Source organism: Bombus pyrosoma, linkage group LG13 (genome assembly GCF_014825855.1).
Source record: "Bombus pyrosoma isolate SC7728 linkage group LG13, ASM1482585v1, whole genome shotgun sequence".
Classification (NCBI taxonomy): Eukaryota; Metazoa; Arthropoda; class Insecta; order Hymenoptera; family Apidae; genus Bombus; species Bombus pyrosoma.
In genome coordinates, this window is record NC_057782.1 from 3,988,818 (window position 1) to 4,053,876 (window position 65,059).

At 40.4% G+C, this 65,059-nt stretch overlaps 7 protein-coding genes and 1 non-coding gene across 14 annotated transcripts; 5 read left to right on the top strand and 3 right to left on the bottom strand.

Moving 5' to 3' along the window:
- The first annotated feature begins 8,458 nt into the window (after nucleotides 1-8,458).
- LOC122574046 lies at nucleotides 8,459-14,584 on the top strand. Of its 2 annotated transcripts, none has more exons than XM_043741130.1 (9): nucleotides 8,459-12,136; nucleotides 12,275-12,516; nucleotides 12,611-12,788; nucleotides 12,895-13,037; nucleotides 13,115-13,293; nucleotides 13,364-13,475; nucleotides 13,545-13,727; nucleotides 13,829-14,071; nucleotides 14,182-14,584. In XM_043741130.1, exons 1-9 carry the CDS (start codon nucleotides 9,040-9,042, stop codon nucleotides 14,260-14,262), a joined length of 4,458 nt encoding a protein of 1,485 aa, XP_043597065.1. In that variant the 5' UTR covers nucleotides 8,459-9,039; the 3' UTR covers nucleotides 14,263-14,584. The 2 variants fall into 2 exon arrangements, with proteins under 2 accessions (XP_043597065.1, XP_043597066.1); XM_043741131.1 differs by having other exon boundaries at nucleotides 8,459-12,124.
- Nucleotides 14,585-14,640: 56 nt separating this feature from the next.
- Nucleotides 14,641-19,667, bottom strand: LOC122574051 (39S ribosomal protein L10, mitochondrial). Of its 2 annotated transcripts, none has more exons than XM_043741138.1 (3): nucleotides 19,511-19,667; nucleotides 14,980-15,486; nucleotides 14,641-14,919 (listed from the first exon to the last, which is right to left on the bottom strand). In XM_043741138.1, the coding sequence occupies exons 1-3, from the start codon at nucleotides 19,530-19,532 to the stop codon at nucleotides 14,708-14,710; spliced, it is 741 nt and encodes a 246-aa protein (XP_043597073.1). In that variant the 5' UTR covers nucleotides 19,533-19,667; the 3' UTR covers nucleotides 14,641-14,707. The 2 variants fall into 2 exon arrangements, with proteins under 2 accessions (XP_043597073.1, XP_043597074.1); XM_043741139.1 differs by lacking the exon at nucleotides 19,511-19,667 and adding an exon at nucleotides 15,574-15,715.
- Nucleotides 16,064-19,383, bottom strand: LOC122574047 (partitioning defective 3 homolog). Its single transcript, XM_043741132.1, has one exon. It carries the CDS (start codon nucleotides 18,950-18,952, stop codon nucleotides 16,067-16,069), a length of 2,886 nt encoding a protein of 961 aa, XP_043597067.1. The 5' UTR covers nucleotides 18,953-19,383; the 3' UTR covers nucleotides 16,064-16,066.
- Nucleotides 19,668-19,809: 142 nt separating the features above from the next.
- Nucleotides 19,810-22,877, top strand: LOC122574048 (UBX domain-containing protein 4). 2 transcript variants are annotated; one of them, XM_043741133.1, is made up of 7 exons: nucleotides 19,810-20,146; nucleotides 20,341-20,475; nucleotides 20,548-20,960; nucleotides 21,033-21,302; nucleotides 21,383-21,709; nucleotides 21,796-22,028; nucleotides 22,110-22,877. In XM_043741133.1, the coding sequence occupies exons 1-7, from the start codon at nucleotides 20,065-20,067 to the stop codon at nucleotides 22,243-22,245; spliced, it is 1,596 nt and encodes a 531-aa protein (XP_043597068.1). In that variant the 5' UTR covers nucleotides 19,810-20,064; the 3' UTR covers nucleotides 22,246-22,877. The 2 variants fall into 2 exon arrangements, with proteins under 2 accessions (XP_043597068.1, XP_043597069.1); XM_043741134.1 differs by having other exon boundaries at nucleotides 22,122-22,877.
- Nucleotides 22,878-24,129: 1,252 nt separating this feature from the next.
- Nucleotides 24,130-31,827, top strand: LOC122574050 (homeobox protein ceh-19-like). The gene is made up of 5 exons (XM_043741137.1): nucleotides 24,130-24,925; nucleotides 25,012-25,131; nucleotides 29,091-29,317; nucleotides 31,063-31,199; nucleotides 31,258-31,827. The coding sequence occupies exons 1-5, from the start codon at nucleotides 24,751-24,753 to the stop codon at nucleotides 31,469-31,471; spliced, it is 873 nt and encodes a 290-aa protein (XP_043597072.1). The 5' UTR covers nucleotides 24,130-24,750; the 3' UTR covers nucleotides 31,472-31,827.
- Trnam-cau lies at nucleotides 30,781-30,853 on the top strand. Its single transcript has one exon. It is a non-coding gene; the product is annotated as a tRNA-Met (tRNA).
- A 71-nt stretch (nucleotides 31,828-31,898) lies between the features above and the next one.
- LOC122574049 (cyclin-H) lies at nucleotides 31,899-33,792 on the bottom strand. Of its 2 annotated transcripts, none has more exons than XM_043741135.1 (6): nucleotides 33,562-33,792; nucleotides 33,040-33,264; nucleotides 32,803-32,976; nucleotides 32,502-32,727; nucleotides 32,311-32,422; nucleotides 31,899-32,195 (listed from the first exon to the last, which is right to left on the bottom strand). In XM_043741135.1, the coding sequence occupies exons 1-6, from the start codon at nucleotides 33,676-33,678 to the stop codon at nucleotides 32,054-32,056; spliced, it is 996 nt and encodes a 331-aa protein (XP_043597070.1). In that variant the 5' UTR covers nucleotides 33,679-33,792; the 3' UTR covers nucleotides 31,899-32,053. The 2 variants fall into 2 exon arrangements, with proteins under 2 accessions (XP_043597070.1, XP_043597071.1); XM_043741136.1 differs by having other exon boundaries at nucleotides 33,040-33,311; nucleotides 33,562-33,693.
- Nucleotides 33,793-39,314: 5,522 nt separating this feature from the next.
- On the top strand, nucleotides 39,315-51,274 carry LOC122574492. 3 transcript variants are annotated; one of them, XM_043742153.1, is made up of 3 exons: nucleotides 39,315-39,720; nucleotides 50,652-50,899; nucleotides 51,142-51,273. In XM_043742153.1, exons 1-3 carry the CDS (start codon nucleotides 39,715-39,717, stop codon nucleotides 51,164-51,166), a joined length of 279 nt encoding a protein of 92 aa, XP_043598088.1. In that variant the 5' UTR covers nucleotides 39,315-39,714; the 3' UTR covers nucleotides 51,167-51,273. The 3 variants fall into 3 exon arrangements, 2 of the variants coding, with proteins under 2 accessions (XP_043598088.1, XP_043598087.1); XR_006319074.1 differs by lacking the exon at nucleotides 50,652-50,899 and having other exon boundaries at nucleotides 51,142-51,274; XM_043742152.1 differs by having other exon boundaries at nucleotides 50,652-51,256.
- The last annotated feature ends 13,785 nt before the right edge of the window (nucleotides 51,275-65,059 follow it).

Here is a 65,059-nt window from a genome sequence, read left to right on the forward strand (position 1 = left end):
CAAAGAGCAGGTGCGTTCGTGGTAAACCGATAATATATATCGCAGCGCGTAAGAACGTCTAGTTACCTCGTATCTCGAAGAACTGTACGAGGTAGGAAGAACGGAGGGCTGGTGGCCTGTGTTTCAGGATCTTCCGAGATGACGCTATACTCGCATAATATCCGGATTGCGACCACGCGTACCATAAAATGGCTTGGGGTGGCCGGGCACGAGCGAGCAAACGCCCGGCGAGACATAAAATCCGGGGTAGAAAAATTCCCGCGTTTCTCCTCTACGTTTGCCTGGACCTTTTTCCTCTTTCTTCTTTTCGCGCATTATTTAACGTAGCTCGCGTGTCCGTTTACTCTCGTTTAACTGTGTATACTGTTATTCAGGAGCTAGGCCAGTAAACTAGTTCATGTTTAATGCGAACGTCAACGCTTCTCCCCCTGGGAACGCGCTTAGAATACATGTTTCCCCATTAACGAAGGGTTGCTTGAAAAATTTAGGCGACACTGCTTTTCTCCATTCGAAAACCGATACTATAGTGAACGTTTAAAATTATACTATGTATTTTTGATGTGATAAACAGACTCGTGACTTTTTGTTCGAGTTTCAAAACTGTTGGATACTATATCGGTATAAGAAACTCCAGAGTGAATATTTAATCGGCAGTTACTTAGTTTCGCAAAAATATTTTTAGAGCTGACCGATACTTCTTTTAATTATTTAACAAGATACGAAGAAAATACTCGAGTAGTTCTTATAAATAAACCGATTTAAAGGAATATAACGCTTCTTTCGTGGTAAGAAATAGATCAGACCGTAACATCCATTTCCACGTCGGCCAATAGTAGATCGGAACAACTGTTGATACACGTGTAAGCTCCAATTCGGACCTCTGTTTGTATATGTCTGTCTATAGAGCAGCGATGTAACCAACGCCTAACCCAAAGCTATCTAAGACTTAACCAGGATCCAACCGATACCTAACCAAGTCCAACAAAGATCCAAACCGGAACCCTAGCCAATGATTTAATCTGCAACTACCGGGCCTCGTGTAACCGAAACTTGGTCATGTTTCGACCAATATCCGACGTCCGATTCGATTTCTAATTGGCCATCTGCTCAATGAAGCTCTACATCATCACGATACCAGATATACCTATGCTGATCATAATTCTTCTCGCATCGCCACACATCGTATAACGCTGTTATCGTTGTGCAGATACTAATCACTAATATCACAATCCATCATCATTCATAGTCATCGAATATTGGCACACACCTTTATCTTCTAACGAAAAATTTCTTCATCAATTTCTACATTTTATATATATATAATCAAATCTTTATAATCGCGTGAAAATGTCGCCAAATGATATGAAATTTAATCTACTTGGACCTAAACAAATTTGTAGTATGTGAATATTATAATAAAAACAATGGTACGCCAGTATTTTTTGATCCTGCATACCATATACACACGTACCACCTCAGATAAATGATAAATTATCATTAATTGTTCAAATTATTAATAGATATGCCTAGACGATTATGTAAAATAGCTACAGGAGAAGAAATCCAATAATCTTCTTAAACACGTGCATGTGTTTCAAGCTAGTAATTAATAGATTTTCCTGCTGGAATTTATTCAGATTCCTCGATTTAATAAAAAAGTAAAAAATATTACAGCGATAGAATTTTGTGGAAAATTCAGATTATTACACGTAGGCGACGTTACGAGATGCTAGAGGGACGCAAGTAACGCAGACTCGCGAATTTCTCGAATGGTATTAAAAGTATCTCCAGCGAAACACAGACCAGGACTTCCTCTGATTTTCCATTATAAATGAGACGAGGATGCAACGCCCCATGCAACCGCGAATATAGACCGCAGGAACGTAAACGATCCGCTGTTTGATATTAACACGACAGAAAGAGAGGGAGAAAGAGAGAGAGAGAGAGAGAGGGCGGGGAGGGATTCAAAGCCGGGATCGACCGATAAATTATTGCAAACGGACATTCTTTATTCTTTTGTACAAAGCGAACAGTGAAGAGATCGTTGTAAAAGTACGCTCAATTATTAATCGTGTCACAATTTACGGTCGATAGCTGGCAGGCAACGGTGCTCGGTGTCTGTAACAGAGCGTATTGATATCCTGTCCATATCATTACCACTGGGGATACCGGGGTTATTTCACGGACATCAAAATTGCCAGGATTTACCGATTAAACTCGGTGCCTCTCTACCGGAAAGCTTAATGCAATCGAGCCTTGACAATCGAAAGCTTGCGAGCTACATGTGTTCGCGGTTCGCTCGATTGTTTGATAATCGTTGAAACGTTGTCGAAATAGCAGTACGTCGTTAGCAAATCTAGAAATATACATCGTGTTTCAATTAAAATAGATTCTAACGAATATTTTTGGTAAAAGGATAAAGCATCGATTTCGAAGCAAAAGCTACGGATAAAAACTTAAGTTCACTGTATAACAAGACAAGTTGCAATTAATGGGTACAAAAACGATAAAAAGATAAATGTATAAAGCGGCTGACGGTATTGGAAAGCGAACGACCGTATCTGCGTGGTAAAAAGTACCACGGGTGGATCTCGGGGGAAGGACAAACGGAGGAGCTTAATTGAATCTACCACGTCCATTCACGTTGATTAATTCGGTTCGATCACCGCAACGGGATACAATTATTTCATGCCAGAAGTGCTGGAAGGGACATTGCCATGTAACGGCTGTCCTGTACCCGTTTCTAATAATCATTTGCGAACGACTACGGCATTTCATATGCAAAACGATCTGTTTCTAGTACAGACTGACACGGCTACCAGTGCGTGTTTGTACCTGTATATCAATTTCTGCTAGATACAAACACATTTACGCGCGATCGTCAAAAATATACTACATTTTTAACAGTGGATATGTAATTGTATTTAATGAAATTTCACAATGTTTCTTTTCGATTACACTCGATGGTGTGAACAGAAATCATTTCAATTATTAACTTTTATCAAGCCCCCACGCTTTCAACGGAACAACACGCTCGAACTCATTGAATATGTCATTCAATCTCTTCGTGCTAATTAATATATAGCAAATATAACCGCGTGTTATTAATAATCGTTCACCTTTCAGGATGGTTGTATCGGGAACAAACGCACGTTCGACGACAAACCTGTGTGTTCTATCGACGATTCAACGAAGGACCGCATTTTACCAAATACGCCGGATAACAATTAATTTGATGACAGACGAATAGCAACGAATCGATCACCCCTGGTAGATTGCCCTGATATGGATGATGATGCATGGACGTAACACGCGTGCTTCATCCCTGATTATTATCCGTGACGTGTGGAGAATCGTTGTTACTGGTAACAAACATCGGGATAATAGGCAGCCGACCTGTTTTCATCGGTAAATAGAACGAACAACGAAGATAAGGGTGATTACGTTCTCTAAATCGGCCACTCGCAGGAGGGATTCCAACTCCTCTAACTCTTGGATCGCTTGCACGATTATCAGGATCGATCTGCTACCGTTTCTGATAAATGACCATTCGGCCGTCTGCTGATCGTATGCGTTTCAGTTAATACTATTCGGGAGGACTAGTTCGGTGATCCGCAGGCGCGGAGCGTAAAACGCATTAAACCATGCCACGAGATTGAAGTGGAAGATTTACCGTGAACCAATTTCATAGCTGATCGGAGCTATCAATATTGTGGTGGAAAAAGCATTCGGAATATCGCACGAAAGATTAAGGCGATGCGTTACTCGTGACGTAAAAATTTTATAAGATCCATCGAAATTTCTATCGAACGAGGATCCGAAGACATTTGTGAACAGAGGTTATTCGATTTGTTATCGATCGAGAAAGAACGAAAAGAATTTAATAGAATCATAGAATTTCAACAACGACGTCGAATTTATACAATGAAGATTATCTTGATGGGAATTCATCTATCGAACTCTATTTGGCTGTGTTTAAGCCTGCTTTTAATATTATGCTTATCGAAAGGGTAATTGGTTGCCAGCCGAATGTGACAACGTTAAAACGACAGAGAAATCGAATTTCCCGTTGGTATAAAGAGGGTGCATCGGCCGATACATAATTTATTTCGCAGCATCGCGAAACAAATTTACGCGGCAATGTAATTTGGCACGCGCGTATCAGCGATTATTTCGTGAATCCTCGGCCTGGCTAACACGCCAGCCAGAGAGTGTTCATCAGCGAACAACTGCGGATATTACAGAAACACGTTCACAGCTTGCCGTACGTATGGACATGGAGAAGAGAGAAGCCGGGAGTCTAATTTCACGAACAGTGGATAACTTCGAGAAGACAATCTAACTATCTTGCTCACGTACGGAACAACGGTGTAACTAAGGAGATAGCCAAAGGGTTCGAAAGGGCCAACACACAAGTCGAAGTCCGTCTAAGAAGTACTTTCCCTCACGTATCACGGGTCCTTCTGTTTCCTGGGTTAAGATGAACAGATCGTGCGAAGTACAAGGCTCCCAACCTCCCTTTTCCGCTCCTCTGCGGCTATGTACTTCAGGAAATATCGTTATGACGCAGTAATAACGTTGTTACCGAAATCCATTGAACTTGAAGAGCGCTGCTACGAGTTTTAGAAACTCACAATAATTGTAACGATAAAGCATACATAAAATGATGTTTGGAAAATGACATGAATGTTACGAAGTGTAAAATGTGAGATTAGTAACTAAACTAGTTATTCTTTAATATCGAATACTTCTTGTTTTTTATTCTTTGTTTTTTTTTTTTTTTTTTAAGTATCAAACTGAATCAATCTATTTAGAGTCTAAAACATCAAATGGTAACATTGTATTTAAATATTACGCGAATCAATCTTCTGTATTTGTAACATAAAGTAAAAAGATCCCTACTATTCCGATAAAATAAAAAAAGGCAATAACGTATATGGCTCGCTTTTGAAAAAAAAAATCGACCTGCATTAATCTAGCTTCCAAATAGAGAATATGAATACGTCGATATTGATCTGATGCCGTTCATGTGCTGTTAAATGGGCGACAGTCCTATGTGTACGTTATAGCGTGATGGAATAAAAGTAGAAAAAGATCGAACTGTTCAGACGCACGCCTTTTCCACAATAAGTTCCGGAGCAAGCGCCAATGTGATAAAATTTCCATATCGAACGTTCGCTATCTCTTATCAAACAATTCGAGAATTCAGAATCATCGGCGGCCGCGTTCGTTTGCACATCTCGCGCAGAAAGAACTTCACGTAGGACTAATGCTCTATATTCTAATGCAATGATAAGAAGTAAAATTTCGCAAAATATGCATACGATCAAATTACCGTGGATATTAAGAAAAATATATCGCCAACTAAAAATATAATTAGCCAACCAATATATTTTGGAACTTATTGTGGTAGAGGCGCATGTCTGAATAATACGATCGTTTCCTTTTTATTACTTATAATTACTTTTATTTTATTGCGCTGTAGCGTGTTCCAAGTCATTCTAAGGCAGTCGTCCATTTAAAAAAGGCATCTTTTAATATAAAAAAACTTTCGATATCATCAAGTATTTCCGCTTTAATCTTCATTCAAGAGGTCAAAACAAGAAGCGTCGTCTAAATGAAGCGACGTCGTCGCCGGCGATCGACATCCAGTTTTACATGGCGGAAAACTTTTCGCCTAGTAAAAGGCGAGGAAAGTGGAGAGAGAAGGGAGCAAAAATTGTCCTGGATCACGATTAATTTGTATCCCTGTTCCCCGGGTAAGCACGACGTTGGCCCAGCGCGTACAGCTGAATAAAACATCATCGCCCGTATCCAACGGGTAACTAAATTTTAAGCAATGGCATGGCGCCGCAGCACCGACCTTTTGAAAGTTCAACGACACATCGTGGCTGGCCGCGACTTGTGGCGCTCTGCTGGGAATCTGGCATAAAAATTGTAAATCGCGGATATACCCGGTGCACCGATACCGGAGGGAATAATCATGTATTACGATCGGCCACGAAACTTCTCCTCCATCCCCATCTTCGCCGTTTTGCTGGTTGAGTTATGCGAAAGAAAGAGAACTTGACTACGAAGAAACACGAGAAAGAAACCATGGGAAATATCGAAGGTACAACCACAAGTGCTTCCTAAGGGCTTGGTGCTCGAACGGAACGGTAAGAGAGACAGCGAGAAGAGCCCGACGCATCGTTGACTTCTTCATTAATGGTAATGATCGCGTCCTGAAAGTCTTCGGGAAACTCGCGAAAGGAAACATCGCGATTTGTATTCAGGACACGATATGGCGTTGCTACGTACCGTGCAACCAGGGTTCGAGCCAAGCCGGGGCGGTGGGTGGATTCGCGAAATAAACTCCTGAATAAGAGGAAGAAAGAAGGAGAAAAGAGAGAAGTGGAGAGCGAGAAGAGGGTATACGGGGGTAGTAGTAGACTCTTGCGCTCCAGTTCGGCTTCCGACAATAAAAGTGAGCTAAGACCACGCACACGTTAGCATCGTGGCGTCGTTCGTCCATGAACGTATACGAGAAGTAAGTTGTGAGCGTGTCTAGGTTCCATCGCGTGGAGCACTCCAGGATGCCTTTTCGGAGACTTTATTTGGCGACGTCGTTCGCTATTCGCCGTCTCATTGCTCGTAATAATCGAACGAAATCGAGAACGAATGATAATTTTCAGTGAGAATGTCACAGTTTGGAGCAGATGAGGGAATTGGGGTGGAGAGGTCGTATCAAAAACGCATAACTATAACGCATATTCGATATTCTATCGCCAACCTACATACTATTGTTATCGACTACTGTGAATGATAGACGATCATGGGGATGGTGTGCGAGGAGCAAAGATAAGAGGGAACTCTCTATAGGTCAATTTAAACGCGCCGTGAAGATGCGAGTATGGTCGCGCGAGAATACTGCTGGTTGCCGCGTGCACGGGGTTATTTAACAGTGGTCTTATTTCAAAGGCGTGCAAAGAGTATCAAAAAAAAATTATGTATCTTGTGGTTCCTTTAAATGAAACCTCTTAACGGGAAGCGGGAATGCGGATAGCCGGCGATGCAACTTTGAATGTTGTCGAGTAATTAAATAAAATATAGGAACACCTGGCGTTTTCTACGGAGCGCATCGTCCCTTTTTCCATGGACGAATTCTTTTCACTGTATCCCGGTATTGTGTTTCATCACCGTTTGTGCGAGCGTAGCGTAAATGCACGCGAGTGCGTCTGTAGAATCATGGCCGCGCGTGTTATGTTTTCCAGAGAAGCCGCTTTGGCTTTCGAGATACCTGTCGCGTTATAAACTCTTGAGCAAACATACTTAGGTTGGTTCCCGAGGCTAAAGGCCGCTAAAGGTTAGCTCTCGCTGATGTCTTTCTTCCTACTCGGTAATTGTAATTAAAAATATCTGCTTGGTTGATTTCCAAACGGGACACCTCTTTGAAAATCATGTTATCACCGAAAAATTTCATTAACAGCGAGTACGCAGGAACGACACGCTACCATCCCTGGCGAAACTTCTTACTGTGGCATTAATCGCGTTTATGGGAAAACTAACGGCGAAAGAAGGAAAGCGGAAAACTGTTACAGCGATCTTATAACAGGAGATTATCAGCAGAGAGTCGAAGCGTCAGAATGATCTAGACCAGAAGTTTATTTGGAACTACATCGTTTAACAGAAGAAAATGTAGACCGAGGTATCGTTTGTTTTTGGAGTTGGTAATAAGAAATATTACGGGAAACCGGACGTTATGTTATTTTTGGTGGATGGCAAACAAAATACGAGACTGACGAATCGTAAAGGAACTCTGCAGCTTCATATTTGGTCCAACATGTTTCGTGTCTTATATGTGTATATATATGAACGTGGCATCGAATATCGAATGACGTGTACGTGAGTTTGGATATTTTTCAAAAAGACGACACTATTCGTTCGTGAGTTGGTATCGGCTAACTCAAAAGCGAGACGCTGATCATCACCATGCTGGTCCATGCCCTCTCACGGGATTAGTCAAATCCCAAAATAATACCGTGGGCGAGAGCGGAGTTTGCATATACCGTGATACAAATCTCCGCGACGGTGTAGATCGGATGGTTTAAGCTGTTTGCATATAAATCCGGCGCATGGCCTATTAAGTACCTGCTTCGTTCGTCATATATATTATACTCCTATTTTAGGATATGTCGTCTTTATGTCAGAGAACAGACATATGACAAAAATCTACATCCAATCGTAAAACTACGTTCGTTCAATCAACTTCTCAAAAGATAATATAATACCTGGATATCTCATAGATACACCTGTTTCACATTGTATTCTCTTGAAATCTAAAGTAAGATTGTCAATTGAAATACTGTAAAAAAGAATCGTTTCTACGAATCGTAAGAATACTCATGAACGAAAGGTTGGTGCTCGTGGTTAAAAAGCGCGCGCGTACGGCCGTATTTCTCTGTTTTGATTTCGGACAGCGAGCGCGCAGACAGCAAGAGTGGACTTGAAAATAACCCACGGCAGGAGAAGGCCCGTCTATTAATAGTGAAGAGTGAGAGTATCTTTGTCGTGCGTGTTCGGCAGCGTCCCCGACGGTTTCGCAGCGAAATTCGTCAGTCGATTTACCGTTCCGCGATACATTCCTCGCACGTACACGCCGGGGAAACGCGTAACTCGATCGGAACACGATGTTCCGCGCAAGTTTGCGTCCGTACCCGGCAACCGTCGTTGTCTGTTGAATTTCCCTTTTGCTTGGCGTTGGCGGATAGGCGAAAAAACCTCGAGAAACTAGAGAATCTGATATACAGAGAGTCAGAGGGCAGGTTGAATTAAAACCAAAAGAGAAGGTACTGGTTGTAACGCGAAATCGAGAGGTGTGCTGTGTCGGATGCGAACGGAAGATTCTTCGAAGGTTCCACGAGTTTGGCTTTACCTATAGAGACGAACTGGAAGGAAGTTAAAACCACATTCGAGTGATTCTAAATAAAGAACTATGCGAAGCAGTGGATGAGCAGTGGGGCGGAGCTGGCTGCGAGAGGGAATATGCGGTGAGTAAGAATGGTACAGCGAGCCGCATGCAGCATCGAGGCGAACACATTCTCTAATGGCGTACGGATCAGCGACCGGGAAGGAAGAACGTCGGACGTCGTCGCGACGGAAGCGTCCGTAGACCACAAGTCGCGTAACGTTCACGAGGCAGGACGTGGGAACGCGAGATTCTCCTTGTTCAAGTGGTTCAAACGGTCCGGTAATCGCGAATCAACGGTGGACAAAAGGCGAAAAACCATCGATAAATACGGAGATAATGAAAACGGCCGGCAACGAAGCGTATCGTCGAGCGCGGAAAGCGTAGACACATTTTATAGTACCACCACGGTTCGTAGTTTTGCCTTTCACACTGGCACCTTGAGCAGTTACAATGGATTATCGTTAGACATACTAGAGCAAGCGGCCGAAGTTGGCCCCTTCGCGGCTGGAGCTTCGAAGGTTGCAGTTGGCAACAAAGAGAACGAGTTAGCGGATGTTGCCTGCACGCTACCTACGAACGCTCATTCTCATAGAAGAGACATAACCGCGAGATACTCGCTACAGCCGTCGACTACCTTCAATTCCTGCGGAAATTTGCCGCTTCCCGATCGACGATTGTTGGAATCGTTGAGAAGGCTAGACGATCGAAAGAATCATTACAGCGTAAACTCCACCCGTAGAAGGGTACACGTGAAGGGGAAACGACGCGCACCGAATCCTCCAGTGACTTCGATCAAAGCAACAGAGGTAGATGCACGCGAAACATCGAGGAACAGCAGCAGGCGAAAGCGACGCGCGCCGAAACCACCGGAGAAGATCGTCGATAGTAATTCGCCTGAGAAAAAGTGCGAGAATCAGATTACCGATGGCGGAATGGACGTAGAAAAACCAGCAGACACCGAAGACGCGCAAACTCTGAGCAACGACACGCTAGTCCTTCAAGGAGGCGTTCTAATGCCGAAAAGGGAATTGAAACGAAGTACGAAGGAGAAGAACACGAAGGACACGAGTGCCAGTTCGTCGGACATCGCTGTTCTTCAAGACAACCAGACTGTGGCGCCCGGTATTGGGACTCTGAGCACCGCCATGCCACGACCTTGGTATAAACGGAGCGTCTTCGAACATTCTCGGGATTCCGGAGCGTCCAGGAGGGGCGATGTCCTCCGGGGGCCAACAAGCTCGACGATCGAAATAAAAGAAGAATGTGCTGCCACGAACACGGCTTCTTCCACGAGCTACTCCGTGGACGCGTCTTTGTCTAGGCGGAGCTTCTTCCATCGTGGCGGACAAACGGAGGATAGGAAGAAGGAAGCAAAACGAAGATCCGGCCTGTCGATTTTAACGAACATCAGCGAACTTGACAAAGAAGCCGCAGCGATCGTACAAGAGGAACAAGCACGAGCGAGAGCCTCTATGCTATTGAAATCTTCGAAATTCGTAGATGCTTTCGAGAAAAGGAACGATATGAACGAGGAGCTCGTTCAAGACATCGTCACGTCGGCAATGGAAAGTTCGTCGCCCAGACGTGGCACGCGAGCTCTGATTTCCAAGTTCAACGCCATCAGTAACATAACCAAGGTCACGGTGAATGCCAATTTCTTCGCAAGGAACGCCAGGGACCAGCAGCCGGCAAAGTTCGAACGAGACGTAGTGAGAAATGCGAAGGCCTTCGAGCATGCCAACGATTGGAAGGATCATCCGAGATTTTCGGTTCCGTCTGCAAGCGGACAGACTAGTCACATCGAAAAAGATATATCTAGATACTTTCCACCACAACAGAAGACATCTAGAAATCGGTCAGAGAATACGGAAATGGGTGAGAAAGTTTCGGGAGCAAAGGGTAGTTCGATCAAGGAGCAGAGCGATCGACTGGTCAGTGAAACTTCCAACAGAATATCGTTCTTGCAGAGTCAACTGGCTGCAAATAGAATGAACGATCAGGTCGCTCAGAAGGATAGCGCGATGTCCGTAATGGAAGAAAAAATTAGATCCAGACAGGAAGTCCTCGGTGAAAAGAAGGAAAAGGAAACAAAAGCGAATAACGAGGACCAACGAAGACCCTTGTTTCCTCGTAGCTCCGTGGAAGCTAAGGAACACACAACTTTAAACATCTTTGAGGAACCAAAGAAGCTGGACAGACAACGTATCGATGGCGTTCAAAAAGAATTCTCGGATATATTCGACGAGATCGACAAGCAATTGCGTATGAAAGAGTTGGAGCTTATTGATCGTAGGGCGACCCGCACAAACGCGACAGCCACTAATCAGAGAAGCAAAGTTCACGAGGAAGAAGCCGGAATATCAAGTAAGGTAACTAAAGTGCTCGATATCCTGGTCGAGGCGGAGAAAGACGCCAAGACAAAGAGCGGCATACTGCCAGAAAAATCGATAGCCGTCGAGGATACCTTTCGTCCGACCGAACCGAACGCGAAAACGAAATCGACTAAGACCAGGTCACCGTTATTGAACACCATCGAGGATCCAATTACAACGGATTTAAAGGAGATGTTGAAGGAAATGAAACACTCGTTACCAAAGCGTTCGAAGCCGGGCAAGATTGTGACACGTAACACCGACGTGACTGAGAAACTGGCTCCGGAAAAAGAGGTAGCGGCTGGCCCTAGCAAGACTACGTATTTCGTTTCCGCTGTAACGAAGGTCCAGAATATAGCGCTGCAAAATGATTACGAGCCCGACAAACAGAAGGTATCGTGTTCCGTACAAACTAGTGGAAATATACGAAGATTGAATCAGCCTTCTACATCCGCGGAACAACCGTCCACCTCGGGTTGGAAACAAGAAAACGTCCTATACAAAACATCCGGGAAGAATTTAGGTGGTTCAGGATTGGTGAAAAATACGTTCCAGCTCATACGACCACGAGATTTTGCTGAAATCGAAGCAACAAAAACGACGAGAACACCCGCGTTCAACGAAAACACTTACGCCAATGTGATCGAACAATCGATCTACGCGAATGCACGTGTTACTCCCTCGCCCAAACATACCGGTTCCGAGCGAAATATCGTTACGAAAATTGATAATACCAGTGAAATGCCGAAAACACCGCCCGTAATTGAACGAAAATTCATTACGAAGGAAGATACGTTCGAAGGTAGTGAAGAAGGTAACTTTGATTTAGTTTATTGTCCTAGATAGTTGCGGGATTTTCTGAATGAATCATTTGTCTAAATTTATTGCTTAATGTCACGCGTTTTTCCCTGCTACCATTTTAACGCTTGTGCTTTCCCTGTGTTTGCGACAGATGACAATTCAGCGGAAAAGAATATGAACACGCTGGCCATAAACCGATTACTCAGAAAGCTAGAAGCGGCTATTGCATCTGGCCATCACCAACAAGCGGCTGGTTTAGCAAAGGAACTAGCACGGCTTAAGATCCATTGTTCCGTGATTCGGCAACGATCAGCCCGTCTCAAAGATCAGTTGATTAAAGTCAATATGTACATTGAGGACAAGCTTGCCCACCAGGGACCGATACCACTTCAGGTAAATAGCGTTACCTACTCAAATCAAGATGGCCGAGGTTTGCCAATCCATATGACGATATTAAATGCTGTACTAAGCCCAAATATAATAACAGCTACCCAGCAGAATGACGGTGGCCGAGTTGAAAGCAAAGATACACACGGAATTCGAGATACCAACGAACGTGCAACGATGGATCATTGGTAAAAATTTAGCGGATCGCGATGAGGCGACTCTAAACGAATTACAGGCTGTAAATGGCTCTCCGATATTTTTGTACCTCGTGGCTCCAGGTAATGATAATAATAATAGGTAAGCTAATAAAATAAATAATAATAATAACAATAAGCAAATCAATAAGTGCATAATGGAATACATTTAATAATTAATTGGTTGCAGAATTAAGACCTGAAAATATGGTACGAGTGGAGAAAGATAATGCTGCAGAGGAAGTATCAAATGTGATAAACGATGATACAAGCACGTCTGCGGAAGTGTTACAAATTGTGGAAGAAGATCCCGAAGAAGTCAAAGAACCTCAGGTACTAAAAAATTTCTAGAAATTTGTTTACCTTTTTTATATAGAAATATTTTCTATAAAGTATAAAAAAAATTACAGGGGACAGAGGAGAGAAATACGCCAGTGGAAGTGAAGATGGATAGATACGAGGAATTAATTTCTTTGGAAAACTGTGACGTCATACCGAACTCCGAACCGATCGAATGTCCCGTATGCTTTGTTACATACGGTCCTCGTGAAGGAGTGATTTTGAGGGATTGTTTACATATGTTCTGCAGGTATACTATTAACTTTTGACTAAATTTGAAATAAAGTTATAACACATTATCGGCAAGTAATTTTTCCTAGGTCATGTATTGTTAATACGATTCGATACTGCGAAGAAGCCGAAGTGAAATGTCCTTACAGAGACTCACAATATACCTGTGAGTCTACTCTTCAAGAACGTGAAATTAAAGCTGTAAGTTAACCATCAAAATTTTGGTAAAATAAGTACTTAGAAAAAATTTAATACGATACGATTATTTAGCTCGTTGAACCAGAAATCTACCAGCAACATTTAGCCAAATCAATCGCTCAAGCGGAGAATAATGCTGGAAACAATGCGTTCCACTGTAAAACTCCTGACTGTCCTGGTTGGTGCATCTACGACGACGATGTGAACAACTTCCTGTGCCCTGTATGCGGCGCAAACAATTGTCTCACATGTCAGGTCGGAAAGCAAAACTTGATAATTATACTTCGTTCTTCAATAATGGAATTCAAATACTATATTGCATTAAAACAAATTAGAAAGAAATCTTTTCTCCATAGGCCATTCATACTGGTAAAAACTGCAAGCAGTATCAGCAAGAACTAAGATTATCAAAAGAAACGGATCAAGAATCGCGAAGAACCGCGGAGATGCTCGAGGAAATGGTAGACAGAGGTGAAGCACTCGCGTGTCCCACGTGTGCGGTTGTTCTGATGAAGAAATGGGGTTGCGATTGGTTACGCTGCTCAATGTGCAAGACCGAGATATGCTGGGTAACAAGAGGCCCGCGTTGGGGTCCAGGAGTGAGTAGTCGATACGTGACAATGTCATCATTCGATATTGAAATATTAATATATGCAGTTACGACTCGATTGTTTTGTTTTAATATTGATCGTACTTCGGCGGTTCGCAGGGAAAGGGGGACACGTCCGGAGGCTGTAGATGCGGAGAAAACGGAGTCAAGTGTCATCCTCGTTGCAATTACTGTCACTGAGAACCATCAGAAGATACAATTGCCGCAACGACGTACAAAGAACGGTGCATATAATGAAACAAAGGAACTGCAGTGCACCATTAACCAAAATATTTTTATACTGTTGTCAAAGTTATTGTATCGGGGCAAACCACTAGTCAAATGGATTGATATGTATTTAATAACGAGTTTGATAACCGATAAATCTGGCACTGATAAGTTACATGCGTATATGTCACACACACGCTGCTTGCTCAACGATTAACCTTATCGCGGAACCGTCCTTCATGGAACTGGAAGTAACAAGAAGTAATAAAGAGGTAGACACCTCAGTTTCCAACAATCTTTCTTATTTTTTGTAGTGATAAAGGGCACGGGAGAATAACTTGTAATGCTTCGTGTGCATCATAAACATATAATAAATTATAGATACAGGTAGCTTTGCAATTATACAGGCACCGATTGTTCACTTCTTATCGTTGGAGGTTGTCTCATTTGTACCGATCTGTTCCAGTCGTGTTACAAGTGTCGTCTGATGATGTGTGAGTTGTCGATTCAGGTTAAGGCCTCCTGCATTCTGTAATGTTTGAACCAAACCTAGCTGCGCCGTTATAATATCCATTTCTCCGTATCTCAGAAAATCATCGTAGCTCAAGACTTGTCCTTCCAATACTCCCCCTGCAAAAATATCAACTGACTAATAAAATCGCTCTGCAATCATATTTCCATATTACGTACCTATTATGAACATTTTCTTGCTTTTCTTGATAATCTTTTCTAAAGCAATCATGTTTATTTCAGGACTGAACACAAACGAAGTGTACTTGCTAACTAACGGGGCAAGAGCCTCGTAACGTGAATTCTTAATGACATAGTTTATAATACGAGGCCCATAATACTTGTAGTGCATATTTTCCCTGAAAAGTGCAACTCGAACGTCGAATATATCCAGCTGCTTCATACTGTTTACGTGCAAGCAACCAATCATTTTAGAATTGTCAAACCAATTACGAACTTCCCTCGCTATTATTTGATCGTAAGGGCCCAACTGTTTCTCGACTTCTACCTTTTGTGAGTCAATACAAAATTGTTCCAGAGTTTTATCTTTGTTGGGATTGACAAAGAACGGCGTTAAAAGAGTGTTCAATACTCTTTTCTTAAAATATATTTTCGGTTTTTTAATGTTTATCTTTCCCCTGTAACGCTTTTGTTGGTACAGTAATTGATTCGGAGTTAACTGAAGTGCTAGAACAGAAGAAACATATATTGTACTTGTAATGAAGATAAATTCCTTTGTCGTCTATTTAATTAATGTACCATACCGTAACTCACCCAAGTTTGGCAACATGCTGTTTGTATCGAACGTTGCTTCTCTTGGATATAAATTAAAATTTGCAAGAAAATTTTCGCGTTATAAAATTTATAATCGAATATATTTTAAGAGTCTAATGAATATCAATAACAGTTCCAGTTTCGTTAAATTATCGGTTATTCAACTTACACATTGCTTATATTACGTGCATAGTTTTATTTTAAAAATAGATACATGATCGGTACGAATTAAAGACAAATACAAAAATTATATAAGTATATATATATACAGAATAAATTTTTTTGTTTTGCAATGATATAAGGCACTTTGGAACAAATCATACATATTTAAGTACATAATATATATGTGTGTAAGTACATGTACGAGCGCACGTGCAATGAGTGTTAAGATGTGTATATTTCGTGTATAATATGTGTTTTCTAGGTGTTATGCACAAGTATGTTTATGTATATCTTGAATTCCGTATCTACGTTATAAATTCCCTTTTTTATATTATGCGATATAATTAATCGTTCCACTGCAATAATTACTGGATTCGTGACGAGCTTCTATACTATCACCGAAATTGAGCGATTTCCTATTCTTTCCTAATCGAAGCATCGAACGTATGCCACCTTTCTTTCGCGAACGCTTATATCGATCATCTAAAGCTGAATTGAGAGATGCTTGTTTCACATCCCCCCGACTATTTGGAAAACCCTTGCGATCGTCTTTAAAATTATTGCTACTCCTTATCTCTCCATGTACATCGTCGACAAGCCAATGTTTCCTCGGTGACGTATATTTATTATTACATCCAGGTATAGTGTATACGTATTCTGACTGAGCAGGATCCACGGACTTTTCGTATCGTTTCATACTACTCTCACTGGCCGTTCTACCGTCAGTAGTGCCTTTATTTTTATTCTTATCGTAAATGTCCGATTTACACCCTCGTTTAGTCGAATCCTCCGATTCAATCGATGGATTCGAATGTTTCTGATTGGTCTGTTCCTGATTCTTATTTTCGCGCCCTTCCCGTAATTTTTTATTTCTCTTATAAGTATCTGTGTTCTTGGCATCTAAGGCGGCATGTCGCTTCTCCGACATACTCTGTCTACCTAAAGCGTCGCGCGAAAACTTATTGGAAGAGGAATTAAATTCCTCCAAGGATAATTGACTATCGTACGTTGGGTCTCCGGAATACTGACTATCTTTATCGTCTGTGTTTCGTTTAGCTTCATTGCACTGTGGGTCATTGGAGTCTTCTAGCAATACTGGTTCCGCGCGATCGTCGCGCTGTCCTATCGTAATCTTCTTCACGTTACTAGCAGATTCTATCCACGTTTTATTGGTAGCGATGCAGTAACTTTCGTTCCTTAAACTATTCTTATTATATTGTTCGGTTAATCTATCGATAACTGGATTCCATGGAGAGGCGGTCACACAAGACAATAATCCGCCATTGTCCAAGATGTCTGACTGGGAATTCAAATTGTTTTTTTCTTTTACTCTGCCTTCATTGCCTTTCGTAGAATCAGAAATATATATACTATTAGCTGACTCCAGTTTACAATGAGAAGACAAATTCTCTGATAAATTTTTATCATTTCCATCGTACGAAGATATCCTCCTGGCTATTGTAAGAGTGATCACTCCAGTTACAGAACTGTTTGTATTGAGCATCGCTCTTCTCAATGTCTCCATTGCATCTGAATTTGATAATCCTAATAATGACACCCCATTAACATTGAGCAATTGATCATTGGTCCTCAATCTCCCATCCCTTGAGGCTGCACCCCCATGAAGGACACTTTTAATAAAAATTCCTAGATCCATGTTAGTGTTTTCATCTGTGTTAGTAGTCTTTCCCTTAACACTAACACCTAGTCCTGCTTTCTCTGAATCGTGTACTGGTATGTCTAAAGTTAAAATCATGCGATTTTTACGTGGTGATAAAACAATATCTTCTGATGTAGACTTCACTGGTTTAAAAGTGCACTTATCATAGTTATGGGTATTAAGTTTATCTTGCACTTCGGTATTCTTTTTCTTCGGCGATGTATTCGATGCATTCCAATATTTTGAATTATCTGTAGCTTCTAAGGCTTGACTCGTAGAAGTACCATGAGAATGAGAGTCTGGAATACTAGAGGAGATTTCTTCCTGGCGCGATACCACCATCCTTACCTTCCCACCAGGTAGAATACTTCTGAGAAGTGAAACCACTTCTGCTTGACTTTTACCAGTCATTTCTTTATTATTTACTTCCAACAGCCTATCCCCAGATCTTAATCTACCATCTTCAACTGCAGCACCTTTTGGTAATATATTTTTAATATATATTGGACAATGCCCTCCTGCAGGATTGTCGCGTGTTGTGACACTAAATCCAAGACCATTGCTGCCTTTTGTTAATTCTATCTCTATCATACGTCCAATCTTACGGGTGTTAGCTGTCTGCAGCAAATTGTAATTACTGCATTGAAGTCTTTTAACATTATCGTCAATTTCCTTTTCTGATCCTACGCTAGTATTGCCATGATTTTTATGCAATGATTTTTCTTGCGGCTTCTTATGTTTTACTATGGAAATTTGCAAACATGGTTCTGTCATACAGGTACGAAAGATCTCTTGCACTTTAAAAAATGGTATATGCAATAGATTGTGTCCATTTATTTTAATGATCTTATCATGCAGGTCAATTTGCCCATCTCTAGCAATTCTGCCATTAGGCTCAATACCTTCGACTCTAAGCCCTTGATCATTACCCAATAAATCATAACATGGCACCACATGAAGCCCCAGTGGCCCTGCTTCATTCTTTATCACAATTTCTCTAATTTCTCCTTGATCTCCTGGTTCTATATTAGCATTTGCATACTTAAATGACACTTTGGCATCTTGTCCCAGTGGCTCTCTACGCCGAGATTCTCTGGGAAGGGACTGAGCAGAATATGTGGTTAAACAAGGTTCTCTGGTTGACAATGCATGCATTGACAATCTTTTGGTGCTTTCCCTTTTAATACCGCTTATAGAAATGGAGGAATGTGCATCAATTGTATAAGGTGGTTCTTTACTATCTGGATGGAAAAAGTCTGGGCTATTAGTACCAACTGAACTTGCCCCATCACCACCAGCATGCGTAACGTCAGAATTAACAAAATGAGCAACAATCTGTTCTCTGTCATCAGCTACATCACATAACCTATCATCTGGATCCAGGAGACCACCTCCAGTTAAGGAGGACAAACTATTTATAGTTAATGCACTATCATTTTTTCCAGTTGCCTTTTTATATCTTAAAGTAGCCTCATGCATTAAATCTTTAACCAGTAGGGTTCCATCCCCACAAGGAACCACCACTCTAACGTTGTCGAAACACACAGTTACCTTCATGCTCGTTCCGATTTCATATTATCTTGTTATACGTTTACGGGCACGTATTGATTATTTCTAATACAATAGTATACTTAAAATTCTCTTTAAGGGTTTAGAAGTCGAATATGATGGATGAAGTGCACGTGTTGTGAAATATATAAAATTATAAATTTTATTTCGTATAATACGATTATCTTCTATTATCTGTCGTGTACTTCCATATTCCGATAATGAATCACCGACATCACACACTGGACACTTTATTCTTTTTATTGTCGGTTATATTTCTTTAAAACCTACGTATATACACGTAAATTAAGTAGACATACTCGAAAGAAAAAAAAATTGTCACGACTGATAAGGCGGACGCGTACGCCCAACTTTATCACAACATCAAATATGCGGAACAGACGCACTCGCCATTACCACATTTTATTCCACTATTCCTTCTGGCAAACCAACGGAAAGTAAGAAACATGGCGATACAAGCAGTGTGGCCAACAAAATAACCCGTACCGCTTCCAGTTTCCACATTCATCTTAACCATAATAAGGAAAAAATGGCATCAATACTTACCTTTCTTCATGAAATGAGCCATTACTTAATTGTATTATTCTCGAGACAAATGCAACAAAATGGTTCATACATAAATTTTATATCTTTTTCACTCATTAACTCGCATCCTTATTTATACACTGGTCACACTACAATGGTTCATGTCCACTGGTTCTTGTTTAACCTCTAAACTTAAAGGCTGTGTTACAATCAACTGTATTTTCATCGATTTAACAATAAGCTTACCTTCAATTTGCGAATAACTTGTCTACAATAGCGTTACGTGACACTGACTTGCATTTCACAAGGCTTATTTTTGCAAATTCACACAAGATTATGGTTACAGCTATTTATGTATACCTTACTGAATTAATATAAAGACAAACGGACAATTATGCTCAATACAATGGACCAATTCATTAATACAATTCAATAGTTACCTAACCAAACCTTACGTAGATTTTGAAACGTCAAGTTCTACAGAAAATTTTTAGTGATTGAACTCACTTTTTCATTACGTCATTATCAACTGATAGCACAATAGAACACGAATATCCTTAATTTTGCAAAAAAACATGAAGTGGTTTAATGGTAGCATCAATGAAGCAGTGGCAACATCAAAATCAAGGAAAGCAATTTTTGTCGTTTTCATCGAAGGTATATATTTGTAATGTTAGGTTAAGGTATTATTTAATCTGTTATTACTTGTTTTTCGTCTGAATTGTTTTTCATTTCATTTAATTAGTAACATACTTACAGATTATCTTTTATTTTCAAATCCTATTATAATAATTATGTTTTGTTTGTATCATGAATGTTATATGACAAATAGCCTTGTCATCTATTTACAGGTAAAGATGACACATCTGCACAAGTTGCTGAAGCAATCAATGCTACAGAAGTTTCTTGCCGCTTGGAACAGGAAGATTTTGTAGCAATTCGATTGGAAAGTGGATCTGAAACCTACAGATTCTTTGCTCAGATTTGTATCCTTTGATAAAATAAGTCAAGTTCAAATTTCAACAAAATTCTGTATTTTCCTAAGTATTTTTCAACAGATCAATTGGTACCTGTACCATCCCTATTCTTCATTGGTGAAAATGGTGCACCTCTGGAAATTATTGCTGGCACCACAACAGCAGCTGATATAGCTACTAAAATTGACTTAATTTTAACAAAAGTAGGAAAAAATAAAAATGCATCTGTCAATCTGATAGATGCAGAACAAAAAGCTACTATGGCCAGTGGTGCTACTAATGCTAATATGAAAATTGACGTAGATAAAAATAATGATAACATACCAAATTCAAGCAGAGAAGTACCATTAAATCAAGCTACATCAGAGGATAAGGATAATAATGTAATTAAGAACGATATTAAGGAAGAACCATCCACAAGCTTAAAAACTAGCGAACCATCAGAACCAGTCAATGAAACAAAGGAGACACCTACCAAAGAACTAACACCAGAAGTATGGTTACATAAAGATTTTTTATTTAAAGCATTATAATAAAAAGAAAATTAAAATATTGTGTATCTTTAGGAAAAAATAAAAAAAGCACAACAGCTAATAGAATTACAAAGAAAACAGCGTATGGAAGAGGAGGAAAAGGAAAGTAGACAAAGTGAAATAGAACGTCGTAAAATCGGTCGTGACGTACAAAAAATGCGGCAAAAACAGCAGGATCTAGAAATGAAACAAGCTTATGAAGAGAGAATGAGAGAGAAAGCTGCTGAAGCAGCAGCTCGGGAGAAAGTTTTGCAACAAATTGCTCAGGATAAATTAGAGAGAAAACAAAAAGCAATGCAGCAGGTTTGTATGTTCTTTTCCGGAAAAAACTCATAAAATTAATTTTTTTATATGTAGAAAAAATGTATCCTTGTCAAATGTAGCAACAAGAACAACAACAAGAACAGCAACAAAGTCAACAACAATGTAACAACTCAGAACCATCTGAACCACCGATATCTACGGCAACTGTCAGTAGAATACAATTCCGATTGCCATCTGGCAATCCTTATATCGCCCAGTTTGAACCATCAAGTACTTTGCGTGATTTGCGTACTTACGTTGTTCAGAATATTAATTTACCATTCCGTCAATTTGCGATGTCTACCTCCTTTCCAAGACGGGAATTAATGCATGAAGATGACGATAAAACTCTTTTAGAATTGGAACTGGTTCCTACAGCAGTTATCCTAATCCTGCCTTTGAAAAACGTAATTTCAGTTTATACTTTGATGAAATATTCACATTCTTCATCGTATTCGCGAGATGCTTTATTATTGTCGATTTATTATTTCAGTCGACCGTTACAACAACTGTGACATCTACACAAGATGTTGGTATTTTACCACGGTTCGTTTGGTCCACTTTTTCAATTTTCACAGCTGTGTACTATTACGTGATAGGATATTTTACCGGAGGTACACGCAATAATACACCGAAACAACCAAATAACTCTACTGAAAATAACGATTCAGAAGACAAAGCATCTGGTACAGTTAAAAATCTTCAGAATGTTGCCAGTTCATCAGGGTAGGTTTCACGTTTCATGTTTATGAGGATATTTATGTAAATGAAATACGGACATAGGCGATAACGATTTATGACATTTAGTTTGGTTAGAAGATATTTGGGTAATCAAGGAAGTACAACCATCAAAACTGAAGGAAATGTACATAGACTACAATCAGGTGGGGATGATAATGATGAAAATAATACATGGAACGGTAATTCAACGCAACAAATGTAGATTATTATAAATCAATAAAGTTCTAATGAGCTTTACTTTGTTTCACTAATCAGAATTTTAGATATGCAACAGAAACGATATCTTCGATAAAAAGTATATTTTATTAAACTTTTATATCTTTCTGTTCTGTCGCACTGCAATCAAGTGTTACGTCGTTATAATCACGATATCAATTATCAATTACGATAACACGTTAGGTAACGAATCATTTTATTTAAACAGGAAAGTTTACTTATCATCTTATTAAATGTTAAGTCGATAATATACTTTAATAAGTTACAAATGATATAAGGACCAAACGCAGTTTTCCAACTACTATATGACAGATAAGCATACATCCCGAAAAGGATATGGAATATACATCCTTATATTCGTAGTACGAGTATTGAACTTCTTGTGGGTTTTAAGTTACATTATATATGCTTTGAGATTTCCTCTTCAAATAAAAATTATTTTGTTTTATCACATTAATCAAAGTTATGATATATTTTCTGGTAACAAGAATTGTACTAAGAATAGTGATAACGTTAAGTTTTATTTTACAATAAAAAGCAAGATGTATCGATTATATAGAAAGCTTTTATTCTGTTATTATATAAATAATAAAAATATATATATAAAATTTACACAAATCCTGAGTTTTCCTGTTGTTACACTCTGTCAGAAACATCTTAAGTTCATTGCTTTTCGGTTCTGTGCGGCGTATAATTAATGGCGCCAAGTAGTTGGTAAGATGATACACGACAGTTTATTACAACGGTGAGAACATGGAATCATGACGTGTGATTTTTCGTCTGACGAAATATGATTCCAAAAATATGTTCAAGGAAACGATGGAAGACAAATGCCAGAGAAGTGTCTCGACCGTTTCATTTTGCGGTTGACACGTTCGAAGGAATCGATAATTTACACCCTTGCTACCTTGATGCTATCGATTGTGGCACCAATTAAGCGTAAAATTAACAAACATTTTGGCTGACTTGTTTCTTCAGAGGTGTCAGCTTTCTGGCAACGTAACGTATTGCAGAACATGCTAGAGGAGTGTCGTTTAAGTAATGTGATCTTACGGACACACCTACTAGTCCTTTCCTTTTACTGTCTACTATATTCGATCACAATGTATTCCTCATACTTGAAGATATAAAATTCGAAATTGTTTTATACCGTTCTTCCTTTCTTATGTTGCACCGAATCAAAACGTAAGAAAATTAATATAAATCAAACGCGATGGATATAAATAAATTTGAATCAGAATTAACTCCAAGCCAATATCATCTGGTTCTGATTTATTCAGAAGAATCACAATTTGGCTAGCTGAAGTGTGAAACAAATTTCTGCAGTGTATTTCGTTGGTTCGCATAATCGTAGCCAAGTTTCGCATCTGTCAACAGTTTTTGTATCATTCTATCATCCCTATCATCGTTCTGTTAATGTAAACAATTGTGCGTCTAATAATCTCGTTAAATGTATGAACGATTGTACACTGACTTTGCCATATAGGTAAATGACAAACTTATCGCGTATTTCGAATTACGGGAATTCAAATTTCTGTAGAATCGTAATACAGGCCTAATAATACATTTAAGACATTCAATTTATCATCCCGGTCATTATATGCAAATTTGCAGCTATACACGCGTGTTACATATATTTTGCATCTACTATCTACAATTCCTCTGTTTTCCTTGTTTGAATATAACTCGTCGTACTGTCATCGAATTATTAAAATATTAAAAAGAAATTAATCGTTCGTATTTTCCAAATTGAAATGACGTTCGACATAATCAGGGTATTTCTAGATTCATATTCGATGCGGATGAAACAGATTGAAAATTGATATCAAACTGCGTTCGCTTTCTGTCAAGACAGTTATTAAACAGCGTTTCATGGCGGTGACAGAAATTTATGGGTACCTCATTACCACCGTTTAGTGACTGCTACCGTCTCGCTGTACGAGATCATTAGGGGCTCCTTTCAGAAACGCACGTGCTTGCCAAGAACCGCCCAAACTTACATAGGATTGGTTGAACATACAATGACGTCATGAGCACGTGGCTTTTCGTCGCCGCCTCGAAGAACGAAGAATTTGACTTGGTTGCCAAAAAAAATATTGTTGGACATCGCGAGCAACCCCGACAATCAGTCGCTGGTTTCGACTCTAATCCCGCGAACGGATCACGGATATCTATGAATGATCTGAATCGATCTCGTACTTGCAACTTCATTACTCACATCATTCTGTTTTTCATAGAATAAAATCAAAAATGTTTCGTTAATTACCGGCGAATCAAATTTGAGAACCATTGTACGAACAGGTAGTGATTGTGATGCGATGGTGATAAGCATAGTGAAGACATGTGCAGTGATTTATAAAGGATCGGTTCTTAAAGTACCACTAGATACGTATCTTTGAAGTACTTTGAAGTGGATATCTAATCGATCGGAACATCGAACCGAGATCTAAATGATAGCGACAGGCATTTGAGAACGATCGAGAAATTTAGAATGTCGGAAGAACACGCGAAAACGTCGGAAAGCAATAGAGAATCGATGGAATTGAACGAAAGTCCGAAAGTATGCTCCTTCAGTATCGAAAGTCTTTTAGCGCCAAGTAAGAAACCTGTCGAAGAGGAAACTCGCGTATCAATTCAGACCGAAACGTATTTGCAAGGTCACGAATGTAAGTTCGTTCAAAATTTCCGTTTCATTCTACGAAGATTAATGAAGCAAATTAAAAAAAAAAAAAAATGAAATTCATTTAAATAGCAAATGATTCGGAGGAACGGAAATTGATAGCGCCAGATTCCTCCATGTCTATGGCAGAAGAAATCGAATTTAACGATGTGGATCTGGTTTGCTCGACCCCTGAACCAGAAATGTGTTATGGTAAGCTGAATTGAAAATTTTATGCCCGCATTACAATTGATTTGCAATGAAAATTAATTGAAATGCATTAGAGCGATTCTACTGAAACAAAGAAGAACGTCGGTTTTAACATTTACGATAAAATTAAATGTTTCCACAAACATTTATCAGTTAAACGTATCCAAATGAAATCATTATAAAATCGCGTTTGCGATACTCGATTTAATGACAGACACTGTTTTGCAAGATTATACGGCGTAACTCAACAAATTATACAGGTGTTGCGCACTTGTATTTACTTTGTCAAATTACTTGGTTAATAAAGGCATGTATATAGGTATATATATAAAGATATATGTTGGTTATATATTGTATGAAAACACAGAGGTAAAAGCTCGGAAAATGTCTTAATTCAACAAACAGCAAACTATCGAGTTATTTCAGTTGAAAGTCTATTATTTAAAATATCTTATCGTATCTGTTGTGTATTTATATTTCCTTAAATTGCACGGCCAACCAAAATATCTGAATAGTACAATAAAGAAGTCGGTATTAAAATAATACCGTGCCAATCATTCGAAAACACGCGATGATTCTTTTAAAGTCTTAATCATTCGTTGCGCTGCCATCGTTTTAAGTTTTAATTGTCACTCATTACCTAGAGATTCCTCATTAAAACTCTAAGTAAGTAATCAATAAAACATGTCGTAAAATCCGTAATATACGTTGACGCAAACATTCCGATGTCAACGCGAAACACTAAAATTACTTTGTATGCCAACTTTGCAGTTATTACACGTTGCGTAGTAATGGGTAATTGTTTCCACTTAATTCGGATATTGTTACCAACGTGAAAGGGAGTAATTGTTACAGAATCCACATGCTTCCTTCACGTGGTAACAAATTCGTAAGTTTGCGCGGACGACTGTGAGTTTGATCCATTACTTCCTGCAGGGTCCACGCCCACTCAATGTTCCTGCTCTTCGTTCACTATTTATCTGTCTCCTGCTAATTCTGCCATGGAAATGCGGCAAAATGTGTCTTCGTATCCCTACCGTACAGAATGTACAAAAACATACACCATGAACGGATAACATTCGGCGATATCTTATGGGTTGATCCTATTTGGCTTCCATTTCCAGCGTTAATAAGAAATTCTTGACATATTTTAATCTCTCGATGCATCTTTTAGTTACGACTGTATTACGATCTTTATAGCGAATCAATTCCTTAGAGTTACAGATTCGGTTCATACAGAATATCCATTTACTGGATTGCTGTTATTATATGTCCACGCCATAATGTACGAAGAGGCATCGATAGTTGGCTCGGCTCAATTCCATTTTACCAAGAGTGTTTTAGATTCTCGACGACTAATTTCCACCAAGGGCCCTTGTCTTGTGTGATTTACGCAACGTAATGGTCACCGCGATAAATCCGAGATCTAAGGAAAGGACAATTCTCGTTTGCGCCGTGCTTTTCAACTGAGATATGTGAGACGTCGCGTCCAACTACAAAGCCGTCAACGCGACGCGTAAATCTTTGCAAAAGCTGCCTCGCGAACGAGTAAAGTCGTCCAAAAGATATTTTCCTTTTTTACCGACTCACTTTTACGATTTTTAATAAACGATTTATTTGGTCGTTTCTTCAATATGTAATATATCTTGCAATTGTCTATCAGATACAGCAATTATAGTAAAGATATCGTCATCGTTGAATACCAAACGTATAATGGTCTAATTCGAGACTCAAAATCATTTTCAATTCCTTGAAGAGTAAAACGAGACATCTTTCGTTGAAATCTCTGCAGTCTACGATATTAATCTAAGTGAACGATGGTTTAGATCATGACAAAAGATCTAGCCATCTGTCTATTCTGAAGCGTCCAATGGGTATGACTTACGCGTGTGGATTAATTATCCTGGTAGTTGGCCACGAGTGTGAAATCGTGCAACGCCGAACGAATGAAAATTAGCCACGTTTTATCGCGCATTTCTACTCGTGCTCTCACCATTCATCACAGAATAATTAGGAGACAAGTTCACCGCAGCTCGCAGCAATTAGGTAAACTAGAGGGCGTGGTGTTCTATTTCGGCTCGCTGTGCTCCTCGTCGGCTTCCACCGCACGCTTCTTCACGTTTTAAGCTCCTTTTTGCACCGTAGCCTTCCACGCCAACCCTTTCTTCCCTCTTCTTCTTCTTCTTCTTCTTCTTCTTCGCGGAGCTCGTTCGTCAATGCAACCGAGTCAGAAAGTCGACGACAAATGAGCCGCGCGAGCACCCTCCGAAAATATTTTTCTCTTCCGCTCGTTCAGATCTTTTCCGGAAAAGAATGTTAGCTTTTCTTTCAACGGAAGGTGTGAAACCTCCGTTAGAAAAAAAATTCCCGAAACGTTTCGTTAGACAAAATTACAAAATAATTTCCTATAGGTAATTCTGTAAAGAGAAGAGTAAGATGGATTTAATTCTTTATTAATTGCAATGTCCACAGGCATCGTGCTAATACAACAGATATAGCCGTTCAAATCTAAAATGTAAACACGTGCTACTTGTAGCCTTTGATATTATTATCTGCGCATACTGTTTCCCAGCATTCGAGTTGGAATCCTTCCTTAATTTACACGTGCACAAGCATGCACGTCGTACGACGTGGTTCACGTCGAGTGAATTAGAGGCGGTACGGTTTTAGCCGACGATTCTGTAGTACGGGAGAGAAGAGAAGTCTCGAAAAACGCGCGAGAAACGCGACAATTACGTCGCCATCTGACAATTAGTAGCCGGTAAACGACACTCTGCGGTCCCGGTAACCACGCCGCAAATACTTTTTTCGAGATATTTATTGCACCTCTGACTGCAAGGGTTGCTCGAGCCGATCCATTCTTCTTGCAAAGGAGGAAGCTTTTGTCATCGATTTATCGATGCCAAAATAACAGGTTCTCTTCACGTTTGATACAGTGATAGATGAGGTCTAATCTCTTCAACGTGCTTGTTTCAAGACATTCAATACAGATGAGATGCTAATTATATTCTAACGACACGAACAACCGAGCAATTTGATCCTGTTATTCAAGGGATTTAAGGGATTTTGTATTAATTTTTACTATACATATATATATATGTATAGTAAATACTAATAATACATAATACATAATAATACATAATATATATAGTATATGTATAATGTATTATTTCTAAAGGTGATAAAATAGGGTACAGTATGCGTATGCTATGACACGAATGGTATCGCTGTGTCACGAGTTATACTTTTCTTTTTTGAAGTAACAGACATATATACATATATTCAACAGTGGAGCGTCGTGCTGCCAGGGTTTTTCGTCGGATGACGAATGGGCAGATAATTAGAAGATGATCCCCGCTACTTAGAACGCGATCCTGTTACCAGTCGACTAAAAGAGACCCCAAAGACATTCCTCATGGGCGAGGCGCGACGTCTTGTACCAGCGGCTTGTAAGCCCGGGATAAATATAAATATAAACAAGTTCGACGGGGAAAAAAAGTAACGAGATTGATGAGGAAAGAAATCTTAAAGGGGTAATTGGGTCTGGTTAAGTTAAAAAAAGACGGCGTTTTGTATCGTCTATGGTGCCGATCTCATTTAAAAGCAATTAAAATGAGAACAGGTCGCGTCACGGCACATAAACCACCGCTTTACAATTAATGATAGGCCTTTGTCATCGCACCAGTTGTTTAAATCTAGTCCCGTTTATTCCTGATCAAACATCGAATACGGTGTTATAGTTTATAATTCGCAGTTGTCTGCTATTTAATCTCGCATGAGGCACGTGTTATTAGAGCTCATTTAATTACGACGCGTTTTCATTCCGCTGAAGTAACATGACCAACGTCGCGCAATTATTCGATAATTACACGATAAGGAAACGTGGCTTAATTATCATTTCTCGCCCGATGTACTTCACAATACATATAGAAATAGTATAATCCTATCCACGATGTTACCAGAGGCGTGTACCAGCAGTAGCGGTGCCAACTCTACAACAGGTGTAGATAGAGACATTCAAGAAAAAAGTGACAGCGCTATTAGCGATGACGAAAGAAAGAAGAGGCCTCGTACGGCATTCACCGCGGCGCAAATTAAGTCATTAGAAGCAGAATTCGAGAGGAACAAATACCTAAGTGTGGCGAAAAGACTACAGCTCAGCAAAAGTCTGAAACTGACTGAAACTCAGGTACGTGTTACATAATTTATGTCGCTATTTATTCCAAAGATTTCCGGAACGGAAACTGATCTACCTAACGGTTTCATGCGGAGAAGAAAAATTACCACATTATATTTCATAATAATGAGAAGAACTGGAGCTACTAAATAAGATTCCCCTGTGATTAAAGGGAAACACATTTCGTTGAAGTTGCTTCGAACAAGATGCACACCACACAATAAATTGCGATAACGTCTCAGACTTCCGTAGCCTAAGGGCACCTGAAATAGTTTAAGTTCCATGTATCCCGAGTTCCTCAAATTCAACCGGGCATTGAATTATGGCTCTAAAGGTCACCATCTGTATAGGCGCCAGATTGTGGCGCCATGGGGGAAGATCGCCCTTTAGGACCAATTAGCACTTATACGCCCTTTCTTCTCGCACGGAGAAGACGAAAACGCAAAACGATCGCTCCTTTCTTTCGCGGAAATCTTTAATTAATCATCGTGTTGCATAGAAATTGTATTCTACCTAGAAATTCGATTCTTTTTATCTACTATAGGCGCCACGTTTAAGCAACCCTCTGTATTGCTCACTTTTCTGCGCAATTCGGTTTCTAATATTATCCTCGCGATCCAAAGTGCTCAGCTTTCAACGAAGATTTAGCTACGTAATCCTACACAAAGTTGTAGAAATGGATTGCGACAGTTACATAATTCTTCCATTTACTTTATAGGATGCAACATGGCTTGCTGTTGCATCGCTTTAAACTAATTAATTTATGACAATACCCTGGATATTTTCTGTTCGGTCGAGTTGCAATCGTCCAGACCAGTAATGTCGCGAACTGTAATAATTGCCAAAGCGGTAGAAATATCGCGGGGTACCGCGAACGAGGCAGATAATTATCTTCGTGATCACAGCAAAAGGCAAGGATGATCAGACGACGGATCAGAGGGAAGAAGGAGACGTGTCGTGGCGCAGACATAACTGTCACAATATTTCTCGCAGTTAACGAGCCAGCTCCGGGAGTCCCCTTCTTCTTGCTCTACTGCTCCTCCGATTCGTATGTACGTTTCCAGCATGCCACAAGAACTAAGAATCCCGGGACAACGGATGCTTCGAAGCGACGGACCGAAGAGGCGTCGATTTTTTAATTAGGATATATTACCGCTTTGAACGTTCTGAATCCGGTTTAGGCATTCCCCTTCAGAAAATTCTGTAGGAATCGTGTCCAAGATGGTGACATCATTTTTTCCCGCGTTGCCTCACATGTTTTATCTTTTTCTCATGGCCAGACTTGATCCACTTGTCCACACAGGAGCTTCAGTTTGTATGTTTCTTTAAATTCATAATATCCCTTGAAGATTGTTGTATTTTCGCAATTATTTAACATAGAACACAAAAGCGTTATTTTTTGCATAAATATATTTGGAAAGCTCAAGCTTGCAAGGTTTGCAATTTCAAATATGGTGGCGAAAAGCTTCTCAAGTGCCTCGGTAGCGCAGTAGGCAGCGCGTAAGTCTCATAATCTTAAGGTCGTGAGTTCGATCCTCACCCGGGGCAAATATTTTTGATTTTGGTTACGAGATACTTTGAACTTTCTTGATCTTAACATATCATACTTCGTGTTATTCATTTAATGTCTTATCGAATCAATTTTTCCTTCACCTAGGTCACTTCAATTCTTTATTGAACATGCTACTATGAACGAATAATATTTTCTAATATTCGTATTTGTTAATGAATTTTTGTGTTGTTTCTTATATTTACAGATTAAAATTTGGTTTCAAAATAGACGTACAAAGTGGAAAAGGAAGTATACAAACGACGTGGAACTACTGGCGCAACAATATTACTCCAGTTTAGGTATTCCTGCACCACGACCAATTTTCGTCGAGGATCGTCTTTGGTGAGTATCGATATTCAATGAAAATTTGACTTTTTATAAAGGAACAGCTTTTTTGCAGGTTTTTTAATTATCCAGCGCAATTGCAACCAGGAGCACCGATTTTTCCACAACATTTAGCGACAGTTCCTTTACCATCTGCCTTGCCTATTGTTCAACCATTGCCAAGTAATTTAACAATGGGTCAACAGACATCGATTTTCCAAAACATCCCAACAAGTAATCCGACATATCATTTAAGCCAAAGATTAGACTTTAGGCATCAAGATTCTTAAATGCGAAAATATTCCGTGTTCACGTTACATCAAATGAGTTGATAAAGCTCATATACAATATTAATATAATTAATATTGTGCAGGATTGAATCGTTAGAAATCTGGGTATGTGATACATATTTTTGAAAATTTTAAAATTAATAGCGTTTTTAAACATTCTAAAGAACGGTTAATTTTTTTATTATCACAATAAATAATGATACTAAAATGGAACCAAAATTTGTGCCAAGAATATATTATAGTGAAAACATAATCCCCATCTAAATTGTAAAAAAATTAAATGTTTTCATTTAAATAACGATAGAAGTATAGAAAATGTACAAGGTAAACAAAAAGTTTATTAATCGCATTTATTATAAAGAGACACAATATATACATTAAATAATTTTTATAACAATTTGCTGATTTTAATGAAAAACTAACAAATATATTTTTATCTCTAAATGGTATATATTGTAGTATTAATAAATATTGTAATCCTTTCCTAAATTTTATTGATATAAAGTAATCAATTATTTATTATTATGTACAATCGACAAAGGTATAAAAGATGATATCAATGCAATGTTAGAAATTGTCTTATTATAGAGCCGAAGGAGACAAAACTTTGCTGACACCCAAGATTTTCTCATCATGAGCTGCTTGATCTTGTATAATTTTAGCATATTTTTCATTGTCCTGTAAATCTTCCTCATCTAACATTTCTTGCATTCTCTGCTTATAACTGTAATAGTACATGCAAAATCTCATCTTGTTGAAACTTATGTTACCAAATATAATTTACGTTATACTTAAAGTATACTATAAAACTATGCTTAAGACTATAAATATATACTTACATTTCACTGTCAGGATTATTTTCCTGATTTCTACATTTTTCTAATTTCTTTTCCAAAGCTCTTACCACTTCTCTTGGAGGAGGTTCTACACATTTAGCCATAGATCTTATTTCTAGAATATATATTATACATGCCAATTAAAATATATTGTAGAAATACAAAGTAACATAAATCAATGAGGATATATTTACTTCTTACTGCTTCTATTATACACACTAAATGTTCTTGAGAGAACAAAATATCAGTTACATAATTATCTAAATTAGCAGAGGCTCTGGATGCAGCATGTAATGTTGCAGCCAATGCAACTTGGCTTGGCGTATATAGTAAAACACTATCAGTCAAAAATACCCTTTCTAAAAATTCATCGATATATGGCCTCAACCGTTCAGGATTTTCCAATGATGTATACCTCGTCTAAAAATATATTAATTCTATCAAATACATCAGAAATATTGAACTTACACTGATATTAAGATATTAAAGATGTACCTTGATATCTATCATTAATCCCTCTACAGGTCTGAATGGATTGTGCACTGTTAAGTTATAATTTAATTGCTGCATAAGAAGCAATTCATTATTAAGTATAATATCGGATGCCTTTTCTCTATCTCCTTTAATATTAGCAACAAACTGACATATGGATACATTAAATTCTTCTACCTAAAATCAACTACTGTGACAAACTGCAGAAATGTAATGACAATATGGAAACAATATAATTACTTTACAAGCCAAGTAAACACATGTGACTAAAATCTCTTTGGGATGATAATCCATAACACTGTTTCTGAGATAAAATCTTTTGAAGTAATGCAACGCAGTAGCTACAGTGGCACGTGGCATTGAAGGTGTAAAGCGACGACAGAAGTCTCTCAATTGTAATTCATAGAAACGAAGTAATGTACGTTCCTCTGTGTGAGATAGAAAATATTCTTCTCTCTGCTCTGGCTTTTTAAAATATAAGTTCCATATTATATTTTGTGGAAATAACATGTCTATATCACAATGTAATACAAAATTATACACCAAAAAACGAATTGAAAAATGACAAATACAAAATTCATGTAAAACTGTACATATGTAGCGACATGTTTAGCTACAATTATCAATAGAGTCAAATATCTACCTTGCCAGTTTATTTGGAAATAATACTTTTATCTTTAATTATAATATGCACGATAACGGTTTGGCAATTAAAATACAAAATTTCATCGTTTACTTATCACTGCAAGCAGCATAACTCACCTTCATATTCGCACCATGTCTTTGGATAAATTCTGCATTGGTTTTCTCTCTTAATGCTGTTAAGTCATTTTCATCGCTAAATATCCAATACCTTCTCTGTGAACTTTGCGGGAACATCGTAATTATTGTGCTTTTGATAAGTATATTCAAATACGCTAGGTACAATAACACAAAACCCAAACTTGACGTTTACACTGTAAAATCACACGGTAAAAACAGACAATAAATATCCAAGATGGCGTGCGATGTTTCGACCAGTCTATTGCAGAGGGCAGCATTAGGCGCACTTTGCGCCTATTCCTATGTCGATACGGTGGCGAACTACAAGATGGACGCAACGCTAACCTCTCCGCAGGAAAAGTTTTGTTCGCTAAGGAAGCACCTGGCTCGATTCAAAAGCAGCGACAAAGAATGAGAAGACGCACTTGTATTTTTTTAAGTGAAGAAAATAAAAGCATGTAATATTTTTTCACAATAGTACCGATACAATGCAGCAATGCACGTAAAATTAACAAATGCGTTGCATTGTACAGTTGGTGTTTATTTACGATGCACATGCAAAAATTGGTAGGCTGTTTGCAGAACAAGTAAGGTAACAGATAATAATTCAATTTCCATTACATGCAATTGTTTTTTCAATACATCTATATTCATCTATATTTACTTGACTGTTTTAATGATATTGAATAATGAAGATGACAATAAGAGTAAAGAATAAGAATATATATGTATATATGTATATGTATGCATAAGAAACATATTCTTGGTATTTTGAATTTCTATTTGCTATTCGTATTTATATTTATCTGTATTCATGTTTTCTTATCGAATTATCATTGTTTTCAGCAAAGGTTGTTAGTATCATTTTAATGAATGTTATCGTTTTAAAGAATGTTTTAAAGAAATAGAAATTTTCTAATGCATTATAGGTTATACGTTGTGGCAAATAGTTTAACACATAATATTGCGAACTATTTATATAGAATATACGTTACATTTTTTTAGTATTACTATAGGAAAGATATATAAATGCATAAAAATACGGAACCATTAGTATAAAAATGTGGAAGGAGAAAGCAAAATACGCGAACATAATAAATAAATACAATATAATACATTGAAGTTCGTACACACATTTCATGAACGACAGTATGTCTTGCGAGTATGATGTTCAGAAATGATGTTCAACAAAGTTACGGCACAAAGATACGAGCTGGTGAGTACAACAGAGGTTAGAGTTTTCGGTAAAAGGGATCATATTTTCTGGTAACGTGATTGTACGTGCCAGTAATAAACAAGATCGGCGAATGGTTGATACAGGGTTAGAGGTGGGGGGCCAATTTTAATATGTACGCCCCCGCAAGCGGTTGCACGTCGGATCTGAGGGGGCGTTCCTACGACCCTTTGTCAACCGACGACGCCGCTGCATCTTATCACGATCAAGGCTCGGGATCTCCCATTCTGCTCTTCCACCTCGTTCAGCCCTCGAGGCCATCCCGGTGCTGCCGCTTGTTCAAGCAAAGACGTTGCCTCGACGTCTCGGTGGCTATAACTTTTTACTTTTTGCACATTGATTTATGCTTCTTTATGCTATGCGACGATACGTTGTCGCGGGTACAGTGTGGATCTCTTAAAATTTAGCCCAAGCATCTGCATCTTGTATCGTGATGATCTTAGATGCGAGATAAAACAACTGTGTTGGAGTGTTTTTGAATTAATTCTTATACAAATAACAAAATATAACATTGCAAACGTGCCATATATGCGATCTATATGAACACTAAATAATTAAAGGCAATTTTCAATTTGTATTACTGATGGACGATGCTACTCGAGAAGTTTAATTTCCGACGAAATCCACGTCGGGAAACGATATGGCACCGAAAGTGAAGTACATCCGCCATTAATCTAATATTGCGGTTGCCGCCACCCTCGACTTTGCGTGCTGCACCCTTTCGCGCCGAAGCTTGCTCCCTTCGTACAAATACAAACACTAACACATCATCATTGTGGACAAGCATCTATACGTGACCATCTATATATCAAGATATCTCGTGTATCTACGTGAACACGGAGGAAAAGGGAACCAATCGGTTCGGTTAACTGGTAACGATAATGCAAAATCAATGTCTGGCATGGTGTACGAGGTGTGACGAGTAAAGTGGATTACCATCGCACCCCAATGGTTCACCGCAATCTAGAAGAACTTTCTATCAAATTGCAGTTGTTTCTATCGTCAGATACGAAGCTCAAGAGGAGTAGACGAGCAGAGGAGGAGATATCTACTTCGGAGTTTTGAAGTCGTTGCATCGAACAATGGGTATGAATACAAAAATATTGCATATGTATGCAATTCTATTTTGTATGCGTGACCTAGTGTATCGCATGACCGTTAGCATGCCGTGGTATCGTCGTCGGTTAACCCGCAAAAAGCGGTATCACGCCTGCTTCTAACACTCTACGTCTGATCGGCCAGGTATCTTGCACGCAAGCCTTCGGCGATCGAAACCTTCTCGTGTATTGTTCGTCATGATGGACGTACTGTTTGCATATTATATGAAGTTGGTGGTCACAATTCCTTTCTCTCGCTTAAAAATGGCCACCATTAGGCTGACGATATTCCTGAAGTTACTCGTTGTGTCAGTAACGATGCTGTAATCGATTTACTTTACAAATTAATTGAAACGAGTGCATGAAATATAAGAGTAATGTAATAAGAAGAAACATAAAATACATCGTTAACTATAATGTTCTATTAAGAGAATATTTTTTTAAAAGAATATTACAAATTTGCTTTGTATTGGAATTAAATATATAAAAATGCAAAGACATATAAAATCGATATGTTTCGGCTTGTTTAATTATTTAATGGGGCCTCAGATTCGTGTTAACAGGCAGTATATCACTGTCTTCTGTATACGGCGTGCATTATCTGCTATCGAGTGTCTCGGATAATGTGCGTTCACTAGTGTGTGAAATGATTATATATACCGTGTATACGAAACTAAATTTACCAGAGAGACGTTGTTACGTAACAAACCATAAATCTCGCAGTCAGTGAGCGTACATAGCTGGAAAATCGTGGTACACTGACTCATTTCAAACGCTGATGCATTTCTACACACTTATATAGAAGATATCCACGCACGTTTATAAGCAAATAGCGTACGTAACACAGTCTCAGCGTCCAAGACTGATGCACCAACGTTATGTTCATCGATGATGTCCTGTCATATGAGTCATGGTGTTTATCTAAGATTACTACAATTTATCAAGGCTGCCACGGGCCCTAGACCATTACAAAGATTCGCAATAACTAACAATTTTATTTGGGCAAACCGGTAAACGGATCAGCCAGGCGTACGATATTCCTTCGCAGCTTCTCTCCTTTTCTGTTGTTATCGAAGTGTGCATAGTTATGATCACTTTTGGCCAACAAAATGTAAGAAACTGTAATGCATGCAGATTGTAATTTATAAGATAAATACTGTGGAAAGTAGGGATAAGAAAACTTGCCGTGGAACGTGGCTCGTCCGACGGCAACCAACCACAGACGACCTGCTTTTTTCTCGAATATTAAATCGCGATACGAAATTACGATCACGCCGCGAAACACTGTTCAAGATGTGTATCTAGATATATATTGAAGTGATCGCGCGAACGGATCGCTGCTCCTGAACCAATTATCGTTGTACAAATATCCACAGAAGCAACTGATGCTTGGGGCATCGAAGATGCAAATAACGCGTCTGCTCAAGATCCAGAGTAGCGACAATATTTGATCGACAATATGCGTAACCATGCATTTAACAGGAACGGATCATTAATTGAAGATTCGTATTAATCGCGCATCGATAAGGTAAATAAATAGTTTCGATGCTTGTAGCCGGCAACGATCCTCTTTATTCGCTCTTGAATCGTGTAAATCGTGGACTGTCTGTGAAAAAGTGACGGACCGAACGGAGTGATCATTACTAAACAATAAAAGAGCAATGTAGTAAGTAGAAGAAAGCAAACGAAACGAGGAGGGTGGAACGGAAGAGCGGAGTCTCGAAGACGGCTGCTCGAACGCAACTTTGGCCCCCGGCGGGACCATGGTCGGCGAAACACGCGTTCAACAATAAGAAGCATCCAGTGAAGACGAGGAACGGTGGAAAACGAAGGAGAAAGTAACGCCAGAAAGAAAGAGCAAGACAACGTTCGGTTGTATACGGTATAATTACAGAGGGCAGAGCAGTGGCTAGACCCACTGCAGCAACTTATCGTTGCCTAAGGCGCCAGCATACTCGAAATCGGCGGGACTCGATCCTGTTGCGACTTGGTCCTAATTCGTATTCGTGCCCCAGGTGTAGCAGATAGTATACGTCTCGAAAAACGGCGGAAGGACTGGCAGGAATCTCCTATGTTACGCCCTTCCTCCCTATCTACGGTTTCCTTCTTATCTTCTTTTAGCAATGCAAATCTCGATGGTTATCAGTAATCCGCATGCTCTATGATTCTAAATAAATTTTAAGAAAAAAGGTCACATAATGCTTCAAAGCCTATGAGAAATGCAAGATGCGAGCATTTGTGATTTGACTGTAACGTCGATAATATTGGTATTATGATAATTACAAATGAAATATGTGGTTCTAGCTTCTTCTCTTACGTTTGCGAATATGAACTCGCTCGTGTTCATCGTTTTCTTTATGTAAAGCGTAAGAGATCAGTGGTGGTTTTATTTTTATTCTTACCACAGGAGAGGAGTAGCGACCTCGAATCCTCTAATTTCCTTTAGCCGCAACCACCGATAATTAACGACTATAATCAGGGGGCCAGTTCACGTGACGCAACGAAACGTAACACGGCGCTTCGAGAACCCCCTACGGGTGAGGCGTGTGCATTAAGATGGATATACACCTACCCAATTGCGTCCATGTACATATTGCGTATATGTAGAATGTATCAACGTGGGCGACGCCGGAGAAAAATGTTCGGGCTTATCAGATGTCGCTAATTAGTTTATGACGAGCTAAGTAAGGAAAATATGCAACGGTGTTTAAACTATCTAAGTGTCATTCACCGGATCGGCTAACGGCTCATAGTAAATTGCAGCCACATTAGAGTGTATTAAAGTTATTAACTAATTTCAGTGGAAAAGACTCCCAGTGTTAACGAAGATAAACAACGAAGTCTAATTAGAAATTTGGAACAGATCCATGTGAATGCTGCCGTTATTTTACCGCGCGCATGAAGAATCGCTTTTACAGCAGCGTGTTAGTGCAGTCTAAATATTTTGTTCTTATAATTACATGGTGCACGGTTGCGCCATAAATGGAAGACGACAACCTTGTACCAGCCTGCGTGAGAGACTCCGAAGCGCGATTACGTTTCGCGGTCTCGGCTTGCGTGCAGTTTCTTTTTTTCGTGTACTGAACACGGAAAGGAAAGAGTTCTCTGAATGCGACAGAATAATGCAGCCGTGCTATGCAATGCTAAGTACAGAAGATTCAAAGGAAACTTAATAGAACGGATTACCATTTAAACGGAAAGAACTGACATTTGTACCTTATTCGGAATTAAGACCGTTATCTTATCTTAGCTTGGACATGTCTATTTCTATCTCATGTGCAAGTATATATATATATATATATCTTATCGAGAATGCAATATATAAAAGATAGTGTTATCTAGAATATCAAAGTCAATGTAAAATTCGCTAGCGTTATTAGCCAAAGTCGTTTTCACTTTTTGGAACGGAACGATCGAGCAAAGGACACATACATCTTGCTGGAATAGTACGCACCACGTGAGCAAAGATTATCCACTTTTGCGGTAATTTGTGGCTGCTGATGCGCATGCTGTATCGCGCAAGATGGCCGCCAACTCGCGATCGCTGATTGGCGATGGCGGAGCGGGTTATTTGACCGGCGGTTGGTGGTTCCAGCACTGCCTGGTGCGAGTAATTTTGATCGTGATTATACTAATTTCATAGTATGCCCCTTCTCGGTGGCTTAAGCATTGGGTGAGTTCACACGAGCAGCAGTACAGGGCAAGAGTTGCCGTGCTAGCGAAATCGAACATCATTTGTAAGATTCCTTTCGACGTGTGTCAAAGTGATTTTGTGTTTTCGAATCTACGCCAGGCTATGGATAACAGTTCGCAGAAAATTTCATGCTGGTAAGTGTATTGCACTTTTTCTGATAAACCGACAGCTTTTTTAGCCATAACGATTCAGCGTGCACGCGATAGCGATGTCATGATGCATAAACCACGATTACTTTTACAGGCTTACATACGTACAGCGAATTGCTTCATTTGATGCAACTGTATCGTACATTAAACGTTTGCATGTAACATTTCATATATGATATGTCGCATACGCTGGCTACGTTAAAAATACGATATACGTTTTTAAAATATGTTTCACAATATATTTTTTTAGGAGGGAAAAAGATACGCTGAGCGTGTGAAGCCGCCTCAGCTATTGTTATTAGCGTCAGTTATATTGAACCATAATTGTTCCGTGTTGTTAGTGCGGCGTATTCACGGGCAAAAGGCCCCCGTTTTACTTTCCTCTTTTCCCGCCCCTCTTCTTCCCTTTCTGTCTCTAACATTTTCTATCTTCGTCCCTTTCTCTGTTACTTCTTCTATCTGTCTTTTACGCTCTTGTTCGCTCATTGCCTCTCTCCTCCCTGTGGCCAGCGAGTGGAGCATCGCCGCCACGGCGGTGGGGGCTAAATTACCACAATTTTGTACTTTTTATACCGCGAGGGAAAAAAAGAGGATAATTTTTGGTGGAAACGCAACAATTTTATCGGCCGTTGTTATGTGAGATCAGTTGGTGTCTACTGCCGCTACGCGTTACACCTGCCTGTCTTGTGTGCTCCGTTCTGGACTATGGATCAACGGGTTCTGTTCCCTTTGTCACCTTATTTCCATCTAAATCCACGTTGTTTTGGTTCCAAGACGAATAACTCAGTGTCCCCCTTTCGATCTATCAAGAGTCATTTATGTCGCCGCCATTTTGCTGACCTTGACTAAGGTTTCCTCGAACTCCACGTTGCCAATACCTTCTATTTTTTATTTTTCATGTATAAAAGTGACAGTTAACGATGACAGTGCATATGTCAAAGTGTAGCTTCTAGTGTTTTCGAAAAATTGTGTATTTTTACTATCTTGACACTAATTTCTCGTATAAGTGATACACCATGTATTAAAATGCATAGTGTGATTGTGAATGGCCGCCATTTTGGTGCACACAATTCTTTCCCCCGAGGAATTCTGAATAGTGACATTGTAAGTGAACAGAAGTTCGTGTTAAAGTAGAAGATTCGTTGAAAACGATGATCTCATCAACATGTTGGATTTTTCTTCTATTAATACAATGATTTTCTTATAAGAAAAACGATAAAATACCGCAAGATATTTAAGTTATGAATCACGTCAGGGAAAAGTCGAATGGACAAATCTTTGATTCGATGTCTAAGTTTGATATAGTAACTTTTCTTGCGAAAAATGAAGTTTGGATGGAAACAATATTGTTAATAAATATCTTAAAATAATTAATGTAGATACATTAATTGAAAGATGGTAAAATATTAACATACGCAATTTATATTCTAACCATTAACTACTGCGCAAAAAAAAATATTCTTCGTTTTGCTTTATCCTTCAGATAAATTCCTCTACTCCTCCAACATGCCGCTGGCCAGGCATCACTGTCACGGGAGATTTATACTCCTTGAAAACTACATGCTTGCACGTGCACACAATGCTGCTCACTTTGTGCATAAAACACTTGTTTCTTTATTTATCTAATTGTCGTTGGTCTTCTCAACGAAACATGCTTCGAACACATTTTGTACCCAGGGCTGGCAGTTACTGTTATTTAAATAAACAGATTAATTTATCCAAATATTCTTCAAAATTCTTTTCTGTCATGTTCTTTAGAAAGAATGTTCTCCGATTTACGATTGTAAACTTGCAGCTAGCATCGCAGAATAATGTTTTACCTGATGTAGAACTTGTAGATTCGCTAAGTGGAAACGGATTTTCTGTTTCTTGCGGTTCTTCGTGCGGATCGTAGAATTGTTAAAGCCGTCGGATCCTTATTGATGCCGACGATATCTATCGCTCCCGGGCTTGCTGGACCAACGTTGAAAAAGGGGAAGAAAGAGGCAATAAAAACTGCAAGGGCGAAAAGGACGGAGGTAAATAACGGTGGAGAAGGCGTGGTTGGCGCGATGCGGCGCCCTCAAAGCACGATCGCCCCTCGAGGGTACATCTTTTAAAAGTTCGAGGTACGAGGACCGTCGAAACTGGGAGCCCTCGAGATAAGATCCTCCTAGTTATCGAACGGACTCCCGTTCACGATCGATGTACCAGAACCCATCCACGGTTTTTGATATACCCGCAGGCGAATCGATCCTTCCACCTTTTGATTTCATTGTGTCTCAGAAATGTGGCCTTCATCAGCCACAAGGACGCTTCTTCCAAAAATCGTTTAGTGTGCGTCGGTAGCTTCTTCTTCGAACCTCCTTCAACATCGTCGCGTCGTGTCGAAATATTCGCAATCCAATGCAGTTCTTGTACTTATCCGACGGCTAGAAGCTACCGTAAAGTTAGTTCTCTTTCATTTCTACGACGAATTTAGCGTGGAAAGAGTAGAAGGAAAGGACGAAGTAAATTATTCATCTAATAAAGCCAGTAGGATATCTTGATGTTCCAGTTCTAGGAAATCAGAAGGAACATTCGGTAATTCTTGAGGAAACATTCGTGCAAATGGGCACCTTTGAATTAGACCAGTAAGAGAGGTACTAATGACGATACGATGACCCCAAGCTGTGGAAACAAAGACCGAGATGTAAGAATGGAAGAACATACGTCGTTTAAGACGTCGGTAATTACAGACTCTGTTCTATCTCGTGGGACAGCCGCGGCAGATGTGGATAATGATAGCCTAAATGTGCCGATGTGTCCCACTTCACGGAAGACGCATTCAGCTTTCTAGGATTTTGTCCTCCTCGATCAAAATTTCGATCGAATAATCGGTATAACCGCATCGCGAATAAAATAATAAGAAGAACGATTCGCAACTCAAAAAATTCAGTTTATTAAATGCATCAAGCAATACAGACAATTTTCAGAATTATGATACCAATTTGCTGGGTTGAATTCTTGGAATAAATTATTAACTTCATAAAATTTTTAATCTAGAAGCCTCATCTACATACAGATTTATCAAACTGTTTCGTATCTCACGATGTTTCGTAGCTACTCCCAACCAATTTCTTTCCCTAAGGACATAGATCCGTCGTTCGATGTGAACCGGGCACGTTCTGCTCCCTTTCAAGTCTTTAATTACTAAAGAATTTTACGAACCGCAGCGTTCATCTCTGTCGCATGTTTGTCCAAGCCCACCGGAAGTTCCAGCTAATTGCTCATCTACTAATTTGTAACTTTACCTATTAAGTAATATCATAGATCAGTCTTGCAATAGCTTCTGGAATGCTATATCTTCCACTCTTTGATAAATGCCGATGCAATGTCATTTTCTCCACATTTATATTCTATGTTGAAAATTGTTTAATTCCAAAGTTCAAATGGTTTCGTTTCTCTTTCCAATGTCTGACATTTCACGCTTTCTCTACTCTTGCGCCACGGATACTGGAATTGAAACGACTAATCAAATCTGCAAGTGGCGCAAGTTTAAAGTTTTTCCTCGCTAATAGATTACATTGTAGACGTGTCGATGGTAGTTCTGTGCGAGAATAGAGGAGGTTTAATGTTTACCCTCGTCTTGTTCGCGGATTGGATAATTGTATCAAACTTGATCTGATGGGAACAACGTAATTCGAGGTTGTTGAGTGTAATCTTGGCACCATACACTAATCATGACAAAACAATAGATACTATGCTTCGGTATAATAATTATGTTATCGATTCGACAATTGTGCACGCGGGAACTTTTTATTCCTCGGCACGCTTTATTCAATCGTGAAACATTTTACTTCAACACGGTAGTACAACTCCTTCGCGCCTGGCGATATGTTCAAAGTAATCATATGTATCAGGAATTAAATTTAAATTCTTTGTAAAACCTAATTCAGAGATACAACTATAATATAACAATTCAATCCTCCCTTCTTTCTATAACAGATCTCCGATGCGGAAGATTTACCGCGTCATAGATTATTCTCCAAGCAACTATCGTATCTAGATACCAAGGTGTAAAACTTAACACTTTAGAACGAACAAGGATGCTCGAGGCAGTTAGGTCAACGCGATGCTCGAACCGTGAGTGTCTCAGAGGTCCATTTTCGAGGTCACAACCGGCTGTCTTTTTCGCGGTGGATCATGGATGGAGAGCGGATCGCATAAGCCAGCTACACGAGCCAGGACCGCGTAATAACACGGCAGCACGAAACAAACCGACGAATTAGGTACTATCGGGTTCTGCGAAAGCGGTCGACAGACGGACGTAGCAGAACGGACGGATGGACAGACAGCTAGCGCAAGGGCCCAGCGTGGCGAAGAACGAGGAACTGTTGAGGGGGCATTCGGGGATGGGGAAGGAAGGGAAGTCTCGAAAGGGCCTGGCCTCGTGCAATTACGGGGCCCCGGCAACCCCGACATTATCCCCAATTATCCGTGTGCGTTTTGAGGTTAGGTTTTCGGGGCCCCTCCGGGCCAAGAGGCGCGCGAGAGCCACCGCGAGGCATCGCGACCCAAACGTCCACGTAAACCCCTAAAGAAACAGGAGACAAAGAGTAGTAGGGGGCGAACTCGATGGAATGAGACTTTCGGTGTGTATATACGAACCGATCTATTATATGGCGTCTGGCGTCAGACACAAATCGATCCGGCACGTTTCGGTTTTCTGGGTTGTATGCTTTCTCGCGAACTGCACGACCGCAAGGCATGCGACCAATTCGCCGTGAAGGGTTGATGCATGGTTATTTCCGTGACCGCAGATCGGATACCACCGATGCAATCACGATGGAAGGAAGTTGAGTGGTAATGAGAGTCAAGAGAAAACCGTTAGAGACGAATTTTCATCACAGAAAGGACGAATTCGTTCTTTTTATTGTATAATTTGGATATTCTTGTTTGGTGATAAATTGGTAAAAAGAATACTCCTTCCGTGTATTAAATACTTGTAATTACGATCGTAGGTGTTAGATTAAGTGAACAGTATTCAGTGAACTTTCGCGATTAGAGTGTAAGACACGACGTCTCGGTCTTGTGTGTAATTAGAAATACCCTTCGCGGTACGTGATACCTAGCATTAACCGTTCCATCGAAGCGAAAGCGAAACCAAATAATATATTCATAACTGCCCAACCGAAACGGTTTAACCACGGTATAGTTTACCTTAGACTGACAAGAACACCTTGGTTTCGTTCGAAGGGCGTAGTTCTTCGCGGTATCTGCTAACCTTTCACTGATCGTTGTTACGATCTAAAGCACTTGGATAGTAGAAAGGGCGAGGGACGATAGAACGATGAAAATAGGGCAGTTTCGAGGACTCGGGCGGACCTCGTGTCGGTTGGCGTGCTGGAAAAGATTTACAGTCTCCGCACCGGAAAGGGTACCGAGAGGGCGGTTGGTGGAAGAATGGTTTCCGGCGATAGCTTCTAGCTTTAGAAACTACACCTACACCCAGGTCGATACGCGTGCCAGCTTGAAATAGCAGTGATAACTAGCTGACGCAAATTTTAGTTTAAATTTGAACACTCTACAGATATTTTATCAATTTAGATCAGAAAATAAAAACAAAGATCTTCGAAACTTTATAAATAGATAATTCGTAGAATTTACTTTTTTGTCGTAAAGAATAGATGGTAGTTTTCTTTGATTTCAGTTTTCTCCCTTTTTGTCCATTGAATCACGAGTTAGGTACCATTGGTACGTTTCTCGCATATGCATAATAATTCGTCATTGCATTCTGAAGTTACACCTTTCGAATACAATTTTCATAATGATATGCGAAATGTCTGTGGTATTCACAGTCTGTTGCGTGGCTCCACCTGGCGTACAGAATGAAATAAGGTACCAGCTGACCAAACCACCTAATATTATATGCTTTCCACCTCATATTCTTTCTTCTCAAAGTGAATATTTTCTTTCAGAAGCGTTGAATTACGTTCTTTTACCGCAATTGCACTTGACTTTGATATCTCACGTTCGTGTCTTCCCCCCCTATCTTCTGCTTCTTGTTAAAAACAAAAGAATCGTTCTACCATGTTACTTGCTAAAAGACAAATTTCTTTTAGCAAGAAAATCACTACTTGCTCTTCCTTAGATAAGACCTGAGACCTGGTCTACGTTAGAAAATCATCACCATAGACAGCTTACATTTATGAATGAGGCAACGACATGCAAATTTTTCCATTACGCTTTAAAGCGGAACTTCATGCCTCTAATTGAGGAAAGTACCGAGTTAGTTTGAACGTGGTTGATTTCTCACGCAAATTTCCGCATGTAGAAGGAGTCGCGAGGCCGCGCGCGTTTCTATGCAATGCATCTCGACTGGTTTCCCGAGCGCGTAAGGTCTCGAAATATCACGTTGCCCGGCTCTATAGTTCGGTGCCTATCAATCACTTGGCGCATGGTCTGGCAATAAGACTTCTCGAAGGAGGGAGCTATTATCCTGCCAGACTCTGGTGATGCACGACCTCCAAGCCGACGCTGGACCTTAAGCTGCCGCTGAACGATCATCCGCCGCACGAAAATTCCGCGACTGCATACAAACCAGCAGAAATAAAATGGTGATCAGCCGAAGAAAATTCGTTCCTGTCACCCAGAAGCTCACTCTATGCGCGAAGATTTACCTTCAGCGATTTAAAAATGTCCTGGTTGATTTATTTTATTAAGTTCTGACGTTCAACACGGCAGGAAAATAGAAAGCGAATGATCGAACACGGTCGCCGAAATGTAAAATATCAAAGAAGTACAAAGGCACGAGTATGAAAACGTAATAGCGTGTATAAATCATGGATCGATAAAAAAGTAGCATAGCCTCGACGAGGGGGAGAGAGAATTATGACGCCAGGAAGCTGTACGTCCGTGTTTTATCTCGGACAGAATGGTATAATGAAAAATCGGGCAGTACACGTAAGTTAAGGCCTACTCGAGAAAGAAAGATCGAGCTCGTTCGCCTCTTGAATATTCATTAATCGTGGCTTGGTTATAAGTATACTGACAGGGTTGAAGGATCGAGCAGGAAGAGAGATTTTCTATTAGGGAATGATTGTATGGAATAGCAATCGTTAAGGTGGACATGATTCTTCGTGTTTTGTATCGTAAAGAACTCTATATAAAAGAGAATTTGACGCTTCTTTGATAAAATATAATACCGCGTGAACATAATGAAGGATATCCTGTGTTTTCTTTGTGAAATCTCATAGAAATTCACGCCGTGTGTCTTCTCCAATGAGACTAATGAAATTATCGCAAGTGTTAGAGGAGATTAACCCCGGAACGAAGTTAGATCGCGTGATTCGTGAATTCCCTGCGGTTGAGCTGAGACTTCGTTCCTTTCTCATTCGTGACAACAGAGCTGCTGCGATGCACGTGTACTCCGTGATACAGAAAAATTATCCAGACAACGTCTGTTCGCGTTATGCGCTAAAGTATCCCCACGTAATACGCACGCTACTGTCTACATACATTCAACTTTTCCTCCCTTGTGGGTTCGTACACGTCTAGGTAACACGCGATCTCAAAGGATGAGAACAGATACTACTTTTAAGATTTCAAGTTGAGATTTCATCGAAAATTTACTTTGTGCAAGTACAAAAACATATGGAGATCGATACTTATCAAGGAATTATTCAGTATCTGATGGAATATGGAAAAATAGGTGACACAAAATCTTCGTATGCGGTACAGGCTGTGCGTTCTTTGAACGTGTTACGGCGGATTTGAGATGGGTGTAATCGCTTACGAAATGACATGCAAATGCAATGGGCATCCAAGGCGAGTCTGGTTTTTCAGGGCGTTACCCTCGGAAATTCTGGTCGGTTGGTTGGTCGATGGTGAACGTTGAGGGCGGCGCATCTGTCGGCGGAAGATTTATATCCCGAGGCCGAAGTTCCTCCACGGAGTTACCCGTTGCGATGTTACCTGACATTAGGCACGCCAACACGAAATACTTTCGGGTATCGTTCAGCCCCTTTACTATATCAATAATTGAAGTACCAAGTTATTAACTAATTGGAACCACTTCGTAGACAAATTAAGCGTAAAACGCTTGTCCAAATATAATTACCGTAACGGTTATTCACCTTCGTCTGTCATAAAATTAAAAATTAGATTTTTTCCATGTTACCAAATACTTTTTAGAAATGTATCTTTAAGTGTGTCTATATTCACACTTGTGTGTATGTAATATTTATATACTTTTATCGATGAAGGACAAAGTAAGGAATTATAAGGGATGATACTAACGACGCACGAAGGGATGAAATTCATCTATGAAGACTTGATAGAATAGCATCGCTGATAATCAACCACTTTTATGACCATGACGCCGAGGTTACCGAGTCCAGGCTCAAAATGGAGGACCTCTCCGACACGGCGAGAAAACGATGCGCTGCGGCGCGATTATACTCGGCTGCGAGGGCCGTCCGGTCTATCAAAACCCGCTCGGCTATACATCAATGCCATCTATACGTATAATTTCGATGTCGACTGCCACTCGTTTTATTTGCCGCGTGCAAAAGCGAAGGCGTACGCAGTATGATTTGAGGTTAGGTTGACCGGCATTGATGATGCGCGTACATTTAGCGATTCCATTCGATTGTATCTCGTTTGTCGATTTCGACGGCGCAACATTTAGGTTTACGAAAATCTTACTGCTAGCGAGTCTCGATGGAAAATACACGTTTCGAAAGGTTGAATATAATCTTTATCCTTTGTGTACTTAACCAACCAACGATGATGCCCTTACTTACCCAGCACAAAGTCATCGTGCGAATGATGAAAATGCGCAACGCGTATCAAATCGGCGTATCTTTCTCTCGTTAGGCGGCGGCCAATATTGGTACACGATAAATCGTTAGTTAACGTAGCGAGACGCTAAAGAAGATGCACGGTAATATTGGCAGTTAAATGACACGGTATTATCCGAAGGTAATAAATGTCACAATGCAGTGTAATGACTCTGTAATTTTGGTCACTTAACCGACGTTATACCATCAGTTATAGACATGCGAGCGCCACGTTGTCGATCTTCATTTACTCGTGTGGTAACAGGTTGGCCAGATAACGCGCGATATTTATTGCATTTTCCACTTAGATACGAGGTGTTGCCTGATGTATCTTACTCGTCGTCGGAGATTTTCGTAATCCATCATGCGCAACAGAATACGCGGACGCGTTTCATGAGTACATTCGTGGTCGGGCAGGGGGCAGGGGCTATGGAATCGCTCTTTTATTGCATGCCTTCGTATTTCTTTCTCAGCCTGCTTTCTCAAGCTGACACTTAGGAATTAACAGATCGCTCGGTGGCAATTAAACCCCCCAAAGTCTAACTCTCTACTCGCTGGTTCCCATGGTTGCACTATGCACCTCGGCTCTTTGGACGGCGAAAAAAAGACCGCGCCGAAATGAAGGAAACATGGGGATTCGAAGAGGTTAAGGGGGGAAGGGAGGGTTGGGAGGGGAGGAAGACAGACATCATCGACAACCCTGGTGAACGGGGTACGTGAAGTTCCTCTGGTTGCGCCGGGGTCGTGAGAGCAGCGAGAAAAAAGGCCCAAGAGAAAAGAAAAAGCAGGCCAGAAAAGATACTGCTCCGTTGTGGAGGGCAATATTTACGAGAAGGGTTGGGTTCTGCGAGTTCCAACCATGGGACGTAATTGCACCGGCAGACTACTCTGATTTATTGGGTTATTACAGATCCTGCGTAAGAAAAGTTCGACCCGCGTGGTGTATGGATTTCTTCAACCGTTTCGCTATCTTTGTAGTTATTCAAGATGGCGTGGGAGTATAGAACAAGAGAAACAGATTATTTTATATGGTATCGTATGAGATCATTTTCTTCTCAAGTTATAGTTCATTCATCTTTCTCAAGTTATAGTTAGAATACAAAAATAAAAATTGTACGTTGTATGAGAAATGTTAAGAGTTGGCGTTAGGTTAGGTTTAGTCCGTTATCATCGATCGCATGCTTGTTTTGAAACGCTGATTGTTCCGGGTTGTTGACGAGAAATGACGGTCGATATTTTCCGTAATACATTCATACAATGCGATTTTGCGTTTGAGCGACAGACTGCGGTTGGTAAAGTTCTGTTTCAGGACTGTAGAACCCTAGCGATTGAAAAGCACACGGGAGAAATATTATAAGGTCCATTTTTTTAGCTTCCAACATTATGTTACTTGGTAGTTAAACAAATGTCTTGATATGAAATAATTATAAAAGGAAAACTTGATAAATTCGAAGATGTGTCTTCTAGAAATAAATAATAAATCCACGTTGTTTTGTAAAAAAACGTGATCTTGCTTTGGTTATGTTAGTTATTACAATACTATTAATATTTTCGAAATGTTTAAGAAAGTAACAAAAACACATATTCAGTCCCAAAATTAAATGAGAAGTTAACGATATATTGAATTTTGTAATTGCTTTTCTATAAAACACAGGAAATGTATCTTGTCATGTTTCACCTACAGCTATTAATCTCGTTATTCTTAAAAAGCGACGATTCCTCTTATCGTAATGTGGTACACCTACGATAGCATTTTGTCTAAAACATATATTTTCGAAAAAATCAGTTAGTGCAGATTAGAAGACAAGTTGATACATAAAAAAATACCATCAGGCTTTCAAAAATATATGTAGAAAGTCCGAAGCCCCAAAATTTCATTCAAGTCCATTCTAGATCGAATTCCTTTTTTGTTTTGACGTTAGGCGATAAATCTCGAAACTAGTGGGCCTTGGGGTACCAAAAAGATATGAAAAAAATCAGGATGCGAAAACAAGAGATGCATTTTGCCAATAGATTTACGAGCCTATCCATCCTCGTAGCACGCACTTGCTGCACATATTCTCGAGAAAAGCTCACCTCTGTGTGTGTGCATTATACATATATAAATATATCTAGGATTCCAGAAGAACGGTTCATTATTATAAGCCAGGAGGCGTAATTGTTTCCAAGGAACCGTCATGGCGAAGACCTTGCCTGGGAACGTCGAAGTGTTGGCAACCTTCTACAGGACGTTCCATCGATAGCGCCGCTAGTCACGACCATTCTACGTCTACCGATTCTAATACTCCTTTCGATGCGGTGGTACCGCGAACTTTCAGATTTCCACCGACGGTTCTGTCGGCGTGCCATGGTATACAAAGATGGTGTATGAATAAACTTGCGGATACGTGTACCGTAGCGAGCGTGTGTCGGTGTAGATCGAGATTAGATAAATTACAATTCGCCGCTGGCTTGATAGTCTGCGGTAAAATATAGAATTGAAAATTAGAAGTAGCATTTTTTCCTTTTCGTGCGCGCATGAAAATCGCGTGCACGCGCGCCTACGGTTACTCAGTTTCATAAGATCACCGTTAGAACTTGCCTGATATTGTTCCTTCTGTTTCAGGTGTTCGTCATTCGCGAGCTCATGACGCCTTCTTGATGCCGTTCTTCAAGATCTGACGACGAACCAAGGGGAAATGATAGCCGTATTAATTCGATGTTTTTGAATTTATCTAATAATAAACGTGTATGTCTCTGCCTTTTTCTCGTACCTACGATGTTTATCATTATCGACTGGAAGATTTTTCCGAGGTTGTCTTTTCCGGTTCTTCTAGTTACATATTCGAACAACGGAAGAGGCACAGAAAATGTGATGAATATTGGACAAAAAATTTGGCCGCGAACGCTGAATAACGGCAATCTAGTTTAATCTTGGCACGCCCATTACACACTGCACCGCGAACCTATTACATCATGATCGCACTAGATAGGGAGTCTATCTATAACGAACCCTGATTCCGTGCCTACCTGTGATACGTATAAGGTACAATTAAAATTCGAAAAAATTCCTGGAAACCAGTTTCAGCCTGGTTGAAATATTTCGCTACGGGGTGGCCACCCAGCAATGTCGATTCAGGATGATCACATTTAATTACCTATTTCTACTTATTCATCCAAATTTTCTATTCGTCGGCGATCGATGATTTATTTGGTTTCGCAACCGATCGAATTAATCGATCGTGTGCGAATAGCGCATAAGATATATGAGAGACACATACTCACCGGCCATCTGATCACAACGATTGTCAGGCTCGTGATAGTAAAGTAAACAAATTACTTGATATAGGCTGATATCCACGGAAGCGAGTACATATATGTATAAATTATTATTCACACAGTTCAATTTTGTAATCGACATGAACTGGCCATATTCTAACGTGGATGTTTACGATTTAACTTGCTGAACGTCAATTTGTGCCTAGAAGGGTGAATTTTATTTTGTAAGTACCACGCGTTTTACAATGTATATAGGTGTATGGCGTGAAACAATATGATCGCACGCGAGTGCTGAGTGCTCGTGACTGATGTCTTCATGTACCGACTCCATTGTTGCGTCCATAGTCATTGTAATTTTCGCTTCACGCCAGAAAAATCAATAACCGATAGCTTGGTAATAACGCCGTTGTGTTTCCCGGAATGGAATATTGCTCGTTCGGCTGCATTCGCAGTCGGAGAATATATTTTCCCATTTTCGCATCGTAAACAGGTCTCGTTGGTAAATCATCGGTTGAGACCACATATATAGTGGCTTGATTTCACATTGCTTCTTGGAAACCAATTTTCTCCCACGAACGCAACGTGTTACATTACGCGTGGAAATAATTTATCGATTACTTTCGTATTTTACACTGTCGCGAATTTGAGGAACGACGGCCATACCGAACCGCGAGACACGGGGGGCATGGCCACCATTTTGAAAGATGGTGCATCCTGCAAGCCGTGCAACATACACCCACGCAAAGGTAAGGCCGTTGAGAAAACTCAGACTACTACAACCACCCACGTTTGATTCCCATTGGCCGAGCCGTCCTCACCCATAAGATACCACACCACCCACGGTCTACGGACCCCGTGCAGGTCACTGCCAGTTCTCTACAGGGTGTCCCTAATATATAAACTTGAAATAGTCTTGAAACTGGCCCATTAAACACGACCAAATGAAAAGCATCATACCCGAAGAAAGTTATCGAGAAAGTCTACGTCACAAAATGCGATCAGAAATATCTGTGAAAAAACAAAAGTTAAACTTTAAGGAGTTTGACAAATTTGACGAGTACCGATTGAATTCGGTCGAATCAGTTGCCGATATGAAAATTCTAGTTGGTGAAATTTTTTTCAATACACGTGCTAGACGCACACTTAGCGAGATGGAATAGGAAGAGAAGATCGAGGAGCCCTCGACACGACTTTGCCGGCGCTCGGATTACAGTGGGTTAGACCAGCGCTAGATTATCTCAGTGACGGTAAGTATAGGTTAGATCGGCAACTCTAGCCCATCTTGCGGCCATACCAGGAGCATTGCTTCCCCGAACACGTAAGTCCCGCACTCTCGGGGCACGTCGAGCCACGCGATAATTCATGGAACTTTATGCGCACCTCGTGTAATGCCAGTTCCTGTTTTTTTTGGCCGTCATGACGCGGCATAGTGAGCCACGGTGCTGCACGAGCCTTAAAGAATCGCATGGGTGGTACTTTTCAAGGTGAACTGCCGTTGAAAATCCGTGAGCATAAAAGACGGCTGGCCGAGTAAGTCGCTTCACGAAGCTACCATAATATAATGGAATAAATACAAGAAAATGAACGAACAAGTTCTCCATTTTATATATATTTTTATATGTTGTTTACATATGAGATCGTATTATCTACGTTTTTATTTTAATTACGCGCGTTAATGACTGTGGTTAATTTAGTATGAATATCAGGGTGAAATATCATCCGGTCTATACATTCTATATCGTAGCTGTTAGAGCGCTATGAAATTGCATCACCTTTGATCGAGAGATTAAACGATTTTACTAGTTGCCAGATAAAATCAGCCAAGCTACTTTATATATACATTGTTACAGCATGATTTTGTATGTTTTAAGATTGTCAGCCGCTCGCGGAGAGATGGAATCTATAGTGGCGCCTCGCATTAAAGACTACAATTTTTCCATTCCGGGGCCACTAAATTTTACTACAATTAACGCTGGCAGCAAATTGCTACTGCCGATCGCGGAGATAACCTAATTACTACATAATATCAGGTAGAGTTGTTGTTACGATGTACCGGTGTGGTAGGAGGGGAAATTTAAGTACAGCCGAGGCTTTAGCACCAGCGCGACGGTGGGATAATTTTTCCTCTGATTATGGGCACGTGCAATATTTCCATTAGTTGTCAATTTAGTTGTCGGCACCTGATGGACGTACGTTGGATATATGTACCTGCAACCGTTCCGGGAATAATTAACAATAAATTATCCACGGAAGCTATCATTACGGTAGCTAATCGTGACAAATTGACCGTTATATTATTAAACAGCTTACAAACGCTAATTGCGTGACTCGTGTGAATCGTTTGAACGAGAGCAAATGGCTGATTGTAAGTGAATAATGGACACTCAGACCGATCGTTTCGAATCATAGATCGAGTCGAGTAATTGACTTTCTTTCGATAATTCGATCCTAGGATAAATAGCACCATAGGCCGTGATAAAATTTAATATTATAACCTTGTCCGATGAAATTCGAAGTGAGTCGAGGATCTACCGTTACTTCGTGGTCATTGGGTTCATTAACTATGTACATACATACATATAAGATAGAATCTCGCTTAATTAGGTGATGAACTACCGGACAGATTGCGAAGAAGCTTATATCTTATATAGCGTCTCATCGAAAACTTCTTTTCAATTGTGTTTTCCTGTAAGACATTGTTATGGAAGAAATTTTTTTCTTGCTTAATCAAAAGTCATACAGTACTAAGGTGCTTAAGAAATTGCTGGAACAAGGTTGTTGAAAATAGTCTGAAGCACGACGTGGCCAATAATTTTCCCACCATTGGTAGCGAAGCGTTTCAGAGGGAATCTTTCAGAGGACGCCACGATGCACGTCTAAAACGCAAAGTTAATCAATCTGCTGACAGATGGCAGAGGCAGTATCGCAAATTGTGGGTAAGCCTTTACCAAGTACCGAAAAATATGAGCAAATATTCTGACGTGTTGAAAACTCGATTAACTAATGATAGAAGAGTAAACGAGCAGCCACTTCGTGCATCGATAATTTAACAAGAAAATACTGTAATATCGAATAAATATACATACATATAGAAAATCACCACTTGATGGATGTCGATTACACTAAAAAGAACAAGAAAATGAAAAACAATAATGTCTTCTATTTAGCAAATGAACGGTTCTTTTACACTTCTACCGTTATTACTTATCGTGCCGCTGTTATAGCGGAGTAACTGAAAAATTAACTCGTGTAATTTAGAGCGGCGTTTAAGTTGATCGCCACGCTCTTAACGGATCCATTACGTTATCCTTGTTAAACCAACACGTACAGAGCGAAAACGCTTGTTCGCCGGCGCAACATGCAATCTTGAATTTAGAATTTCGATAACGCCACGCAATAAAACCTGTTTTCCCCGCATCGAACTCATCGATGCAATATATATTGAGAAGCATTAGTCTGGTTCCCAAGATGGTTCGTTGAACAACCTATGCCTATGTAGGAATTCACGAGGTTCATCGACGAGACACAGCAAATGATTTTATACTTTGAAGCGATTTCAATTTCTCTTCTTTCCTCTTTTGACACCGACGTTGCGAACGATTCCTCGTAATACGGGTCCCCGATCAAAGTGTAGAGCCGTTCACGATCTCGCACAATCGCATATCCAAGGGAGTCGAAAGTGCGAAGCGTTTACACCGGTATTTGAACTTCGCTGATGACGGTAATCACGCTCGCTCGACGCTTCAATTGCACGTTTCGTCGGGTTTCTGCGCCTCGGTTACTTTACGATCGGGAGTAACCCAGCGTGGTGGTCAGGATCGTGTCCTCTTCGTCAATCTCTATCCACGAGACCTTCTCCAATATCTTTTTACTCACTTTTCAGCTTCGCTTCTTTGACTATCCTTTCTCCACGTTTCGGTAAATTAACGATAGGCGCACGTTCCTGTCGAGTCGAGTAGATTTCTATATTTTTTCTTCAATGTTTACTATAAGACTGACTAATTGCCGATGGAATTTACCTTTGTTTGCATTTTTCTTATCCAATTTCTAGTTAATCGACTGAGTTATACTTAGCAAATGTAAATTTAATTGTAGTAAGTTTGTCTGATGTTTATGATACACGAGTGAAATTATAATTGCAAATTAATATAAAATGATTGGTTTCAATAATGATAGGAGTTAAGTAATTTAACAAGGCGCCATATAATATTTGTATATAGTACATAATATGAAATTATGTATTCCGCGGAGAACGAACGTTTTTCTAAGATAGCAAAACGATAAGACGGTGTTAATTATAAATAAAAGAATGTGGCAGTTTGATGAGTTTATCCTGTCATTAATCGTTACCAGGGTAGAAAACGCGACGCTTCTGGTGGCATTGCGGTGCTCTTAGTGTGCCACGGAAATTCTAGGATTCTCAACAACCATGCGGCCACGGTTGGCATTATTTGAAGTGTTTCTATACGCGGATGAGTTATTACCGTAAATTACTATTGTTACGACTTCCCTGGGCGCGCGTTACCGTAATCTTTTTGACACGTAGCGCGACACACGGTGCCTTTCAATTCGCCTGAAATTCAAATTAGCCGTGCTTCAATGTATTATCCCATGGCGGTGTCTCGCGAGCGCGCGAGCGCGTACTTCCTGATACCCGTTGACAACCGTAGAAATCACGCTGTCAAAATATTTTTCAGGCCGACCGTTTTTTCCAACCGCGTGTTCAATATTCACTGATGTGACAGCGATGGCCGCGGGATTGCGCATAATTTCACCGCGCGACGATTTTCGACTCGTTACAGAATCATCGCTAAGAGCCAACGAGGACGCGATGGCTAAAAATACCAAGAATATTTCGTTCGGATTCATTGTGTTTCGGCTGAATGCGTTCTCCTTCCTGGATGTGTCTCGGCTCGTGAGTCGTGAGACTTCGCTCGATCTTCTGGTCTAAGAGGAAACAAGAAGAAAAGAAGAAGAAGAAAAAGAAAAGGAAGAGGAAGGAAAAAAAGGAAACGTTCCATGGAGACGGTGGCGCGGAGACGCGGCGACACGGTCGTTCCACGGTGTTCGGAAGGATGCTGCGACATTATCCTTTCCATGTAGCGAGCGCATCGACGACGAATGCACGAGAAACGCGCTTGTATCGAGAGACTATACGTACGTGTATAAGTATACAGACACGAGTAGCATACAAGCGGAGATCGCACGCACGCGGCCAACAGAGCGCACCGGTTCGACCGGAATCGAAGCTCCGTCGAAGCCCAGCCAGTCTCCGCGGCTCGATCTCTCACGAGAGAGCCGTGAGCGCGTGCATGAACGCACGCACACGCAAGCAGGAACACGCGCGGAAAGTCGAAGCCAAAGCCCAGCAGTCGGTGGACGCTTTGATGTGGCCGCCGCCGCCGCTACCTTCGCCACCCTGAATACCTTTATATCTCGCTCTGCTGGCTCTTTCTCTTTCTTTCGCATTGTCCTGCCGCATAGCTTCGTCCCTCTTTCGCTTTCTCTCCTACTTTGTAGCTGCACCACGCTCTCGACTTCGTTCCGCAATTCATCTCGGTGTCCTCGCGGACTGAACTTCACCCCCTGTCGAGACAACCGAGTGTGACGATGCTCTAGCCTGCCTTGTGACACGATCAATTCCTCCCTTTTGTTTTTTCCATCGGCGAGGAAATCCGGATTCGTGGATTTCTAGGAAAAGGAAGTGTTCAATGCAGGAGCGATAATTTCCTAGTAATCGCTAGTCCTTACGTTCTATTAAAATATCGAAAGCTTTCGATTTTAATATTCCCTTCGCAAAGTAATCTCCGCTTGAATCTTTCATCCTAATCTATATGGTGAAGGATTAAAATTCTTGATTGTCTAAAAGTACAGCAAAGTTGAAACTTTAGAAAAAATGACCTGGATTTCATTCATTGTTACAGAGGATGTCCCCAATTTCTGGATGGAGATATAGTTTGGACGGGAGAGAAAACGGTTGCAGAGTACGTATCGACACGTCGATCAAAGGAGCACGAAAGAGTGACGGAAAGCAAAATCCTCGGCGATGCCCGACGTGGCCGGAATGTGGGATGTAGAAAAAGTGGTGACGTCCCTTTCCCCCGCTTTGGCGGTACCAATAGCAACAGCACGAGGATATCGCGGAGCTTGCGTTCCTGCGGGATCAGGAAAGAGGACGACTCTTGGCCAGCACCTGTAGCACGTAACCGTGTGTCCATCTGTCCACCCGTACCATCGGTGGGAAGGCAAGGCCTGACTTCTTGCAGCGCAATCAATCGAGCCGCCGCCGTTGCCAGTTTCTATTCCTCTTTTCGTTCCCATCTTCTCTTCAACTTCATCTTTTCCACTCACCACCTTCGATATCCCTCGGCTATCTGCTATCTAGGTGAGTTTAGAACCTCTTCGAACATAATCTGACTTCAAGTACCCAGGTATTTTGATTGCGTTGCAATTCTACTCTTTCCTTGACATTTTTTTTTCCTTCGGAGAAGCACGATACTAGGGATTCGAAATACCAGGAATGTGACGTACTCGCGATTTGAGATACTAATCTTCTGTAGGTTCATGGAGTCCGTCGATATTCTTGAATTTTGGTTTTTTCGCTTATTGCCATATCACTGTACCAATTGACACTAAATAGCTTATCTATGATTATCAGCTTGTAAATTTCTGGTTAAATAGAAAGATTGTGATCAATTACACTTGTAAACAAATTCTGATCATAAAGAGTCAAGCATTGAAATTATACTAGAAATTTGACACATGTGATACGAATGCAAAATAGTAGAAATGTAAAATTACAATATCAGAAGTTGAAGTCATTAGGGTTCTTTAAATTAACTTATCTTAGATTTCATACTTCGACAAGTGTGACGATTGCAAATACGACAGTTGCAACTCGCAAAGACGTAATTTCATTATGGGAAAGACACGGTCCAGCTAAAGGCGTAGTCGAATCGCGGAGCTCGTTGTTCAAGTTTTTAGCTCAAAACAGGTACCGGTGTTTTGCGGTGCGCGTAAAAGAGAGCCTCGTGCGTGCCACGTATGAAGAGAGTTACGCAAGGCTTCTTAATTTCTTTTCCTCGCGGTGAACCGGCGAAAGAACCGTGGCCTTGACGATTCTACCGAATCAACGTTGGGATCTTCTCCGTTACATCATAACTTTGATCTTCCATATTCAACATTTTTTACGCCCTCAGAGCAAGCATAACGTGACAACGATGACAATAAGAGGCTAGGAACTGTAGCTCGTAGGAGCAAAAATTCGCAACGGACCAGAAATTCAAACAGGTCAAAATCTGCATACCTATCGACCGTTCCTTGGATCCTAGTTTCTACTTCTCTCAATATAGAAAACAATAGAACTAGAAGGCGACCAACAAAGACAAGACAGACGATGGGTGACAGGATCGAGAGTCACGCTTTCAAATTTTTCTATTTTAGCAATCGAATTATCGTAACTTTTCTCTGACATGGTTCAGTGTCGAAGTCAAACTAAGATGTATATAGTTTCGGCTTTTCTTCTTTATTTCAGACGCGGTATTTTTTTCAGGAGAAAAAGAAGAAGAAAAGATTCGACCATGAAGATCGTTCGTTATCTGGAAGATAACGCGACTCGTTGTTCGCAGAATAATTAAGCTGAATGTTTGAATCGTAGAGCCGAATAATAACGACGATGCTCCACGCGGCGGTACTCACAGCACCGGCACAATATAATTAACAGTAGCCGTGTACACATGCGGAGCAACAATTGCCGGCTCCTCTTTGAAAGAGAGACCACCTCCGGAGGCGATAATTTATTATTTTTATAGGGAGCTATTCATCAATGGCTGCGGTCTCTGCCACGGTTCCTATACCGTCGTCAGGTCACCCACAGTAGATGAAAGAGAGGGAACAGGTGTCCAGATTTGACGAGGAGAAGCTTAATTGTCTTCTTCCGCAGAAAAAACTATCTCTCGGTATCTTGTTATTTATGATGAGAAAGAAGAGTGTAGTAATTAAATGTTAACTTGGATCGTGTAATAGTTTAGAGGAAGATTCCTTCATAAAGCATTTCGTGGAAAAAGTCAGTTTAATTTTCCAGTTAGATCTTCCATAAGTCTAATATTCTCTTTGATTCTTCAAATATAAAAGAGGAAAGAGACGAAATTAGTTAATTGATTTTCAGCGACTCCTCTAGGGAATACGCCGTCTAAGCACTTCATTTTTAGCTTCTAAATGATCATACTATATAACATTGATTTTTAAGTGTTAAGATAGGGCGTGTAATACTTTTAAGAGATACACACTTCTTTATGAAGAACATTTTACTGAAAAAAGAAAAGAATCTTCTGAATCTTCTGGTTCGCTATTTAAGAAACTTAATATTCTTTCTGTTTTTTAAAAAATGAAGGGAGAAAGAAGAAATCCATTTTCGAAGACGCGAACAGGTTTCCTCTAAACAGTTTTCGATTATTTACATTGACAACATTAATATTTGACTATCCAATTAACCGCTTCTAATCTTGTCTCAGAAACGACAAAATGTAACCTGCGTCTCTTTGGTTCTGAGTATGTCGTTTAATCGACGCTACATTTTTAAAGTCCAGATGGCCCTAGACATTTGTGCAACTCTGTAGACGAAACGATCGGCTGCCAGGCACGATCCTAATTTCCATCCGCTGTATTTTCGTGGATGTTCACAGCGGTCAGATCGCTTTGCTCTATTTGCATTTAAACGGCTCGCTATGGTTGACAAATGAGGCCGATATTATCGGACAATCGATTGCCAGGCTGAAGGAATCGCTTTGCTCGCGCCCGCCAAGCCGGCAAATCTCTTAACTTCGCGAGCCCCGATTCAGGAAAGGGCCGGGAAGAGGAGAACAATCGGGCCTGCGACATGCCTCTACAAGCGGATTCCGTGTTCTCCGTGTCTGCCTGTTCTCTCTCCGTGTTCCTCGTCCTCCTTCTTCGTCTCGTCCCCTACCCTTTTCCCCTTTTGTTCACTGTCTGTTTTTGTGCGACTCATTTCGTCCGAGACACCCGTGAATTTGCTGCTTCTATGGGAACCAACAAAACCAATAAGGTGCATGCTTTTGCTAAAGATCTCGCGAAGTTTACTGCTTTAAGCCATTGAATAATAAAAAAAATTATTTTTTCATAATAGCGTCTTCATTTTTCTATTTTCTTTTCTTTTTCTTTTTTTTTTTGGATATGACGTGTGAAAGAGTTCGAAATTGTATATCATACTTTGTAGTCTCTCTGTTGCGGATAGTATTGCTATAATATTTTGTGAATAGATTTGGAATTTTTAAAGTTTTGATGAATAATAAGTGAAAGTGGATGACGACGGATGTATTAAATAACTATGAAGTTATTTTTGGTCAAGGCCACGAGGTTCCTGAACCCCTTGGGAATCGAATCGAATAATGTTTGGACAGCGTACTATGTCGCAGAGGAAACTCCGCACGGGCAATTACAATATTTCCTACGTTGTGAAAGAGGATGGGCTTGGCTGACACTCTGACAGCCCGTAGTCAAATGTTCCACGCTCCCTTGCGTTCTCCTCTACGCCGCCATTGTATCTGCATACGCACATGCCTGCTTCCCTAACAGTAACTTCTCGTTTTCGTCTCGTCTGGTACACGTGTCGCTGCTAAACTACCTTTCGCTCGTTTCACGCGCTGTGAATTTGATTTTACCTCGGAATCACTCATTCGATCGTTCCTTCCTTTGTTTTCATTTTATTTGTGAAAATCATCAGTCCCCTTCCTTGCTCGCCCATAAATCATAGCGATATTTATTTGACTCTATCGCGAGATTATTTATTATAATTTCCTATCCCTTGTTTTCCCTTTTCTCAATTAAATTATGGAACGATTTGATTGTTCTACCTATGTCATCCATAAAATTCAACTGCACTTCGAAATATTTCTATTATTAATCGAAATAATCAACTTTCAGATAATTGTTTCCAATATCTTATCATTCGTCCTTATTTTTAAGATCAAAATTATCAACCAGAACAATGGGCCGATTTAATCACTCTCCCTCCATCGAATTCAGGACCATAAATTAATCTGTGCCTCAAAACAGTCCTTTTGTTTCCACGTTATTGACTAAAATGATGAACCCCGACAATGGGTTAGTTTAATTATTCTTCCTGGGCGATAGAACGCAGTCGCTATAAATGGTGTACCGGTAAATTCACGGTCAACGAAAAGAAAGAGAGATAGAATGCCAGATCAAAGGAGAGGGTCTCACAGGTGGACGCATTGCGCAAACGAAAATCTCATTATCGCGAGACAAAGGTAGGACGATTAATCATCATCATCGGCGTATCTCTGCGGGCAGCGCGTCTGGCTCGCGGCGGAAGCGCGGGATGATAGACTCGAGGAGTCGAAACAGGAGGAGACGAAGAAAAGAGAGCAGGATGAGGAACGAGCGTCACCGTTGCGGTGCCTCATGAAAGGTCCATGCGGAACTAAGTCGTCGTCCTTTTGTTCTCGCGTCGCTGGACCATCGTAGCCACCTACCAGACTTGTTTCTCCTTTTCCGTTTTTTTTTATCTACCTCTAAAAGACCATCCACCCTATTTTCTCTTCTTCTTCTTTTTTTCTTTCTTCTCTTCCTCTCGAAGCAACGATACCGCGACAGGGGGCTCGATTCTTTCACGATTCGTCGCAGTTCATTTGCGTATAGATCTCTCTGTTGGACGATTCCAAAGGAAAGAAGTCGAAGCTCGGTGCCTTAGTCTGATTCCATGTCTGCCGTCGGCAGAACGCGTTAAATTAGTAATTGTGTTTATTACCAAGGCAGGGGTAGCCGTTTTCGATCGCTGCCACCTCGTGTCGCGTTCCTTTCGAAGTTAATCCGTGCCTCTGCAATTGCTTTTTCGCCTCGAGAAAGAAACGATTTCGTGTGTGGCGTTCGAAGGTATTGCGTTCCCTTCCGCCGTTTAAAAAGATGGAAAAATGTCAGTGTAATAGCAGCTTTTGTCCTCTTTCCTTTCGCTGTACGTGTACAATAGTATATGCGATGGATTTTAAGAGCGAGACCACCCTTCTTGCGCTCGTGTTTCGAAATCGACAAACGAGTCGGTTATATTCTCTATTTAGGTGTGACAGCACGTAGGAATTTGCATAGAGAACTATCTATATCCGCCATGAAATTTCTATGAAACGATTTATCTTCCACTTAGCAACGTATGTATGTTTTACGATATACCATTTGCGATTCATTACAATTAGAGACCTGATTGATGAAGTCGCATTCGGAATTATATGTAGCATTCAATCTTCTCCGATAGGCAGCGCCTTCTCGAAGTACACGTAAATTGAGATGTAGGAGAACTTGCACGTTCGAAAGATCCTATTGCTAGGAGGATTCTAGGAAAAATTCAAGCAACGAGAGAAAAACTAAATTTCTCAGAAAAGGTGCAGTGTGCGAGGATAGACTACGAGAAGAAAGAATGCAAAGATATCGGAAAAGAGAATGCAACGATAAAAAACAATCCAAATACGTTAAACAAGGAAGCAAAGGAATTACACTAATAGAAGGGAGCAACGTAGAAACGCTAGAAATGGAATCTAACGAGAAAAAGAACAGCGACAACCTTCAAGATTAATAGAAAAGCCCAAGAGTATCGAAAGAAATGACACTATCAGAGCAAGAAAAAGATTCTACAACTAAAACTACAACAGACTGTAACTAGACAACAATCCAGGATATAGCGTTCCACGTACAGGATACTAAAATGTCGTTCCGCCCAAGAACTCCTAATAAAGGAGCATTAATGACGTTTAATTACAACAATAATATTTTTTCCATGAACACGGTAGCCAGAGAAGCCTTGGAAAAACTGGACGACGCGACGGGCGAATTACGCTTCGCTCGGATTCGACCCGGCAGTTTCTCCTTTACCTGGAGTATCGTAACGCGAATCCGCGACACGATGGAGGATCGGAAAAAGGAACAAATGGTAGGAGAACGTAAAGTCTGTCGTTTGACTGGCTGGGTCGAACCGATCGAGCGCCTCGTAATTATTGGGTTACCTGAATGAGAGACGGTCGGTGTCGACAATGAAAAATTCTGGAAGGATTAATTTCCAGCCTCGCGGCACCACCACGATAGGTAGGCTCCTCTGCTTCACGTTTTCCCCTTCAGGGGGACGTGGCTGTGGCTCTGCAACGCACGGAAGTCCCATCGAAATTCCAGTGTGCACGTGGAGCCCATCAATCTTATTTATGCATATTAGAAATTACGCGCATATGTAAGTACACGGCACGGTACACGATACCACCGGCAAAAAACAAAGAATTAACAACGTTGTCGGGTATCAATCTCTGCCTCTGTTCCTGTCCGATGTCGCCAACCGGTTTTTAGGCGAGGCAACAATGTTATTAAACGCTATTAGAATAGGTCGTTTAAAAAAAGATCACGCCCGATCGTTGATTTTATGTACGATATTAAAAATATCGAGAGCACCGAAGGAATACTGGTTTTAACTCGGACGTACGACTGTTCGTTCTTTCACTCGTACGAGAGATCTAATGTTAATCTGGAATGGCGACGAATGTCACCGGAGGTGGTCCACGATGATAAATGCGAGGCCTTAGGCGGACCTCACCAGTGAAATGGTAGGTAGGTAGCCGAGTAGCCGACAACACGCAGCAGGGGTCTCTTCTCACCTCTGTCCGGTGGCAGCGCAGTGAAAGAAGGAACACGCTTCCGTTTCAACGAATCCGAAGTCAATCTGCTGCTTCGATCTTTCCAGAACCAATCTGTTTTACGCTGTGTTCATAAACAAAACATTCGTGATTCTAGAAACATTCCTGACAAATCTATCGATTTCTATATGAATGTAAGTACGTACTTACATAGTTCTTCGCTTGATACCTCTTCAAACAAGCGAAAAAGAGAGAAAAGTAAATTGTCGTGCACGTTACAAAGAAGGTAATCAACATTCTTTACGTTTGCTTTTATACTCTCGGAAAGATAATTGGAAGCACGTACATTCGAGTGGAGCCGGGAAGGAGGAAGAGGAGATTTAATATCGAATCCAGCGAACAAAGAGGCAGACAAAGGGCGAGCATCTCGACGCGGAGAAAGGAAAACACTTCATTCGCTTCTGTGAAATTATAGAAGGCGGAGAACGGCGTTTGCAAACGTCGAGATGCAAAAGAGGCGGCGACCGTCAGCAACCGGGTTCAGAGGTTAAAAATGCGACCTTACCCGACAAGAGGGAACCTTCATCGTCGCGCTGCGACAGAAAGCGTCGCTTTTAC

Excerpts from the sequence above, each read along its gene's own strand:
- LOC122574046 (XM_043741130.1), top strand. The coding sequence starts at position 9,040 with ATGGTACAGCGAGCCGCATGCAGCATCGAGGCGAACACATTCTCTAAT. Across the intron at positions 13,294-13,363 it reads TGTTTACATATGTTCTGCAG|GTCATGTATTGTTAATACGA; the intron begins GTATACTATTAA and ends AATTTTTCCTAG. Across the intron at positions 14,072-14,181 it reads GCCCGCGTTGGGGTCCAGGA|GGAAAGGGGGACACGTCCGG; the intron begins GTGAGTAGTCGA and ends GGCGGTTCGCAG.
- LOC122574047 (XM_043741132.1), bottom strand. The coding sequence starts at position 18,952 with ATGAAGGTAACTGTGTGTTTCGACAACGTTAGAGTGGTGGTTCCTTGT.
- LOC122574051 (XM_043741138.1), bottom strand. The coding sequence starts at position 19,532 with ATGGCTCATTTCATGAAGAAAG. Across the intron at positions 15,487-19,510 it reads GGCTCATTTCATGAAGAAAG|CACTTCAGTTAACTCCGAAT; the intron begins GTAAGTATTGAT and ends CTTCTGTTCTAG. Across the intron at positions 14,920-14,979 it reads CAAGAAAATGTTCATAATAG|GGGGAGTATTGGAAGGACAA; the intron begins GTACGTAATATG and ends ATATTTTTGCAG.
- LOC122574048 (XM_043741133.1), top strand. The coding sequence starts at position 20,065 with ATGAAGTGGTTTAATGGTAGCATCAATGAAGCAGTGGCAACATCAAAA. Across the intron at positions 20,147-20,340 it reads TTTTGTCGTTTTCATCGAAG|GTAAAGATGACACATCTGCA; the intron begins GTATATATTTGT and ends ATCTATTTACAG. Across the intron at positions 22,029-22,109 it reads AATGTTGCCAGTTCATCAGG|TTTGGTTAGAAGATATTTGG; the intron begins GTAGGTTTCACG and ends TATGACATTTAG.
- LOC122574050 (XM_043741137.1), top strand. The coding sequence starts at position 24,751 with ATGTCGGAAGAACACGCGAAAACGTCGGAAAGCAATAGAGAATCGATG. Across the intron at positions 25,132-29,090 it reads TGAACCAGAAATGTGTTATG|AGGCGTGTACCAGCAGTAGC; the intron begins GTAAGCTGAATT and ends CGATGTTACCAG. Across the intron at positions 31,200-31,257 it reads TTCGTCGAGGATCGTCTTTG|GTTTTTTAATTATCCAGCGC; the intron begins GTGAGTATCGAT and ends GCTTTTTTGCAG.
- LOC122574049 (XM_043741135.1), bottom strand. The coding sequence starts at position 33,678 with ATGTTCCCGCAAAGTTCACAGAGAAGGTATTGGATATTTAGCGATGAA. Across the intron at positions 33,265-33,561 it reads GACATGGTGCGAATATGAAG|CCAGAGCAGAGAGAAGAATA; the intron begins GTGAGTTATGCT and ends TATTTTAAAAAG. Across the intron at positions 32,423-32,501 it reads TATAATAGAAGCAGTAAGAA|AAATAAGATCTATGGCTAAA; the intron begins GTAAATATATCC and ends TATATATTCTAG.